This window comes from Aythya marila (assembly GCF_965140915.1).
Source record: "Aythya marila genome assembly, chromosome: Z".
NCBI classification, from domain to species: domain Eukaryota; kingdom Metazoa; phylum Chordata; class Aves; order Anseriformes; family Anatidae; genus Aythya; species Aythya marila.
In genome coordinates, this window is record NC_139080.1 from 75,050,352 (window position 1) to 75,114,096 (window position 63,745).

At 40.3% G+C, this 63,745-nt stretch overlaps 1 protein-coding gene across 5 annotated transcripts; it reads right to left on the reverse strand.

Annotated features, from left to right (window-relative positions):
• Positions 1–7,508: 7,508 nt before the first annotated feature.
• SUSD1 (sushi domain containing 1) lies at positions 7,509–54,529 on the reverse strand. Of its 5 annotated transcripts, none has more exons than XM_082784033.1 (16): positions 53,500–54,524; positions 51,665–51,796; positions 50,297–50,452; positions 49,478–49,630; positions 48,755–48,931; positions 46,379–46,558; positions 44,171–44,350; positions 35,487–35,581; positions 33,237–33,426; positions 32,164–32,258; positions 30,811–30,997; positions 21,558–21,651; positions 20,188–20,443; positions 14,501–14,540; positions 11,569–11,662; positions 7,513–9,114 (listed from the first exon to the last, which is right to left on the reverse strand). In XM_082784033.1, the coding sequence occupies exons 1-16, from the start codon at positions 53,594–53,596 to the stop codon at positions 8,976–8,978; spliced, it is 2,265 nt and encodes a 754-aa protein (XP_082640159.1). In that variant the 5' UTR covers positions 53,597–54,524; the 3' UTR covers positions 7,513–8,975. The 5 variants fall into 5 exon arrangements, 4 of the variants coding, with proteins under 4 accessions (XP_082640162.1, XP_082640161.1, XP_082640159.1 ...); XM_082784034.1 differs by having other exon boundaries at positions 51,665–51,793; positions 53,500–54,523; XR_014319402.1 differs by lacking the exon at positions 14,501–14,540 and having other exon boundaries at positions 8,977–9,114; positions 53,500–54,528.
• Between the last annotated feature and the right edge of the window lie 9,216 nt (positions 54,530–63,745).

The window sequence follows — 63,745 nt, forward strand, 5'->3', positions numbered from 1 at the left end:
TGTAACTGCATAAACCTCTCTGCTTCCTCTACTCATATGAACACGAAGACGTTCGGCTTGTAAATCTTCTGTGCACTCCGCATTTCCTGGCTGTGGTCTGTGCTGTGACCATCTTTCCCAGAACACCATTAAAACATGCTTCTTAGAAGAAGACTGAGCCTGCCTGCAACCTCCTTCTGCCTACACTTCATCAGCCTGGACCTGCATAAGAACCTACCTAAGTAGAGCCTGTGTTTACACTGATTTTCTTCTGTTCAGTTCAGAGAGGTGGGTTCAGTGAATGTCACTGCTCTTTTCCAGTGAAAAACACTTCTGTTATTCTCTATGACAGCCGTCTTCAGCTCCACTGATTTTCAGATGCTCATAACAAGCTTTAAGAAATAACAGGCAGCAAATAAGTACAAAATCAAGCAAACAAAACCAAAGAAACCAAAGCAAATGAAAAAATCCACGGCCATCCCAAAACCAATCCACCCACCAACCAACCAACACAACACTTGCTCTATAATTGTTTACATTATCTTCAGAGAACAGCCTGCAGGAATGCTGAAAGAGTTTAGATAACAAGATGATCTATGAACACTGGGCTAAACAAAGCCTGATTTTCCTCAGATTTGTGTCTTGTGATTGACCTGAATTTCTAACAGTACTTGAGAATCGCTCTTAAAATGAACACAACTCCTAGCACAGAGGGGAAGAACCACATATTGAGCAGTAAAAAGGTTTCCACTTCTGTTTGAATGCAAGAGTTAGAGACAATAAACTGAGCAGTGGATTCTTTTGTATTGTACAGCTTCCTAATGCACAGGCAAAACCTTCCTAGCATCATTTATGCATGTGGATTTTCTGGTATCTGACAAGAACAGGGAGTGGATGCTTGCCTTCCTCAATTGCCTTTTGACTAGTCTTACAACATGACTACTTTCATTCCTGTTGCTCTTGAATTTCTATGGACAAAGACATTACAGGGGAACACACAGTTTTATTGTGTCAAATCTGTTTCTTTAGAAAATAGTGAAACTGTGATGGAGCTAATTACAGTAATTAATGTAGAAGGAACAACTCAGCTAACGCAAATGAACTTAGTCAAACCTATCCCAAGCATATAAATTTTGACTCACATGCCACATGCAGTAATGCATACCTTAACACTGAAGAGAGATACAGAGGTGCAGTGCTAGGATTTTCAAAAGGGACACGAAACCTTTAAAAATAAAATAAATAAAAAAGTGGTAGGAGGATGACATGATATTTCTTAATTTCTTTTTATGACAAAGCCACCCACTTAGCTGAGCAAGGGAAGCCAATCTTCTTGGATTTCGGTAAAGATTTTGATACTGTTTTTCACAGTGTCCTTCCAGGCAAAATGTCCAGCACACGGAGATAAATGCATAATATTATATGTGAACACTTGCCTGATGGTTCAGTCTCAAAGGGTGACAGTAAATGGGGTTACATAAAGGCTGGTGGCCACTCACTAGTAAGGGCCCCAAGGCTCCATTTTAGGGCCAGGTCCCTTCAATGTTTTCATAAATGACTTGCATGTAGGGCTAGAAGAAGTTTTGAGTAAGTTTACAGATGATACTAAATTGAGAGGAGCTGTTGGCTCCATCGAGGGTAGAGAAGCCTTGCAGAAAGATCATGACAAATTAGAGAGCTGGGCAATCACCAACAACATGAAGTTTAACAAGAGCAGGTGCCAGATTCTGCAGCTGGGACTGGGCAGCCCTGGAGCAACACCAGGACACAAGAGGCTGGAGAGCAGCCCCACAGAAAGGGATCTGGGAGGTTTGGTCGACAGCAAGTTGAATGTGAGCAGGAGGGAGCCTGGCGGCCAGGGGGGACAACTGTACCCTGGGGTGGCTCAGGCCCAGCACTGCCTCTGGCCAGGGGAAGGGATTGTCCCGCTCTGCTCTGTGCTGGTGTGGCCTCACCTCAAGCACTGTGTGTGATTTTGGGCAATACAGTATAGGAAGAACATAAAACTGTTAGGGAGTGTCCAAAGGAGGGCTATAAAGGTGGTGAAGGGTCTGGAGGGGAAGACGTGTGAGGAGCAGCTGGAGTCACTGGGAAGGTTCAGCCTGGAGGAGGCCGAGGGGAGGCCTGATGGCGGCCTGCAGCTCCCTCAGGAGGGGAGCGGAGGGGCAGGCGCTGAGCTCTGCTCTCTGGGGACAGCAACAGGACCCGAGGGGACGGCATGGAGCTGGGACAGGGGAGGGTCAGGATGGGGGCTAGGGAAAGGGTCTGCACCCAGAGGGGGTCGGGCACTGGGACAGGCTGCCCAGGGCAGTGGGCACAGCACCGAGCTGCCAGAGTTCAGGAAGCATTTGGACAACACTATCAGACATCTGGGTCAGATTTCTGTGTTGTCCTGTGTGGAGCCAGGAGCTGGACTCAGTGATCGTTGTGGGTCCCTGCCAAGTCAGGATATTCAGTGATTCTATGATATCCAGAGAGCAGAGGGCCGGTGTTGTGAAATCAGGTCTCTTTTAAGGTAATTTCAATTTCTGCACACTGTAACTAAGCAATTCAAACAATTTTTATGTGGCCATTTTCCCTGTGGAGAAGCATATCCTGACTGCAAAGATTTTATTCATATAGAAAGGGCACTTTAAGATATGACTAAACACAGGAAGCGATTATTCAATACCCAAGGCAGACTTATGAGGAAAATATCTGGGAAGGGAACTTCCAGGTACCAAATAAAAAGCCTAGAGGCAGAAGTATTTCACTATCATACTGATTTACTGTCATCTGCTGGGACACGTTTATGGATAAATGCAAAATTGAGTGACATCTAAGTGGGATTAAATTGGATCATTTCTCGTATTAAGGCAGTATTGTTGCTTCTTGATGGGCTCTCTACCAACTGTTCTGGGTTCATCACCCCTGTGATTATGAAATCACTGTCATTTAAGTCGTATTTTATCACTCTAAATGCAACCCTTTTCCATGCATTAACACTGCCTGTTGTTTTGGAAGTGAACCTGCAGAAAGCCTGAACTACTGTTAGTATCAAGCCATGCTATTGTATAACAAATGCTTGTTATACCTGCTCAAAGGCAGCACAGCTTCTCATTGCAAAATGCCCAGTCACTGTATGAATACATGTTCAAAGAGTCTGGCCTGTTTGAAAAATATAAATCAGCCCTGCTGTGATAATTACTGGCAGGGATGTGGGATGAAAAAAAAAAAAAAAAAAAAGAATTCCCAGGAAAAAAAGCACAACTGGCCAACAGGATCCCAAACTAACTCACTCAAACAATAGTACCTATTCTCAAATGCTGTTGGACTCACGAAGAGAAAAATCTTTTAAGAAGGAAACAAAAATAGGATTAAGTTTTTGAACAAGACAGGGCATCACCGCAGAGACAATGTGCAGCTAGAATTTCCCACCTACCTCGACTCACACTAACCTCCTGTGTAGACAAACAATGGATAAACAACAGTGCTGTTAGAGAGTCTCTGTACATTGCTGTGGCCATACTAGGAAACATTCTTGCAGCTCCTGCTTTCAATCTCCTCATGAAAATGCACAATGCATTTGTCTCTATGGACTCTCTCTCTCGGTCTTAGGTGAAAACCTAGGAGCAGATTCTAAACTAATGTAAACACATATCATTGCACTAAATTTGGAAAAAACAATGCTAAATGACACTGGGTGGGAATGCTGATAATTACATAATTTCATGGGAATTTTATGAAAATCTGGGAAAGAAAGCTGAACTTCTCAGAATATCTGATTATGTCCAATTAGAGCCTATTTTTCTGTAATAAAAAAGAAGTATCTGGCAGATTAAGGTCCTGAAGAACAAAGGGAGCAAGGCAGTATTTAAAGGAACTGGATAAAGCCAGATTTCATTTAGCCACACAACACCTATATCATCATTCTGAAACATGCTGCATGATCATACAACAATCTTACTCGTTTGCCAGTATGAGGCTGAAATGCTATGTTCCTGCCTCTCAGGAGGTATCTATAATTGCTACTTATTTGTCATTCCGCATTGACCTGGCTCGGTTTTTGTGAGCTTGAATTAATATTTCGGGTTATAGGAAAGGACTGGCCAATTGTACATGTGGAAATAAAAATATCCAGAATGAGTCAGAAGTCACAGGAATGCAAACCGAAATGGAACTTGCTAACATCTTCATTAGCCAAGAGCCAAACTGAGTAGGTCATTTTACACAGTTAAAACAGAAAGCTGAGAACTGGCTTCTACCACCTCTGCTTCATTGTTATGTTAGGCTTTATTCAGTGTACTGGCATAGCTGATCTGTGCCCATAAGCTTTAAAAATCATCATCAGGCTACTCCCAGCCATTCAGCTTTCTTTTCACTTGTCCCAGGATGGCTGTGGAAAACACTTTTATATGAATTATCACTAAATTAAACCATCCAGGCTTAAAAGCTGCTCAGGAAAACCAGGGCCTTTGGAAATTACCTTCTCCTGTGAACCGTCTTTATTGCTACAATCCTTTTTCTGTTGCTCCCCAGCCTGTAATTTATTTATTTTATACTTGTGGGGAGAGGGGGAAGGGGAGGACGATGACACGACAGAAACTGAATGTTCCCACCTATGCTGTGAAATTGTCTGTATGTTCAGACACTTCTAAAGTAAAATAGATTAAAGAGAAGAAACTCCACATAGACATATATACAAATTACACATATATAACATATGCAGTATTTTACCACGTGCTGATTATGTAATATGGACACCAAGGAGCATAAACCAGCTGCAAGTGACAAACACTAACCGTGCTGCCTCAAGGTGGGAAAACACCAATGGAAAGTCACACTTCCTCATTCAGCTGCAAGACTCCAAGGACAAAGGCAGCATTTCTGGAAAAACAAACACAAACAGTGCAGGGCAGGGAGTGGAGCAGAAGAAAAAAATGTAACTTCAGAGCAGGTTCTCCTTTCGGTGACTGTAAAGTTGCCATTTTTGTTAAATTCAAAATGGAAATTGCTACATACTGTCCTCAACCTTTGCCTCCTCAGACCTGCCCCCTCTGACAGAGCTGAAAGGAACAAGTGTCTGTGCATCCACAGAGTCATTTCTACTCTTGCCAGGAGCTGCAGTTGCAGAGGTGATTTTGCAATGCTCTGACACCTGTTTCTTTCCACTACAGCTCAGCACTGAGATCACCAACTAATTTCACAGAGTCCTCAGAATGTCATAGGAAGGCACCAACTCCATCCTTGAAAGCAACTCAACAGGTTTATCTCTGTCCTGTAGAAGAGATTTGCACAGTTTCCTAGGAATGCCATCACTGGACAGAAACAATTCCTTCTAAGCTGGAGATCATGGGCCTACCAGCTCATGCTGGACTCTGGTTGAATTCTGCTGGATATGGCTCTGCAATATAATGGAAAACCTGGGAACAAGAACAGTGACTGGAAACAGTTAAAACTGACATCACATGCAGAAATAAGGAGCGTACCTGCCCACATATCTGGTCCTGTAGGCACACAGAGCAGATGTTAGCATCGTGATTTATTTTATTTTTTAACCCACACATTCAGTTAAGTGGGTCTTCTGTGTGATTCTGTGTGTCCTGGAAGCTTTCTTCTGATCTAAACTTATTTTTACATGGAAAGAAAGTGATCAAAGATGATTTAAGCAACTACATTTAACCCCCTTTTCCTAAAATGCAATTGATTGACGCCAGCAACACTGAAAGAAACAAAAACGTCCAGATGGCTTGTTGACTGCTTCTATCCTGCCCAGAACACAGAAATACAAGCAGAAAGATTAAAAGGACTCATAAGTGACATGTAGCAGGAAGCATGCCTTATAATAATGTTTTTTTCTTTGAAACACCATCACAACTACACGCAGAAATGCTGCGTTTTTACAGGAACCTGCACGTTAGCTTATCATTACATAACAACAGATTAAAAACCTGTTTACCTTGAACTTACACAGAGTGTGTTACCCAGTGCTAACAATTTCCTGCTTCCTCTGCAGAGGAAAACACTTCCAAGATAATGCAAACATTCATATATATCTGAAACAGTTGCAAAATACAGCACCATGAACATCTAACAAACCAGAAGTAAAATCAACACACATCCAAAGAATCAAAGCAAAAAGCAACACAAGTATTTCACTGTTAACAGAAGGAACAGCAGTTAAGGATCATTAGAAATGTCTCCTAAGCCTCTTGAATTGTAAGGGCACTGTTATGTCAGTGCTGCAAATAGATTGGCGGGGGGCTACATATAAAATTCAGGGCGGCTGTGTCTCTCCATGAATTTCATTATAAGGATTATAAACCCGAATAACAGAAGTACCCCTGAAGACATATGCTTTTAACTCAAAAGCCCCATTCAAAAGTGGCATCTTTTAGGACTACCTTCTAAGAGGAATTATTTTTGTAAACTCGCTATTATCTGATCAGAAGCATGGAGGTTCCTACTTGCAGTGAAAACCTTTCTAGCATAATGGCATACTTCCTCCTAATGGATATACCAGAGCGCTGGCCTTCATTAGCAGTGCTCTTAAACCACGTTCTCTTTATTGTACAAGCCTGTTTCCATAACAGACAAAAATAAGTATGGCCAGTAAAATTTCATGTTGTCTTTTTAGTCCATTTCAGCAATAGCTGTGCGTGGAACTTTTAAGAACCTGCTTATAGCTACTTCTTAACTTCCCACTGTTTAAACCACTTGCATTTTCCTGAAATATACTAAAAAGCATTGGAAAGTTTGGTCGCATCAGAGGCTCTTACGAGAGAAATGTTAACACTTAAAAGAATTATCTGAAGAGGGCAATGCTAAATTATTTTTCTCTATGCTTCCAACACTAAATTGTAACAGATGTACGTGGAAAAAAAGATAAGTACACAACAGACAAAGACAGGCTCCCAGCCAGAGGTAGGGCTGCCAGGAGTGACAAGGGAGGCAGAGAGAAAGAGGAAATCTTGCAGGGCTGTAGCTGTTTTGGAGAACTTCATTGGCAGGCTATCCTGCCTCATCGCCTCTCCTTTATCAGTCTACTCATGGACGTTAGTATGATGCACCACTCTACTGTGCAGAGATGTCCAAATGAATCATTAAATACAGTATGTAATTGCTAGCAGAAGTGTGGTGGTTTACTAAGAAAGAAGACTTGCTCTGACAAAGCTCATATCCTGAAAAGACAAGCTAGGTAGAGATCAGAGAATATTTGCCCAAAGATACACGAAGACCCCCAACTTTCCAGACACCAACAAGATGAACTTCATGTTCCTGGTCCAACACAACATACGGTAACTGCTGGTCTTAGCATGTGTGCAAGAAGTTTTCATTCACAGAGGATGGTGTGTCATGTCTCTTTTAAATTGTCTCCTGCCTCTTCAGGTCTCTCTTATTTAGGAACAGCTGCTTATGAATTCCTGCTGGACAAGAGTGTCAGGAAAACGAACCATAATGAAGTGCTTCACTTTATACAGCTACACCAAACCTTGGCAATGGAACCCAGTGAGAAAGGGAATTAAGAACAGAACGTGTGAGAATGAATTCCACGGGAGAAACCGCAAAATTAAGTGACAGTAGCCCAACAAGAACAGTTTTGTTATTCTTTCTCAATCGGTTTAACCCTTTATCACTAATGCAGACAAAGGCATTTTTACTCAGCTGCCAACTACTGAAAACCTACTGACTTGATGGGCAGATGTAGTAATCAGTGGAAATGGTGGATAACAGAAGTAATACCCATGTATTGCTACTGCCCTGATCACAGAAAAATATTCCTAGCTATTTGCAATTTTATGTTAATTCCTCTCTGCTTTGCCAACTACAAAGTCTGCTGTTACACTTTAAAATATCCCCTTTGAACACCAAAAAAGAAATTATACCACCCAGAGACTGCATGCCTGAAATAAGTAAAAATTCAAAATAAAAGCCAACAGGAATCAGAAACATTTAGAATTCCAAAAAGGGATATCACATATTCAAAGTGGTGAGACACAAAACATAACTTCAAAAAAGTGACTAAATTACTAAAACTCAAAACTTCTTTTTATTTCACCAGTTAACAGAATGTTTTTTCTAGTATTACCTCAGAGCATCTTCTGAACAGGAGTGGAAGTAAGCACAGACAATTGATTCTTTCTACAATTGATTCTTTCTTACAGGAGGGAGAAATATTATCTGGGAGGATGCCATAGGAAATTGGTTAACTGTACTTTATCAACTGACTTTAACCAGATGTTACATATCTGTGAAGAGAATGATTTTTATGTCTTTATTCCATTGAAATTATCAAACAGAGATGAATAAAACTGCACTTAACACAGGTAGCTCTTGATTTAAAGTAGTTTCACATGACACTAAAGCTACTTTTTCTTTTTCTTTTTTTTTTTTTTTTTTTTTTGCAACTGCAGTTTTATAAATTGGTGCCCTATTTGTGATCATTCCTAATTGCCATGAGCAATGATTGCAATACCTACGGAGCATGTGTTGGTGACACTATTTCACGTGACAACTTCACTCTGTACTTGTTACTGAAGTAGCATTACCCACGAGAGACTGATGAAATCTACGTTTTCATTTGGAAAGACAGTAGGCACTTAATCTGAGGTAAAAGTTGATCTGTGTTTTCTCTCGTAATGGGTCAGTTTGTGTGTCCTAAGGCATCTGAAGTAGCAGTTAATCCTCAGACAGTCTCAGTTGGATCCGGGGATTATTCACGTCATCAGGTATGATACAGACACTTGCTATCAGGCATCCATGTGGCGGCAATAGCTAAAGCCTGTGGCCGACACATGAGATGCATGCTAACGTCTCTGACACATCTTTGTGACGGAGGGTTTTTCTTTACACACCACGCTGTCAGAAAACAAGGGGACGCAATAAAAAACTCAGTAACAAACACATTTCAACTGTCAATGCTATAGCACAGGTGTGCCTTACAGCTACATCCTGACAGGTGTTGGCTTTGGTAGGGAGACTGCACTTTCTCTATGCTGACTTTGAGGGATAACACATTAGAGAAGAGAGACATTTTCAGTCTCTAGGGACGACGATGCAATCCTGGCTTGTGTCATATCCATGGTAGCAGATAAACGTACACCCTCGCAGGCTAAAGCAGCAGGTGGGGAGTGCACTGCACTATGCAGATAAGATCTGAAGAAAGAGAGAAACAGCCAGTTAGGAAAACAAAACAAAAACCAACCAACCAAAAAAACCTTGCAAATAAACATTTAAAACCAAAGCACAGGTCTGACACAGAGCTCGTGACACTGACGGGGTAGACCACATTTTCTGAAGTTTTGGTGGGTTTTCTCTGAAGACCTCAGCTGCTGGTATAATTCTGAGCACTACAGCTAGCATGTGGTAAGTGGAAAGCTTCCCCATAGTGTCAGATGACTGCCTGACCTAGGTTAACTTTGGCAATGACAACGCTCATGCCCAATGTAGATTTTCACAGAACTGAAATTTTGTCCCTGTCCTTATACATCTGAATGGGCATCACATAGTGAAGGAAACAAAGGATTAGAAGGAATGAAGCAAGGTGAATGTGTGACTAAGTATCTCAGTAATAACAACTAAGGGCTAATACACTTACTTAAATGAAAAAAGTGTTAATAATATTTAAGGACATGAGCACTCAGGCTGTGTACTTTGTTAATTCAGTGCCAGGCCAACTCAGTGAGGATCAGTTAAAACTTGTCAGCAACCATGACAGTAGGAATTCATGACCTGTCCCACTGCAGTAACATGATTCCCGAGACAGCTGACATGGCAAGCTGGTGAGCACCTGAATACAGAGAACCTGAGTGACAGAAACTGCAGAGAAATCAAGCTTACAGGGACCCCAAGAAATAATCCGAGACCATTCAGCTGACCCCATGGCACGACCAACTGCAGTCATGTCATTCCTGGCAAATGTTTGTTTAACCTGCTCTTACAGGAGCCAGAGTTTCACAGCATTCACAGCAACCTAGTCCCCTGCCTCCCTCTCCTACCGTTCAGGAGTGCACAGGAGCACTGTGGCCTTACAGCTGGACAGGGCAGGAGGCTGACTTTGCATATTTGTTCCACCTACCTTTTTACTCAGAAACGCGTTAGGCTGATGCTTGTTTAAAACTGAAAGAGTACATGTTATTTATGGTCACTGCAGCTACTTGTGAGCACTAGAATGTTCATATCACAAATGTCACCTGGGTTTTCCATCCTCTGCCTCCCACCGTGCAGGTGGCAGCTTTGATTTCTGCCGGGGATTCTGTCTGATCTTCTCTGAAACAGGCAAATGCTTTTGAGACTTTAACTACACTTGGGAACAAGGGCCTACAAAATACCTGATGAGTTACCAAGTCCCAGCCCCCACAGTGTGTAAACACGGCAGCATAATCTCTGTCAAATGTACTTAGCTCCTTAAGGATGTCACTTTTTTTTTCTTTTTTTTTTTAGTATTATTTTTGTTTTTCTCGTTACTTTTAAAGCAAGGCTGAAATGGAAGATCAGGACCTAATCTTCCCTATACTCATTCACAACTTGTTCATACTCATACACACACAATTCTTCTAGAACTGTCTGTTATCTTAAATAGCTCCCTTCCCACAGTGATACTAATTGACTGAGAATGATTTTTAAAAGTATTTTAAAACACTTGTCACATTTTTGTTACAAAAACTGAAATAATTGAGGAGCCTTTCAGACCACGACAGATGAGGGGTGTGCTTCACACTGCAATAAGCCCTCTGCCAGAACCTGCAAGGTGAGACACCAGGACAATAATAACCCCAGAAGCCTTTAAGGCCAGGTTGAATTGGGGTTTGAGCAAGCCAGTCTAGTGGAGGGTGTCCCTGCCCATGGCAGCAGGGTTGGAATTAGATGATCTTTAAGGTCCCTTCCAACCCAAATCTTTCTATGATTCTATGAAATCCATAAATTCCATGCATTCCCCAAACTGTAGGCTCCTGACCATGCAAGAGACATAAATTGGAAGAATATTCTTGAACATATTAAAGCAACAACAAAGACCTGCTTTGTAGGCAAGAGAGTTTACACATACACAGGCATACACAGTTGCTGAAAGGCTCCTAGTTGTTTTACCTTTGAAAGGAGAAGTTATAAAGTCATTGCATGAAGGATCACAAAATATAAAGAAATCAATCAGATTTCCAAAATGCGTTTATCGTGTCCTTTAGCTAAGACTCAAACACCATTTTCCTTGGCATTTTGAAGGAAGGTGGGAACACTGTAAATTGGCTCTTTAAATAAGTAATATACAGCAACATTTCTGTTGGCATGACTTCACTTTTGGAGTAGCACACCTGACAAACTTTTAGTTACCATTAAATCAAAACATATCTGAACAAAATTCCTCATGCTCTTCACTTTGTGAATCCTTCCTTTACTATGAGTCCGATACTTTTCAGATGTTTCCCGAGTGATTGCAAAGATATAAAAGGCATCAATTAAGCCAAGTCAGAGTAAGAGGACACTGAAGGAATTCTTCATAAAACTGATAACCCAGCCAAGAGGCTTTAAACAAGCAGGTTGGCAAGAAAGACTACCTGAAAAGCAAAACATGTAAGCCTTCTGGAGGAAGGCTTAACTGGAGTTTATACGTACCGTGCTGCTGAGAATGACAGGAACAGTATAAGGCAGACAGCAGCAAGTGACCCAAATACAACAACAGTCATGTATTGAAGAGTAGGTGGTAAATCTGAAAGAAAAATATCAAATAGATCAAATGAACAAAGAGCAAGTAATGAAGCTTCAGTCTGGCGATGGAGCTACTGAGTCTGCTCAAAGCTGGAGCACTGCAACAAAACTCCTGTGCTGGACTTGCCAGGCCACCAAGCAGCAATAGAGCTGACTATTCAGCAGCTACCAGACTGCTGAGGATACAAGATTTAATGGTGTATTTCTCAAAAATGATTATACTTCTCTATCCATCAGTTTCCCACTTTTTTTTTTTTAATTAGATATTTACTGTCCACATTTTCCCCTCTCACCACTGGCAATTTCAGTCTAAATCCTTCAAGGTAGCCTCTTGTGACAGGAAGATCTCATGCTTAATTAAATGGCTTGATGCATCTCTTTCAAAGTTTTTGTAATCTGGGCGTGGATTTCCCTTCCCCATTCTTTTTTCTTCCCAAGTGAAAAAAGAACAAAACAAAACAAAACAGAAATAAACCTGGCAATGATAGCCTTATCCAAGCCTATCTTACCACAAAGCACTGAAGGACAGAACAGAAGGCTTGTAGTGATTCACAACTGAAACCAGAATTACTAAGAACTACCTGCAAAGGTTCCTTGAGAAAAGAAAATTCAATCCTTTCCAGCTACCTCCTTCCCATTTTCAGTATTAGTCAAGGGTTACCCATTTCCTTCTCAATTTCCCACATATATCTGGGATAATGGATTTTGTTCCTGCAAGATTCCACAATCCTACTTGCTGTTAAAATCTTGCAAGCACAAGTATTTAATGTCTCACCAAGAATTTAAATTCTTGCAGAAACAACACTCAGTGAAATTGCAGTATATGTCTACAATGAGAACCTGACTGCCCAAACATCAGAAAAGCAATTTCTGTTACCTAAGTGGAAACCTTACTTTAACTCATCTGAATGTACCAACACAAAGCTGGCTGGGCATTGACCCCAAACATCCTCAAGAACTCATCTGAAGCACAAATAATCGTACAAGTCCGTAAGATGCACTTGATCAGTTAACCATCTTTGCTCATGTCTCCTCAATAAAACACGACTTGTATCTGAGTGGCAACTCTCACCTGCTGGTTGAAGTCTGGGAAAATAATTTCAGACAGAGACCCTACGAGGGAAATCTGTTCTACCTACAAGCACGTTCGGTTTTGGTACAAGTTACTCCTGTCCTTACATCACTATAATGCTAGTTTCCATATGTTAGTTACACAGAACAGATGTTGACCCTCCATAAAAACGAAAGACTTGCCTTCCCTACACATTGTAGTCTATTTTGTGAAAAAAAAAAACCTCGAAATCTACTTTACTCAGACAACTATTTGTAACAGAAGTAAGCACGCTTGCAATAGCTTTCTACCACTTTTTATGACAATGATTTATCCAATGATGTATACCTTTGTCTATGTGGGAGTTGAAATCTTTCAATTTAGTTTACATTTAATTTACAGATCTGCCCTTCACACAGGTTGAGTTAAGTATAACTCCTTAAAGGTTTCAGTAAGCCAAAAATACTCTCAGCTTCTCCAACTGCAGAAGTACATTAGGCCAAGGACACTGCTTGGCTGGAAGCCTGTACAATACAGAGGAAAATGCATTTACAACAGAAAACCAAAGGCCTATCCTACTCCCACATGCCATTGCCCATTCTTTTTCCCAAAATAAAAGCCACCTACACGTAAGACCATCTCTGACAATGCTCCAGAAGCTGACAAAAAACAAGTTCAGAGAGGACAATTTTTTTGCCTTTTCAGAGTTACTTTACAGCTCTTGCCTTTTTGGACCAGCAACAGAGCCATCAAGCCTATTGAATCTTTGAGCTTATCAGAGTATCTCATAACCACAACTGCCTAAGTGACATTCTACGTGTGGTGGTAAATGAACCAGTCTGAGAGTAAACCACAAAAAAAAAAAAAAAAAAATTAGAAATAAATAAACACTTGTCAGTGGGAGACTAGTAGTAAGAGTCAGATGTGGTTTTTGATGAACAGTGGGGCAAATGCAACACAAGCACCTCATCATTCTACGGCACTATCTCACTCTCCAGTGCCACTGCATTTCCAAACACCAGTTCATGAATCTTTCAACTCAAAAGCAGAATTGAAGAGTTTGTAGGAGTGTCTTTTTTTGGTCGGGAGAGGCAAGTGCTTGCTTTTGCTGAAACATGACAAAATTAATAAAGTACTTTCTACTATGGTGGAAAGGAGAAAAACTTGATTTAGAGCTGATTCTAAACTCTTCTCTGAGGTAAACTCTTTCTCTGAAACATTTTACAGTAGAAAAGAAAAACAAGGAGAAAGCTACACTCTCCCACTGGCTTTTTAAGTTTTGCCACTATACCTTCTGAAATTGTACTTACAAGAACAAAAATTATCCATATTTTTCAATTCTGCATCATGTCTTTTGTTTTCCTAAATTCACAAAAGGACTTAATCCTCCAAGGACTACCAAGGTGGAATTAACAATGCATTTCCCGATAGACAGAAGATATTAAAAAAAATAATAATAATCTCAAAGCCTATGTAGAACTATCTTAAAACTAGTTTTTCAGATTTCACTTCTATTCTTCAAGTCCTTTGTGCACAAATGTTGCTGTAAGGTTTAGATGGGATGCAAAGAAAGTGTAATATTGTAAAACAAGCAGAGAATCCATTTCAGAACATCATAATCCAGATAACAAAGTGAAAAGTAATTTTTTTGCCTCTAACCTCTCCCATCCTCAAAGTCATCCAATTATTACTGGAGAATGAAAGAACAGCCACAGCAATTATTTGTTTACACTGCCAAGCAAAGCCATAATACCTTCTATTTTTTCACTAAAGGAAAACTTGACTTACTTTTAATTTGTGCCCATACAGCACAGGACTGCGTTCTCACCTGAAAATGAAAGCATAAAAATTACTCTTTCTCATGAGAGAAATTTATTATCACTTACACACTCCGCAAGAGCAGTCATCCACTACATACTGAATTTTATTACTTTTATGAACTTTTTTTTTTTTTTTTTTCCCCTTGGTAGCAGCCTCTATGTTGCCTATAAATTTTATAAGCTATAAAGATAAGATTAGAGATACAGCTTCGATGAAAGCCCAGCTCTAATTTTTCAGATCATCATTCTTCCTCTCTTTCTACAACCTATGCAGGTAAATGTCATCAAAGGATCTTTGAAGCTGCTTAGATACGAATTCAGAATTTATGAAATGCCAAGATAAGGCTGAATGTGCTGTGTTAACTCGATCCCCATGTAGCACATATACATTGAAATACTTACTGACATGGTTTTCAAATACTACATCACTCCCCCTTCCCCCATATCCACAGTATGACAACTTGCTCGGTAATTTTAAAGTATTTTTATACAATACTTACATTGGCTAATGTTTACAATAGTTGAATAAATGTTTATTAAGGGTCTTCTTTTGCAACTCTTTAACAAGTTTGCTTTTTCCTCTAAGTTTTGCTCCCTGTATAGCTTTTCCCCCCTGCACTTCACACTCATACTCATACAAGAAGACTCCCAAGTGCCACCTCTGTTCTAGTATCTACTGTCTATTTTATCATCACTGCGAAGTCTATTTTTGTAGGGCTTCTGCACATATTTTCCAGCTAAATGATTTTCACAGACCTTCTTAAAATACATACACACAATTTTTTGTGTGTTTTAGCAAAATACATATTATGTTGCTCTGGATAATGACATGTTCCTATGAAATCGAAGGCTACGTTTTGAAGCATTTGCATAGAAGGACAAAGGTGCATTTGTATGCATTATCTTCCTTTTGTGTGTTGGCATGAAGAAGTGTGGAATTTCAGTGCTTCTTAAAGTACTTTTTATATAGAATTTTCTGGTCATTTAAAATGACAAAATGCTATCAAAAGAAATCCTATTAGGAAATTCAGAATAAATATTAAGGGGTGGATTTAAAAACTCAACCAAATGCCAGATTCTGGCAAACATTCATGTAAGTGCCATCAAATTGAGATAGCTGCCCCTGCCACATACTCTGTTTTGCAGGAAATCAGTGCCCTCCTGCCTGTGAGAGAAGTTAGAGAGCTGCCATGAATCCCTGCTGTAGCGGGTTTATGTGGCAAGGTTTTGGTAGCAGGGGGCCATAGGGATGGCTTCTGTGAGAAGGATCTAGAAGCTGCCCCATGTTAGAAAAGGGCCCCACTGCTGACCAGAGCCGAGCCAGTAAGTGATGTTGTTTTGTGCCTTTGTGAGAGCAGATTTAAGACTGGGAAAAAAAACGCTGTGCCACACAGCAGCTGGGAGAGTGAGAGGAGTGAGGAACAGCCCTGCAGCCCCCAGGTGAGTGCAGCAGGAGGGCAGGAGGTGCTGCAGGCAGGCAGCAGCAGTTCCCCTGCGGGCTGTGCAGGGAGAGGCCCCCGGTGGAGCAGGCTGTCCCCCTGCAGCCCATGGGTCCCACATGGAGCAGATCTCCACGCTGCAGCCCCCCCATGGGTGGAGGAGCCCCCGGTGGAGCAGGTGGATGTGGCCTGGAGGAGGCTGCGGCCCATGGAGAGCCCCCGCAGGAGCAGGCCCCGGGCCGGAGCTGCAGCCCGTGGAGAGGAGCCCACGCAGGAGCAGGGGGTCTGGGGGGAGCTGCTGCCCACCTGTGGGGGATCCGTGCTGGAGCAGTTTGCTCCTGGGGGATGGATGGATGGACCCCGTGGGACGGAGCCGTGTGGGAGCAGGTCCTGAAGAGCTGCTGCCTGTGGGCAGCCCCCACAGGCTCAGTTCGTCCTTATCTCAACCCTTGAGCCCTTTTCTTGGTATCTTCTCCCCGTTCCTCTTTGAGGAGGGGCAGTGAGAGAGCAGTTGTGGTGGAGCTCGGCCACCCACCCGAGTAAAACCACCACACCTGCAGTGAAGTTCAGTGATCTACACTTCACACTAAATCAAATTACAATCCCCTTCTTTGTTGAATTAGCAGCTGGTCACAACAGTAAACCTCAACACCCTTCCAGAAAATTATTAGTCAAATTACTCCTGCAAATACTCAAGCATCCACAGATCTCAAAGTCCAGATTTCAACCTTGGTATTCAACTTTCTACACTGAAACTTGTTAAACTGGGGATAGGATCTCCTTTCAGAGATGGATACTTAAAAAGACTTCTGGAGAAAAGAGAAAACATCTTGCACACATACACTTTTCTTGGCTTATATCTTATTGGGCTAGTATTAACAAACTTTTCTGCCAGCAGAGGCCAGTTTTGATTAATTAAAAAAAAATCCCTCAGATTTTTATTGAAAATACTGCATGAAGAAATTAATCTCAGATAATTTTAACCTCGAAGCACATTTTTAGTTCTGGCCCTTCACTTTCAGACTTGGCTCTTTGCACAGCATGGAATCCATAAAGTAATCACTGGAGACAAAAATAGGTACCACATGGGGCTGAGCTATTTAATTAGAAACATCCTTTACAGAGAACAACACTTCCAAGGGTGGAGAATTTGTTCCACTTCAGTAGTGTTTTTTCTTGTTTATTCTCAAATCATCCCCTTGTCTCCATCATTCCTATATTCCTATTGCCAAATTCACCAATATGAAAAATGGTAATTTCTATTATCTCTGACTTCCTAACTGATTTCCTTTTACATTCCCAATGATCTCTTCAAATATGATTGGTCTTTTAACACATCTGAATGCCTTGCACAACTGAAATATGCATTTCTAGTCCTCCACCTTGAAAAATAAACAGAAAGTAAAAACCACACAGCAGACAGTTTTCTCAGGGCCTCCAAATATGAGAAAACGATAAATGAAAGTGAACTCAATATGACAAAATAGCTTACTTGTCTTTATCGTGTCCACAAGATTTTATCTGAACTGATTTTCCCAACTCTATTACAAAGAAGATATATTGGGTATATGGATGAATAATGGCGATAAAAAAATCACAACCTAGCCATGATTTTGTAGCACGTATGATAAAAAAATATACTGTTCTCATCGTGAAGGGACCTGGAGCCAGAAGGCACTTTGGCTGTATTCAAGCAGAAATGTAGGCATAGAATTACAGAATGGCTGAGGTTGGAAGGGACCTCTGAAGATCACCCAGTCCAACCCCCCTGCTGAGCAGGATCACCTGCAGCACGTTGTGCAGGACAGCATCCAGGTGGGTGTTGAATATCTCCAGAGAAGGAGGCTCCACAGCCTCTCTCAGTGCTCTGTCACCTCACAGTAAAGAAGTGCCCTGATTTCAGATGCGATAATAACTGAGGGCCAATTAAAGATCGGATTTTATAAAGATTTTTAAATATGTAATTTTAGAGTCCAAATTAATTCACTTTAGTAATTAGACTGTAAGGAATTCTCAGCACCCAAAAGTCTTCAGTTTAGAATTCTGAATTCTTGGAACTTCTCTAATACCAACAGTTGTGCAAAATATGGTGGTGTAAGAATTGAAGACAAACCAATACTTTTGATTCATTCACAACAAAAAGTTCCATTTCAAAGAAGAAGGGACGGGAACCAAAGTTGTCTGGTCTTTTCAATCCCAGTGATGATTTGTAACTGTTGTAACTTTATGTACTCTATTTAGTAAGAAAAGACATACAGGAAAGTGTGTATTAGGGAGCTAATGGCTTCCTTTCATTACACGGAACACAATGTGTGTGTGTGAATGTGGAATCAAAGGAAGCCAAGAGTGACTTCTACAAATAAAAGTATTAATATTCCATTAAAAGGGTGGCCTAGAAAATATGTCTGGCAATGCTGAAGATCACAGAATCACAGAATCACAGAATTTTCTAGGTTGGAAGAGACCTCAAGGTCATCGAGTCCAACCTCCAACCTAACGCTAACAGCCCTCCACTAAACCATATCCCTAAGCTCTACATCTAAACGTCTTTTGAAGACTTCCAAGGATGGTGACTCCACCACTTCCCTGGGCAGCCTGTTCCAATGCCTCACAACCCTTTCAGTGAAGAAGTTCTTCCTAACATCTAGCCTAAAACTCCCCTGGCTCAACTTAAACCCATTCCCCCTCGTCCTGTCACCAGGCACGTGGGAGAACAGGCCAACCCCCACCTCGCTACAGCCTCCCTTGAGGTACCTAAAATGAACAAACACAGGAAATATTCTGTATCAAAGAGAATAAGAACAACTTAGAAGCAGTTCAACAAACAGCTTGCAGAGCTGCTTAAGCAATCTGCACTGTCATATGCAGAAAAAGCTTCAAACACAAATAATAATAGGTAATATTCCCCAGTAACAGAAAACATCAAAGGGAAATAGCTAGGGAAACCAATACAAAAACCCTACCATGTATAAACTGAGTTCAGACTTATTTAGGAGAGCTTAGACAGGCTAAACTTTTATATACTTCAGTCAATAACAATCCTGTTCCACAGAGTAAGTTCTTCTAAAAAATACAGTCTGACATCCAAAGTCTGGAATATTTTGGGCTTATTTCCTATGAAACAAATGTCTTTAGATGTCATTTCTCTACTTACCGCCTCACACAATTAATTAAAAATTTATGACAAGTAACAGACTTGTATCAGGATCAGCAACCAAGTTGTCTGTGCTATAAAACTTCCTGGGATATTAGTAAGGTAGATTGCAAAAAAAAAACATGCTTTGCACTGGTTAATAAGTATCAGCAACAGCTCTTACATGTACTTGCTTTATTTCACTCAGTTTGGACTGAAACAGCTACATTTTTTACCAGAAGCTGTATTCACTTACTCTGATTTGGGTGTAGGCTTCCAGAAATTCCCAGAATTATTTACAAGTGACTCACATATGAGTTTGTGCCTCTTTCCTTGCTTCGTGCTGCATACACAAGGCCCCAGAACTCTATTTTCGTGTTATGGACAGCAGGCTGAGACAGCTTTTAGGTGTTTTGGGTGTTTTTTGTTTAGTAGGCGATGGTTTATTTTGTTTATACATTTGACATTCAGGAACTGTACGCATGTCAAAATTACAGCGCATGTGAGAAAAACTACCTACTTCTGAGACTGTAAGATTGACAGCCTCTTGACCACTGAGATGGGTAATGACTGGAAAACTAGTGCCATAATGACATCGTGGGAGGCGAGACACTGAACAGCTGAGAGAAACCTATAGTTAAGAAATGTTTTGTTTCTAAATAAAATACATATTTACCTTAAAATGTAAAAAAAAAAAAAAAAAAAAAAAAGCTAGTAGCGTTAGTAGCATGCTTTTTTTCCAATAAGGTTTCCTCAAGAGAGATGGAGTTGACATTTTCTGTTGTTCAGAAGGTAACACACATGACAAAATACACTTTTCCCTTATCACTTGGAGAACTGGAATATAATTTACAATTCAAAACTGAGAGAATTTTTCATTGCTCAGGAGAGACTTTCAGATTCTCACACCAAGTTCTGGCCCAACAGACAACCTCAATTGTGCAGGGAAGAGATGGCCCTTCATATTTAGCTCTTTCTATTGTTTGCCTTTTAACACAACGCTAATATTTTCCTTTTTTTTTTTTCCTCCCAGCAACACTTCATTCAACTGGTATAAAGAAAAGGTTTTAGAACATCCATTACCTTATTCCACTCGCTTATTATTCTCAAAAAAACACAGTACTCGTTTCCCAGCTTTAAAGGAGCATTATAAAACTTTCCGTAGTAATGTCTGTCTCCAAGAGCAACTGGCATGTTATCAGCAACATCCTTTGCCTGAAATTCAGCTGCTACGTATCCCTTAGTGTCCGTGGTGTTGCTAAAGAAAGTTGCAGCAGCAAAGGACTCACAAATAAAAGTACTTTGCAAACCCAGAGGAAGCACAATCACTTGATAAAGACTAGAGTGAAACAAACAAACAAAAAAAAAAAAGTAAACATTAGCCCTCAGTTCAATATTATAAATAACAGATATTCATTGTTTTCATATTATTTCTTCTACATATAGCCTCTTAACTGCTTTTTATCAATGTCCAATACAAACTCTTCTTGTACTGAAATATTTCTCTGCATGTGTTCCCTTGCATTTTGAAATCAATGCATGCACAATTTAAATCCTTGTCACATGCAAATGAACACGTCCATTCATACTCAGAAGAGCAACCCGAATTATTGCAGGCTGCCTTTTGCTTCTCTCAGCTTACACCTAAGTTCATCTGTGAAACAGAAGACATTGCTGGCCTCTAAAAACAATGCCTAATTTCTGAGAAGTAATTTTTTTTGTTGTTGTTTAAAGGAGAGGACAGATCCCATTTGTACAGAATTAATTACATCTGTCTCCAAACCTCTCAAAATAATGTTTTGTTTACTGTATTCAAAAGTAGGAAGAGTCATTGTTACAGCTGTTACACTTAGTCATTTCCCGATATATTATCAGCTTTCAAATGTTTTCTGCTTTACAGAAAATATATATATTTTTGAGCTACAATTACCTTCTCTTTCTTTCACAAACAGCACTTAGCAAGATATAAAGCCTTTTTCTCTAGAAATATATTTTGGTAGTAATACTCTAATGTGAAAGTACTACTTCAGCATACGCATAAATACAGACTGTTCTAAATTGCCTCTGTGTCCTAGAAAAAAAAAATTCTGGCTGCATGACTTCATTGGAAAACAAAAATTACAGGGGTTGTATTGCTCTTGGATGCATCAATAAAAATGTAGTGTGACTTAACTGTGGATAAAGGGAAAAAAAGAAAAAAAAAAAAAAAAGAAAAGAAAAAAAACATTGAAAACTCAGAATTATCAAAAACAGAATTTTGGTCCAGAAAGTACGGAAGTCTTTGGCCAAATATTCTGCTAAGGGAGGCAAAACTGGGAGTTACAGCTTAACTTTTCTCCCATTACTAACAACAACAAAAAAATCTAATCCAAACAAAAATTTCCAATATGCAAGTAACATAAACCTGCAGAATGTTTCTTAAAAGGGTAATTAGTGAGTGCTCATAGACAAACCTGATGGGCCCATTTCGATCTTCTGCTTTCCGGAGTCTGAGCAAGGGTGCAGAACCTTTTGCTGCAACAAATTCTACATCTGGGAATGGGGGATCTAAAAAGTAAACAAATACCAGCACTTCAGAGAGGTTTTAGAAATATTGCAGGCATGAGGGTTCCCAGTTACTTCTTCCCCCAGACTTCCTCCATTAACCAAACTTCAAACCCCAATGGCTACAGCCTGCCTGGTCAAGAAAAACACTGGGCAAATATGAGCACAATGAAACAGCAACAACCCTAACGCAAACGCCTGCATTGAACTACACGTGCCACTTGGGAAGAACAGAGATGCAAAGAATAAGGACAGACTGCAAAGAAGAGGACAGATCTGTAGGAAGAAGCAGTATTATTTATTAGACTAATTGAAATGGTCAAGGAGAACTAAAACATAGATCTTTGGGCACACAGCCCACTAGGAGGAATCAGTCAGCATGAATAAAGGGGAATCCATGAGAGCCAGTAACTACAGAACTTGCCTTTCAAGAAGGCAAGTTCTGTAGTTACTGCACACAATCAGCTAGCAATACCCAGCCCCTTAAATTGGATTTCGATATGGGTACCGTGCTCTAATTTGTTCTAGTGGGAACTTGCATCAAGGCCAAAACTGAACAAACACTTTCTGCTGCCAGTTTTAATGGCAACAATGACAGCTGCAGGCTGACAGAGACCAGCGCTATGGTAATGGAAATTACCACTATCAGCCTAGAAGCAAAAATGAAAAGAGCTTCACTGTGTGCAACTGGGGGGGGAGGGGGTAAAGTGTGAAGTTTGGATACTATCTACCCCAGAAAACCAAAAGAGCTAGCATGGATGTTTACAGGTATGGTTAGGCTGTTTGAAAACTGGCCTATCAAGCTGTTTACATGACTTTGAGTAACAAATGCAGTGCTTGTTTGCAGGAAAACCAAGGCTTCAGAGTGCCGTTTGAAAGAATAATCAACGTCACAGAGACAAACAAGAAAATCAAGGCACATTTGTCAAAGTTAAGGCACATCAGGCAAATCCTTGCGGACTTTTCAAACAGCTGGAATAGCAGCAGGTGTACATACATTTTGACATACAGAAAATCATCAGTACAGCTGGAAACAATGAGGGTTGGCAGAAAAACTGTACATTTTTTACAGAAGAACTGGTAAACGGGGAGCTAGAAAAAGATAAAACGTTGAGGGCAGAAGTCCTGGTGTGCAGAAAGGTCACGACAGTTCCTCCAAGACTAAATGCAGTGAGTACCAAGACTATCATTTTGCTAACAACCATGGTGCAAAATCCGGGCGTGTAGAGATGAGCATGCTGCTCAAACAGTGCTAGACAGTGTAAGACCAAAGCAGTGTGGGGATGTTACACAGGAGGAACTGAATGAACTTGGGAGCTGTTATTCTGAAGAAAAGGGATGCAATTCAACAGCATAACGTGAAAGGCAGATATACATGGGGCTACGAACGTGATTCTTTTGGTTGTATTTTCAAAGTTTGCTTGGGTAGCAGGAAAACCACCTTAGAATGACTGTTAGTCACCAGGTCACCAGAGTGGTAACAGAAAAGAAAAAGAAAAAAAAAAAAAAAAAGAAACTGCAGCTTAAAAAATAGACTTCTGTAACAGTAGAATAATACCAACACAGGATTCAAGTGTGGTAATTTCACAGCGGTCTGCAGTTCCAGTCAGTCCAACATAACTAAACCGAACCAGCGCAGAGAATGACTGGTACTGTAGAAATAATGAAGAAACTGTCTTACAAGACGGAACCAGAAACTTGTCTCACACCTTTGGAAAAGAAATAGGAGAGCCTACATGATCTCTGCTTTAAATAGATAGCACCACGATGGGAAAGGAACAACGTAAGATTAACATGCTCAAAATAAACACAGCAGGCCAGACATACATCCCTATGAAGGAAAACCCTACCTTGCCCTTGGTAGCAATCATCCTCAGGAGAACCTCCTGACAAAGCTACCCTTTGGCTAATTCACCTAGCTAAACTACTTGCTCTGGCAGTTCCCTTTATCAGGTCCTCTTCAAAACCAGGCTATGGGTAAACTGCCCATAAAGAAGGCAGTTATGAGTGATTAGGATTGAGATGAGAATAAGATCTGCAAAGTCTGAGTGCTTTGCAGGAGCTTCACTGGGAATTTCTTCTTTAATGCCGGGTAGAAAGTTCAGTGCATGCAATGGTTTTGCTTTTTTTTTTCAGGCAAGCATTGATTGCAAAGGGGAACAGGCAGCAAAACCACTGCTGGCTCAGTTCATGACAATTATATGTTCCCAAACGACCGGGAAAAATGCAGTATATGAAAACAAACAGACATCTACCACTGACAGCCCTAGAAGGGGGGCAAAAGAGAACAAAATCTGCAAATTACTGTGGTTTTAGCACTCAGTGTCTTCCGCTATTTTTAGTTGTTGGTAAGAAATACAAATTACTACAAACATCAAGCACAATTAAGACAACTGTCTGCTTTAGCAAGAAGAGCAAACAGCTTGCAACAATACAAACTAAATACAAAGTAATTATGATATATGAAAGGAACGTGTTTCATTTTTGCTTCAGTAAACAGAAAGGAAACTCTGAAGGAATTATTCTGTACACAGTATTTGGTCACTAGGAATGTTTAAAAAGAAACATCCGTCCAGAAATTTAGCATTTGCCAAAAATACCTGCTCTAAAGACATCATACTGTCCAGAGTTAAAAATCCACATGGAAGAACTACTGATTTAATACCATATAGAAATGGTGGAGGGAAAAGGGGAAGACCATCAGCAGATAAATACTTGTACCAGGTGGATTGCGAGAAGAAAGCAAGATTCTCCACCATGTTCAGGTGCTGTTGACACCTAACGTTTGTAAAGGTTTTTTTGTTGCTTTTTGATGGTGGTAGTTGGTTGGTTGTGTTTTTGTTTTGCTTGTTTACTTTTTACTATTCACCAAAAAAACAGACTAATGCCTGTAGCAGCACCAGGAAGATGCAGTAAAACATGGCAAGAAATAAGTCCAGCGGCAGTCCCGCTCTTAGCACTTATCACAGCAGTGCTGGGCTTCGAGTGCTTGGACATTTCATCGCCACACTAATTTTCTACATTAAGAATCAATGCGCTGAGTCTCCCTTTGAACATGAAGCCAGGCTGCAGGAAACAAGTGCGCTTGCTTTCTCAAGTGCCCTTGCAAAAGCACAGGAAAACAGCACAGGCCTCAATGCTGGAGAAAAAAAACCTGTTACACCGTAATCATGCTCTTCAGAAAAAGCTAGCATGCTGTGGGCACTTTGCTATTAGTCATCATGAAAGTGTTTCACAATGGAGCGTGTACATTTACCCGTAAAGATGTTCTAGAGAACAAGTCTTCTGAGGAGCAGCTGAGGGAGCTGGGGTTGTTTGGCCTGGAGAAAAGGAGGCTCAGGGGAGACCTCATTGTACCATGGCCTTAAAGGAGGTTGTAGTGAGGTGGAGATCTGGCTCTTCTCCCAAGCACCAAGTGATAAAATGAGGGGAAATGGCCTCCAGTTGTGCCAGGGGTGGTTTAGGTTGGATACGAGGAGAAACTTCTTTATTGAGAGGGTTTTTTGCCATTGGAAAGGGCTGCCCAGGGAAGTGGCGGAGTCACCATCCCTGGAGGACTTCGAGAAACATGGAGATGTGAAACTTAGCATCAGGGTTTAATGGTGGACTTCAGTGCTACGTTAGAGGTTGGGCTGGATGATCTTGGAGGTCGTTCCCAACCTGAATGATGCCATGTTTCTACGATTTATTTTTTCTCTAGTCTTGGAAATTGCAAACTGCTGCAAAATGAAGAACGTGGGCAGTTCTGTGGCATTCTCCAGTAGTGGTAACAGGAATATTTAAAGCTTTTCCTGCCATCTGACCTTTGCACCTTTGGATATGCAATGCCAGCAAAAAAAAAAAAAAAAAAAAAAAAAGCTGTAGCACTGATCTGTCCTCTACAGACATTTCAAAAATGAATGCACAAATCCATCCGTACACCATGCTAAGTAGGTCTACGTGTAAAACATATGAAGCTGGATAATTTGTTTCTTATTAAAAAAGCTTTGTTTGGGGTCAGCATAGTCCTGTTTACTGCTTCCCTTCATAATTTTCTGCTAGTGATACAGCTTTAAAAATAATAATGGAACTAAATCACAAAGTCCAAAACCAGATGGTAACTCTTCCCAAGTTCAGGGAAGTCAAACCAAAGATCCCTCTTAAGGCCAAGTTATAACTGAAAACAACCACTGCTGAAATTATGCCATTTGTGTGATCTTATTTATTGCAAAAGAAGGGTTTTGTGGTTTTATTTTTTTAATGTTTATTCCAAGGCTGTATGTCCAAAAACATTGTTACTGAATTTTAAAACAAGGAAGTCAAAAACACTGCTGTAAAATGTACACAGCAATAAGACAGAAGTACTGATTCAATAGAAAAGGGATTTTTTTATATATATATTTTTTTTGTTACTATTTATACCGCTGTCTGAAGAGTAACTAAGTTTATTGTATATATTCCAGTATAATTGCTTTAAGAAAGAGATTTCTAGTTTGGAGAAAAAACATTAATAGATGGAAGGCAAGAAGGGAGGGAAATAAATCAAGACTACATCCACAGAAAACGATGACAAATCTTCTTTAAATATTGTATAGTAGAAAGAGAAATAACAGCAGGTTGTGTGTGGGGGGACTTTTCTAGTATGAAATGATGGCTGGATAGGCCTTAAATCTACCTTCCTCCTCAATGTAGCTTATTCTTGATTTTTAACCCTTTTCAGTTTCATTCATTTTAGAAAATATAAGTTAATGACAGGAGAAGAGGGAATGGTCTTAAACTATAAGAGGGGAGATCTAGATGAGATGTGAGGAATTGTTCTCACCACTCAGAGGGTGGTGAGGCCCTGGCATGGGCTGCCCAGAGAAGCTGTGGATGCCCCATCCCTGGAGGTGCTCAAGACTGGGTACGATGAGGCCCTTTGCAGCCTGATCTAGCGGGTGGCGTCCCTGCCTATGGCAGAGGGTTGGACCTGGGTGATCTTTAAGGTCCCTTCCAGCCCGAGCCGTTCTGTGATATAAGTAGGTTTCATATGACCTTATGCATTTGAATAGTCTTTGCATAAATACAAAGCACGCACCATGGGATTTGTATAGAAATGTTTACAGAACCAGTAGCTAATTTCCTCCTTACAAAAGAACAATTTTCATGCTCAGGCTGTATTCACTGCCTTTTCCCTGCTACAAAAGCCAGAAGCTCCTTTGCAATACTAGTGCTGTGAAGCAGCTCACTGTGATGGACTCTCTGGAGGCATATAATTTGCTGTCAGAGTAAGAGCTGTCAAAGCACTACTTCTCCAACAGTCTTTTACTTCCTTACTGGAAAACAGATTTGATTTTCCCTCTCCATTTCCAGACCTTAAAGAACTCAGAAAGAAGGCATAAATCTTTTCCCATCACACAACAGAGCAGAACAACAACGTATCCTTTATGTACATCCCTGTATGCCCACGGGCACACTCACAAACCAGCCTCCTCTACCTGATCTCTAATGGAATCATTTCAGCTGGAGAAGACTGCCAAGATCGTCACGTCGAATTAGTACCTTCTCCACATATGAAGGCTGAAGTGCAGGATTCCAGAAGACTGCACTCAGTACATTATGAACCTCATTCCTCTAATTCAAATCACTCTCTGGACTCCCTGCTTGTGAATTCCAACTTAGACGCTCATAGGAAGAGAGAGAGGATACACCTATAAGAGCATGTGGCCAGCAGATATACCCTGGACTAAAACGAAGGGAATAGTATTTGAGAGCCAAAGGAACTCCTGCTGTCTGAGATGCATACATAGGCTATATGGCAAACCTACCCAAAATCAGCAGAAGGTGCGTGTACTAATAAGTAAGACGTGGCAGCAAGTGTGAACAGTAACCGTACTGCAAATTCAAAACATACTTTTGATTTTGAGCAAAAAACTGAGAGTAGGAAGGGTAATGAGACACTGTCACCAAATATATTATGAATAATTTTACAAGAACGAAATGCAAGACTTCCCTATTTAGTAATCCAGACACAAAACAGTTATTTCTAGTGTCCAGAAAACTTTGTCTTACAAATACCATGTCTTGGGTCACAGTGACCATGTCTAAATCAAAGAATATTAGTCAGACATCATAAATAAGCAGGCATTAGCAAATATCCCAAAGTTTTGTCACATGCCCATGGTAAGACTCTAGCCCAAAGCAAGTACCAGTATTATTACAAGCTATCTCAACTGAAGAAGTTACTCTTATTGAGAATATTAGAAGTGAAAGCACTTGCATTAACTCTTTGTCTATTATCCTCTTTTTCAACCACTTAAAAGCTATTATAAAACTCAGTTTTCCTTCGTTCTTATGTGAAAACAGATAATGAAACTAAGAAGAATGGCTTGTTTCAGCATGCCTACGAATAATCTACCAAAAAGAAGAGCAACATAACTGCTTGTAATTATAGTAACCCTGACAGAAATTATGAAAGACGAGGTACACCCGGAAGACATACTCCTTTTCCTTGGAAACAGAAAAAATAAACTCCCTTCTGGTTTAAAAGACAATCTTGTTACCATCTTTTCACATCTACAATGTAATTGCCGCCTAACTACTTTTTATAATTGACTTAATTTCTTATCTTGAGTAGACAGGTGTTGAGAGCTTGTCTAAAATAAGCTAAGAAGAAATAAAAGACTGTGTGAGATGTCTGTCACTGGAAGTATGAAAGGAGCAGAATTTCAATGATCCACCAAGCATTTGGTAGACTATATTTACCATCCACAAGATGATTGGCAAAAACAACTATGTGCTCAGCACAGAACTATTTTTAAAGGATGCTACTTGCCAGCATGAGAAGCAGGCTTCTGAGTCCCAAACTTTGGGGTTTTTTCTTCCTCTTAAGAAACACTACGAATATAATACATCCTGGCTTCAGATATATGAAGTAGGTTTCTCACGCATTTTCAAGTCCTCTTTGGAAAAAAAAAAAAAAATCACTTCTTGCTAGCATTTACATACTTACTGTATTTTGCAACACTCCCAAGAGTTTATACACATTGTCAGAAAATTAAATCTTCATCCAGCTGTGATATTTTTCTTCACAGTACTAGAAACTCTGCAGGTATGATTCCCCAAACACTCAAAATACAAGAGACGTGTGGAAGTCAAGGAGATGCAACACCTACCAGACTGTGGATTTGCCCCCAGCTGGGGAAACAGACCAACTGAATGTGCATTTGTTAACAGATGCTACATGAAACTTTAGACAATAAACCAGGCCACTTCCAACATATTAACAGTAAAACATCTGTGCAAGTCTCAGCTTCTTTCATGCTTCTGTGCTTAAGGCATATCTCGCATTTACACGGTACTGTTTAGCCAGAAAACCACAAGAGACAGACGACACTTTTCAACCCTAAGCTGGCAGAAAAACTGAGATCATTCCACCCAGTACAGAAACACAACCATCTGGTCCAACAATGGACATAATTACAAAATAACTGGACAAATGAAGAAGCAAATTATACACCTACTCTAAAATTGTAAGTAGTTATTATACAAATTAAGTTGCTTGTAAAGATAATGTAATTCCCCTCCCATACAGAAGGCACGGAAGTCAAAGGGATATTGCTGAAAGAGCTATTTTAACTGTTTCCTTTTCATCTTAAACCAGATGAAATAGGAAAAAAAAAAATTAGTTAGATTCTCATTGTTTCGTGAACTTTTTTGCGTGTGTTTTGTGAACAGCCTGATCGCTGTTGGCTTTGTAATTTTCACTCAATTTCAACCACAAAAAGACCCATTTTGACTTTATGGCTTTCATTAAAAAAAAAAAAGAAAAAGCACGATATAAAGTGTGTGTGTGTGGCACACTTCAGGAAGAGATGGCAGAGCAATGCCCACCTTTTATTGCTCACTGGAAGAAGTAACCATCAGATGTAACATAGCTTGTGGCAGGATCTCCCTTTGAAATGGAAATGACCTAACTTTTATGCGAAGATCTTTTCTGGGGGTACACAAGTGTGTTTGTTAAGCACTCAGTGGAAGAGGGAAAACGTGCCAGCTGCCAAGCCACAAACACTGCTCCATGCAGCACCTCCTGCAAAGTGTTCTCTAGAGCTCTTTCCAGTAAGTGACCTGATGCAATCACGTAGAGTTTAGGAAATGTGACAGGATGACAGAGAAAAGAGGAACGCCTTTACTCTGAGTGTGTATTCATAATTACCTCAGTCAGCCAAACTCTTGAGACAGCTTATTAGTTTTTACAAAGCTACATGTACTCATGGATGCTAGCTCTGAGTCACAGCTAGGCAACTTACAAAAACCAATTACCAAATCATTACTGCAACTTCATTGAAAAGAAAATCCACATCATTGTATACCCTACACAGCACCTTTAGGAAACATGATGTTCTGCCTGTCAATCAAGATTAAAAACTTTAGATTTACTTTTGAAAATATCGTAATACTATGAATTTCAAAAACTGTATTGCTAGTTCTTCATCTGCAGCCGGAAGAGAACTGGTTCCACCTACAGGTTGAAAGGGATACATACACGCAGAGAGCTTTACGGTTTCTTACCTACCTGTTCCAACCAAGCAGGAAGGATAGGCACCAGCACCCAGCACTGCATTTCACAGTGTAACAATCATAACCTAATACAGGAAGTCTGACAGTATAGGGATGGTGCAAAACTGTTCTGAACAATGAGTTGAGGATAATTTTTTTTAATCACAACATTTTAGTACCATACACATACCTTGCAAAATACTGAAGCTGACTATCTCCCTGCAGTGTGCTTTTTGATCAAATGCCTTTTATGTTTTGTACTCTACTAATTATAGATGAAGGGATCTGTCTGCAGGACTCTGTACTTTGGACCCTTGTAGACTTCAGTGACATCTATTCTGCTTTTATCTCCATGGTGGAAACAACTGGCACTGAAAGAGTAACTCACTTAGGGCAGGGAACTGAACCCCGCTCCCCTAGATACTAACTTTGTGTCTAGCCCACCAACCTATCTTTTCCCTACTGTGTAAAAACAACGCTTCAGAAACACTGCACCCTATTTCACTCCTCTGTCAACCACTGGATTGTCAACGTGTTAAATCCATGAAAGCGAACAATGATGAAGAATTGCAAGCACAGAAACAGCCCTTTTGATACTTAACATGGGTCCTTTAGTAAACACAAAACATAAACGGCAGGACCTACCTGTGATTCGCGTTGTCATGGAAACCATCAGTGAAAAATTCAAAGCTACCATGGAAATGTTAACAGAGTAATTGGTGCCTGGCTGCAAATCAAAACAAACTTCTGGAGCCTGCTTGTGTGTGGTAAGGTTGAAGGTCATTTCATGCAAGAATTCCTTCTGATACCAACGCTGGCCTTGCACATGGAACTGAAACCAAACAATCACAGCATGGAAATCGTAATGGGTTAATAGATCACTTGCATTCGTTCATATCTCTAAATCAGAGGAAACAGCAGAAAAACACATCATTGCATACAGACTGCCAAAACTACTGGCACTGACAGTTATTCTGATTCAAATGCTTCCAAAATTTTACAAGTGCAGTCTCCTTCTTGTTGATCAGCTCTGACAGCATGCAAGTTCTTTCACCTGTCCTCCTCAGAGTCTATCTTCTTGTCTGTTAAAACCACAATTTTCCCCAAGTCTTGCTTGCTTCCTAACACACGGATTTCCAGTAATGGCGCACTTTCATCATAGCATATCCTCATGGTGCAAGGCGATGAGCTACGAAAGTAAGCTCAGTAAGTCAAACCAGAGATACATACATCTCTGGTTTGACTATGAAAAGTAAGTGAAAATCAAGCCATTTTGATCTACGTCAAAATGCCACATAACCTCAGGTTTCTGCTGATATGGTTCCAGGGAAACTTACAGACCCATTACTTTTTTGTTTCAGTTGGATTTTTGGTGTGTTTGTTTTGTTGTTGGCATCCAAAACAATCACAAAGTTATTAACTTAAGGCCTTTCCTGATCATTCTTCTGTTAATTAAAACTAACCTGCTTTCTGTGTTTCAGCCATGATTATTTTCCTTTAAATGGATCCCATGCCTTTAGATAACCTCTGAGCACTCTGAGCCCATGGAGATGTGAGATAACAGCAGGTGGTCAGAGTCCAGGCAGAGGTAGTTCACACAGAAAGGACCTGCTGGGCTAAGGGAAGGTTGGAGGCATATCACAAGGCAGAGTGTGCTGACTCTGTGGAATTGGAACAGACTTGTCTGGGGCCTGAATGTGACGAAGCTGAAGGTACAGATGGGGAGGCAAAAAGTACTGATAGGGAAGGTACAGACAGGTAACAGTACAATAGGGGAAAGAGTAAGTAGGAGACTAGAAAAGAACATGGTAGAATATTTATTTTTGAAGGCTGCTATGAAGCTTATTCCCTGGCTTTTTATGAGAGTATTAGAGTGAGGAAGACTGATGACAGTAAGTGCCTCAGAAATTACAGATTATTCACATACACCATTTATACCAAGTTGTTTTCTAGAAAGGTAAAAGAATTTTTCATTCAAAAATATGGATTATCACTTACAGAGTATCTGTCTTCTGTTTCAGCTCCCCTTATATTTCTCCACCATCTCAAGCAGGTGTCATTAAAAATTAACACATTATTGAAAGCTTCCTTTACTGTAAAAACAATAAAAAAGGGAACAATTATTACAAAGACTTCACCCTCTACAACAAATCAAATGCGAGTAGATGAGAATAGAGGAAGATTTTTATTTTAATTCTATCCTGAGGAGGAGGCAGAACCTCATATCTTTTAAAACGAATACAGTAAATAAAGCAAATATTTTTTTCCCAAGAAAATGGCTTTTGGGAAAAGAACAAGCATGCTATTTGGAAAATTGAGGCAGGACTTATTTGTTTCAGATTGAGGGAGGATGTAATGACAAACATCCAGTGGTTCAGACCCTCTGAGGAAAATTCAGTTATCACAGAATCATTGGTCACAGCTGATACCCTTTAGGAAAAAGCTCTTGAGGAAAAAAAAATATTATAAATTTTGTGGATTCCAAAGACGATTATTTCTCAAGGTCTGTCTCATTAGTGTGTCAGAAGGCAAGCCCTGAATTTCCATGACCAAAATATTACAGAACCCTGCAGTTAGAACATGCCTTCTCTACAGTTACTGAAAACCTGCCAGAGCACTGCTCATCAGTGCTAAACGTAGGAGCATTATCTATAATGCTCGCGTCACTTAGATCGGTATCACACAGCTCAGGAACAGCGACCTCTCCCACAGAACTGGTTATGGAGGCAAGGAATGGAAAACAGTGAGCACTGTGCCACGGGCTGAAGTTCTGGCACGTAGCCAGCAGTGGCACCACCTCCTGCTTTAGTCAAAAGACAAATCCTGAAGCAGTCTGCCAAGGGCACTTACGGCCACAGCTTTGTTTGATCATAGATTAAATGACCACGGTGAGGAGAAGAAAAAGCATCTCTCTTGAGAAAAAAGAGGATGGTGGTGGCAGCTACATTTGTGTACTGAGTATAAAGAAAGACACGCTCTAGGAAACAGCCTGTGATCTGGTCTGCACGGCTCCAAACAACTCTGCCCCACAGCAAGCTCTACAAGCACAGCGAACACAAAACAAAACCTACCCTTTGTTTGAACTGCTACTGTAACTGAGACACTGGTGTTTGTGGAAGAGATGGTAGTGATATTCACCACGTAGTTACTGCCAGAGTTGAGATCTAAACACACCTTTGGGTTATCTTCACTCGTAGTGATGTTAAATATCACATCCTCTGGGAATGTCTCCTCATCCCATCTTTGGCCAAGTATATGGAACTATTAAAGGATTAAAAATAAAAAAAAGTAATATTGCAATTGTTTGTAGCTCCCCAAAATTCAGAACACTAGTTCAATAAAGCCTTGAGAATCTGGGTAACACCTGCTTTAGAATATCAGCTCAACTGAAAAAATAGGATTGTGACCCACTGTTCCGGTGCAACAAGATGGGTTCGTAAATTAGATTGTTAATTTCCTCTGGATGTTAAAGCAATGAGTATGTTTTGTTTACTTCTACAACAAATAGAACGGATCTAAAACATGGACACCTCCAACATGCGAAGCAAGCTGTAAGCAAACATTCTTGTGTACAGCAATACAGCTGGACACTACATTTGCTCACCATTTCCTGTTCTTTGTTCTGTTTTTTTTTTTCACCCTTGCTTTACAGAGCAGCATTAAGACTGAGTGCCAAGCAACGATAAAAGCCTCTGATCTTCTCAGTACTGTGAATTTAGAAACCTGGTATTTGTACGAGGTGAAGGGACAGACAAAGCTTATCTAGATGAGCTGGGGGCAGTCCAGTCCAGACTGTGTTCTGAACTTCACGGCATGCATCTGTGCGTGCATCATCCACAGTTTTGACTGATTTCAGGCAGAAGCTGGTACACAGATCATATTACAACAGAGATCCACAGTTTGACATTTACCACTGGGTACAATGAAAAGCATTGGTTTTGAACCGTTAAGATAATTTGGAGCTTGTCTTTTCCATCTCACTGGTGCTCAATAAAAGCCCTCCAACTACAGCCACATTGGTTTATCACACAGCAGGAGGAAGAGAGGTTGTTTTCCAAAATCATCACCCAACTTCAGAACACAGTTTCCATATTAATCTTTCAGCCCTGGAGATCCTAAGTAATCCCCTTTTTATTTTTTTCATATTTGGCCTCAGCGCAAGAAGGACCTGGACCTATTAGAATGAGTCCAGAGGAGCGCCATGAGGATGAATGATCAAGGGGCTGGAGCACCTCTCCTGTGAAGACAGGCCAAGGGAGCTGGGGATGTTCAGCCTGGGGAAGAAAAGGCTCCCGGGAGACCTTCCAGTGCCTAAAGGGGGCCTACAAGAAAGATGGGGAAGGACTCTTTGTCAGGCAGTGTAGTGATAGGACAAGGAGTTGTGGCTTTAAACCGAAAAGTGGTAGATTTAGATTAGATGTAAGCAGGAAATTCTTCGCTCAGAGGGTGGTGAGGCCCTGGCACAGGCTGCCCAGAGAAGCTGTGGATGCCCCATCCCTGGAGGTGCTCAAGGCCAGGCTGGATGGGGCTTTGGGAAGCCTGGGCTGGTGGGAGGGGTCAGGGGGTTAGAATTAGATGGGCTTTAAGGTCCCTTCCAACCCAAACTAGTCTATGAATCTATGATATTTGGACATGCTCAGAAAAACAGTCTGCCTCTGGGCTGTTGTTATTCCCAAAACATGGGAACTCTTCTTGCATTGTTTTGGGTTACAATAACCGAACTATTTGTTTCTAAGAATGTGTATCTTAACTTTTATTCTTACTTTTACAGACAACAAAAATAGTAATCATAAAGGTTGCTTTCAACTTCTAAGAAAAACAGTTCTAAAAATGTTGAAATATAGGATGGTTGAATCTGTTGAGCAAGGCACAGTCTATATATGTACCCTGCATCTCTAAAACAAGCTACATCCAGTATCTGTAAGTGATAGGCTGTTTACTTGAAATGTTTGCCTCACGGATAGGGACAGAGACCACGTTGTGCAATGTTTTCTATGTCAATGTGACCTCCAACTCTACGACGGAATTTCACTAAAACACAAACTTGTGCTGAAACACTTCTTGTAGTTTCAAGGAGATATTTAGATACTTTAGTAGTTGGAATCAGTTCCCAACAGCTTTTGAGTCTTTCAAGTAACATTCAGACAAGTAGATGTTTCTTTCCTAACCCAGTCACCATTAGGGTTCAGGGAGGTGCACTGGAAGAGTGAGCCAAACGCTTACAATACAAACCAAACCCACAGAAATTACTTCCACTAATGACTCACACCAAAACTAACCAGGACAAAACTACTCCCAGTCTCAAACGCTGCCCCACTTACTATGTAAGTTTCCTGCACTCCTCGTCTTCCAGTTTTTCTTTGCCATTTCACGCAGGTTTCGTTGAAAATGGACAAATTACTGAATAATTCCTCCTCTGTGACCAAAACACAAACACAGAATAAACACAGTGATTATTTCTCATACAAATTTTACTATATTTGGAGTAACAGTTTATTTACTCCTTTTCCCTGTTCCTTTCACAAAGGATAAATAAAACCACGTAGGTGGGAGTTCTGTAGCAAGTCTTCCCTTAACTATTGCGGCTCCTAAAATTAAAATACAAAGCTAAGCAAAGAAGCATATTCTGAGCTAATGGCTGCAAGCTGCTTAAACAGAGCCAACATTACATGAAGTAACATGAAAAACAAAACCAAAAGACTTCGCTTGGTCTGCATTTTAATTAGAACTATTTTAATCCTAGCAGCTTGATAGATCTTGAAGAGGATGTTAAAACTGAATTACAGTATCCTGAAAGCAAAGGAACAAGCTCATTCACTCCAGCAGACCTCTGATACGTTTCTGCATATCAAAGTACGTGTAAAGAAGCAATGCCCCAGTTCCAATACTGCTGCCACTTGTTCTGTGCTCTCCTTGAATTTCGGTGCCAGCATCTTGACCCCGTGAGATGCAACAGTCTGCCTTTTTAAGAACAAGCCATTCACAAATGAACAAGACGTTGTAGACCATTGAATTTCATGGATTAGAAGTCATGTTAAACTGCAGACAAAAACTCAAACTGTTTTTGAAAGATCTGTCCATAAGAAAAAGAGACTACCAATAAGCCAACTGAAAACAAGACAAAGCAAATCACTCCTCTGAATACAATAACCTGCATTAAAGCATTTTAGGAAACCTGTACTAGACTGGAAAAGAGGTTTTTGTTTGTTTGTTTGTTTTAGCTGAATGAACATTTTAGTTCATTGCTTGGGCCCCTGTTTTAAAAAGCTGTCTACATTTTTTCTTGTCTTATAATAAAAAAAAAATTAAATGGCATAGCTACATGAAAACTTTTCACACCAGACACTAGATTAAAGGAATGAAACCCACAGAACTAAGCATGCAGTGACTACAGTTGTAATGACCAGCAACAGAATCCTCAACATACCTGTGTTAATTTACAAACTGTTTGAGATTTGGTTTGTGTCTCAGAGAAAGAACACAGCCAGAAAGATCTACTCATCCATTCTTTTTTTAGGCAGCTCTCTCACTGCTGTCATCAGACACGGAGCAGTTGCCTTCACATGACAAGATAATCAAATATCCTCTCATAGCTAAGAGCGGAGCTCCTTCTGGTCACAATTTAGATTGACAGCAAAGGTATTTGCTCCTCTCCTTGCCTTTGCTGTCCTTCAGATACACCATTTCTTTGTCCTGCTGCTGTTTTTTCTGATCTCATTCACCACATGGCCAAGGTCATACAAATCCAAGCTCATACAGATTCTAAACTAAAAAGCCCTTACTAGCCACTGAAAATATGAAGGGAATTTATACAACAGCCTGGGCTGATACTTTGAAAGTATCACAGAAGTATCACTATCAACACAGAAGTTGATGTAATGCCCTGGAGTAAAGGCAGACACAGCTCTGGGCCCCCGTCCTCCATAAGTACACTTCATTACCATTTCATAATTGTGTTTTCATAAACGTCCCTCTTCTGCAGAACAACAACAAAAAAAGGATCTGCACGCCCTCTCAAACAATTTCCCTTGCAGTTGGCTGTGTGATTCATTGCATTTAAATGCTTACTCCGATTACTTGTTTCACAGCAATGACTAGAAACTCCACAGTATTAAGACTGTTGTATCAACACAGAACAAAAGAATATGTTCAGTTATTGTGTTCTTTAAATCAGACACACTTTCATTAAAGGACCGGATGGCAACAGTGCCTCGTTAGAGAGCAGCCCAAGGGAAAATATTTACATATACATTAAATTTGAATTAAAATGTAAAACAACTTAAAAAAATATTTAATCTCTGAGATCACTCAGCAAGAAAATCAAGCATTTGATTCACAAGTTTATAAAATATTCTGTAAAAATAAAAAACTAATGAGCTAAAGAACAGAAAAGTGACTTTGCTAGGTATTCAGGCATAAACAAACCTTATACAATGGCCTTCTTGGAAGGGAGATAACAGAGTTGTTAGCATTTGTTCTGTAATGACATCTCTCTGTTCTGCCTTGCTTTCTGCACCTTCCCAAGGAGAAAGTCACCATACATTTACCACACATCCCCAGCATAGACGGCAGATTTTTCCCAAAAAGTTCATGCTCTGAGTGGGTAGGAGTGAGAGAACAAGGAACGCTGTAACATGCACAGAAAGCCCAGCACAAAGAAGCCCTGGGCCTTCTGAAGAGACTAATCCTCCTCCTTTACTCTGATCACACACTCTTAGGTTGGATTGTCAGATAGACAACAATGCCTTGATTAAACTTTAAAATAAACACAGTATTTAGTAACAGCACCAAGGTAGTTATAAAAAAATATTCTCTCACCTAGAGAGAGAAGCACTATACCTGCCTAAACTCTGTGAGATATCTTAGCAGGCGATGGCATCCTCGTCCTCAGCACATCCCATTTTAATCCACGTCTTTCACTCAGACTCACAAGTGAGATGGGAGAACGGAGAGCCTCAATTTTGCCGTGCTTCATTCAGCACTCAGAAATTTCAACTTGCGATTAACCAAGAAGGCCGCTGGATGCCACTGTTGCTCAACTGACCTTCAGGTTACCTGCACAACCCTCATCCCATCTCAAGCGAAAGGGTCCTAAAAGCAGCGTGCAAATGGATGGGGATCAGAGCAGCAGGGTGGGAAAAGATCCTGGATGAGACACTGAAAGACAAATTTGGGAGAGGGCTGAGACACAAATAACACCTGGCTGTCAGCTTCCAGGCAAGGCAGGTGCTGTTAAGCAGAACACAAGTGGGAAAACAGCAAGCAGCGAAGTGATTTCTCAGCGCAGTGAGCACTAGAGGGGGAGGAATCACGCTAGAAGACAAGAGAAACTAACTCTAAGAAGAAAAGAAGATTAATGTCTTCTTTGCTCCATTCTTAAAAGCCCTGCTAGGAAGAAGGGCCCCTTTGTGTGCTCGAGTGCATGGAAAAATGTTCAGATTAATTACAGCCAGTGCATAATCACCTGCACTGTGGTGCTGTCCTGCCCTTGCCCTGTGCTGCATGGATCAACCTTCGTCTTCAGCTTTTGCAAGTTTGGGTGCCAGTACTCAGGACTATTATATGCTGAATCAGAATAAAAATTAACACTCGGATGACTGTATGTCCAAACAGTCACTAGAAGCACAACTTCTTTCTGGAAAGAGTCCAGCAGAGGGCCACACAGATGATATGGGGCCTGGAGCATCTTCCCTATGAGGAAAGGCTGAGAGACCTGGGGCTGTTCAGCCTGGAGAAAAGAAGGCTGAGAGGGGATCTCATCAATGTGTATAAATACCTGAGGGGTGGGAGACAGAGGGATTTGGCCAACCTCTTTTCAGTGGTTTGTGGGGACAGGACAAGGGGCAATGGCCACAAAATGGAGCCCAGGCAGTTCCGCACCAACGTGCCAAAGAACCTCTTAAGGGGGTGAGTGATGGAGCACTGGGACAGGCTGCCCAGGGAGGCTGTGGAGTCTCCTTCTCTGGAGATATTCAAGGCCCGTCTGGACGCCTCTCTGGGCAGCCTGCTCTAAGGAACCTGCTTTGGCAAGGGGGTTGGACCCGATGATCTTTCTAGGTCCCTTCCAACCCCTGCAATTCTGTGATTCTTTCACATACACCATTCATTCATTAGTCCTCAGCTGGAAGAGCACTTGACTGCCCTTGACCTGAGCTCGAGATATGTTTTACCAGTGAAGTATTCTGAACTTGCATGGAAAAATGCTATTTAACAGAAAGCACAAAGAACCAGCTCTCATCTGTCATCTCATCTTTTGCAAGTAGCTAAAAGAACATCCACACAGGCGAATTCATGTGCAGAGCTTTTCCCACCCATCCTTGCACATACACACAATTTAGAGGAAAGAAAAAAAAATGTTGTCTTTTTTTGTATGTTTTGTGTTTTCAATCCTGTAAAAGCTGTGAATAATGCTGCAAATGCCATCTGCTACTAACATGCAGTACACATATGTTCAGACACAGAAATGAAATGTCTGCAAGTGTATTTCAAAGGGAACTTCCACCCAGACTGTTTCAAGGCACCTGTTCCATGGCAAACGGGCAAATTCATCTTGCATGGTACCTTTTGCAGGCATTTTTACAATTTATTTTACAAAGAGGTATCTTCAGTGTTTGTACATTTTAGGACAGCATAGTTTTTTTAAGATGTTCTGTCATTTTTGGTAACACACTTGCTTCCAGTTTATTTAACATTGAAAACTTCAGCAGGTTTCCACCTTCTGCTCCTAAGTTTACATAGAGGAAACTCACAAAAAAAAAAAAAAAAAAAAGAAAAGAAACAAAACATCAAAGCTGCAGGCAGGAACAATCATTTAGGAAGAAGCAGACAGATGATTTACTACTTCCTTCACCTAAAAATGTTACCAGGAGACAATTAGGAGTACAGTAATTGAACCAGATTGACAAAAACATACAGAGATACAACTGTAAGCATGTGTAAAGGAAAAATGTATTAGTCAACGGTGACAGATTAGATGGGATTACCTGGACTAGTTCCAGTCCAGGTAATCCCACACAATTTACTCCCTAGGTGAAAGAGGTTCTGAGGACTGCTATTTACCATCACAAACTGAGAAATAGCTAGTTTGGTTTCAAACAAACAAAAAGACTAAATAGCCCTATTGAGCAAAAAGCTGCATTATTTTATTTTATTTTATTATTTTTTTAACATCATTGGGGTTCCATCGCTTTGTTGTAAGGAGCAGCACCTACTAAAACACCGATTCCACATGTGCTTTTTCCAGGCAATTAAAAAAATTATCAGATTACCATATATCTGGATTTAACATATCAAATTAGCCCTTTACAACAACTCAGGCCAATCAGGTCCTTTTCACTGATGACTACAGTTATCCCAATTGTTTGATGGGGTCCTTATTCCTCCTGGGTTTTGAATCAATGCCCACAGGTGTGAGTGACACCTTTTCTATTAAGCCTGCAACTGTTGACATGAATTATTTACACATGGCTGGAAACAGAAATTAGTAGCACAGCGATCATTAACCCATTCACTGATGCATGGAAATTACTGACACTGCCACCACAGAAACATCCCAGCTATTTTTCTGTATCATCCCTACATTGTACAACTGAAAGTGTAAAACCTGACATCTAGCTAGAGGGGAAAATAGCCATTGAGATTAAGGACAAAGCACAGGAGAAAAAGGGAAACTGTAAGCAAATGAAAAACATCTCTGATTAAAAAGGAGAGTAAGTAGACCCTCTCAGTTGCATGGAAATTATCTTTGTTTTGGGTCTGCAGTTTACACCTCAGAAGATGGTCCTGCCCTGTTTATTCCAGATTCAGATTTTGCTTTTGATTTCTTTCAATATGTTTCACAGTATAAAAGTATTCATTTCCTCTTTTGCAACATTTTAAAGTGCACAGTATGGACAATCTCTTGTCCCTTCTCTGAACTGATTCATCAAACTGCTCCTCCTTCTAAGCCTTCAGAAGTCAGAAGAAGCATTTATAAGAAATCTGCAGGTATGTAGCAAGTATCCACCATCCATTAGGACTTTCAGCGTTGGTATACAACATACATTTAATAGGACCTGGCTCAAAAACAACACTTATTCCCTTGATGGTTTTAAGATATTCATTATTATCGTAATATTCAAGTTCCACGTTATTATCTCAACACGATTACCAGAGGTGAAGACATGCAGCTAAACTCTGTTTGTAGATGGAGAGCCACAATACAGAGAAATGAAACAGAAAATTAACCTTCAGTGAAAGAGAGACTGTCAGTATTGCATTGAGTAAAAAGCACTGTGAAAAAGAGCATGCACATACAGTTAAGACACTGAAGAAGCTCCAAGATCAGGATCAGATGCAGTGTGTACTTGCCTAGAGAACAGGGGAGGCTCCTATTTGAGTTCCTGGATCACAACATCTTGGGACTGAATCATCTCATCCTCTGTCCATCAGAATCCTACAAACTGCTGTCAGCCCTTACTGCTTATCACTGCTTTGGAAGGCAGCTCACAGCTGATCAGTGAGAAACCTGTGCTGTCAGACTTAGCATCACAGTGACACAGAGGCCACATTTCCCTTATGACTACCAGAAGCTCTCTCGTACTGTGGGAGGTTTGAATACTTCACCAGTAATGTGCATCACCTTCCCACACAGGCCAATCCACTCTTTTTACATACCCAAGTATTTTTCCCACCCATGTACAGCAGTTGCTTCTAGTGCAAGGACGGTATTTCACTTAACACATCCAAGAAGTTTTAGTCAATACATTTCTAAAAATATAGAGAATGGGGTTACTGGAAACATATTTAAATACTGAGAAGCTATTCTTTAAGGCACACTTGTGTTTTCTTTTCTTTGGATAAAAATAATGAAATTGGGTAAACTGTCTTCCTTTCTTAGGCACCATCTTGTCACTACCCACACCAAAAGTTGCTAAACATAGCACTGAATATTAACAACCTCCACAGAAAACAGACAGAGAGAAGGAGTTTTCTGGGATCAGAATAATGAAGAGCAACTAACCCAACATATGTGGTCAAACATTTGCATCAAAGCTCACTAAAAGACAGAAACAACTCCTTTTACACTTGCATGTCAAATAACCCCGTATCCTCTCCCTGCTTTCTCAAACAGATACCCTTACAGACTTGTTAACAACATACACTGCATTTGCAAGTGAATATTTAGGAGTAAGCATCCCAGATGCATGAACAAGGCACGAATGACCTTTTTTTTTTTCAAGCCTTCTCACAGCTACGATCTATCTACCTAACAAGTAAGAACAGAGTGGGAAGGTTTCATTTTACACATTTCCCTTTTACAAAAAATGCAACTGTAAATCTAATGTTACCTTGTGTAACATTTCCTGCACATACCCAGAGCAACCTCTGCAGGTCTTAGAAATATTACTACCAAGAAAGCTCAGGTTTGACAATTTCTTCTCTGAAAGTCACAAGATGAAAATGAAGCTTCTTGTTTTAGACTATCTTTTACTCCACTGCTGCATGCTCTCATGCTTTATAGCCAAAGCCCTTCTGTTACACAAACAGAATCATTATTCTCACAAGAGCATCTTATTTTCACTCTACAAAAAAATTCCCAGATTTACCAAGGAATTTTCTGCTACAAAAATAGGTGAAACCATGCATTCCTACTCTACAGAGGAAATCAGCAATTTTATTTCATTTGGAAGACACTTGTTACTGCTAATGTGTTAAAAAGATAGTAGTTTGAGAAGTTGGAGACTTTTGTATTAATTTTTGTACTAATTTCTTATTTATGATTTTTTTCAAATATGTCTGGACTAGTTAAGCTATTTTATTTTAAAGCATTTCCATTCTACTTGTCCATAGCTATGACCTTTTTTTTGCTGTCTGATCCAACAGCTAGAGCTGGAGTTCACCCTTTGGCCTCTCACAAACCCCCTGCTGAAATCCAGAGTAAACCTGCAAGTGCAGTCTGCAGGTTCAGGCCCTTCAAAGCTTTGCAGTGCTCAGTGCGTTCAGAAAGAAGAGCAATGCAAATAAAGTATGAATCATGACTTCTAACATCAGCAATTCCATTTTTATTAGGGCACGATAAGAAGTGAGAGACCTGTTTGTCTGTGTGCTCATTTTAAGTGATGTTGCATGGTTTACATTTGCAGTGAGTACCCAAGGCATCAAGTGAGGCAAGAGAGGCCACGCTCTGCGTAAAGGTTTGGTCTGTGAGGTGGTAGCAGACAAAGCGGTCAAAGGGACACTTCCAGACCCTCTGGAAAACATATGGCTGCTACAAAACCATGGGAGCATTATCACCTGCAGAAGACAGCAATGCTACTTAAAATCGAGAGATGGACGGTCATCGAGATAGCTCTTTCACACAAAACAATACTGAGGAGCACAGCGGCCACAGCCCAAAACATCTGCTAATTCCTAGCTATTATTAAAATGTCATTACAACCTGTTTTCAAGCCCACGGCATGACAGCACCTCCCTTACAGATCTCCCTTCTCAGGATTTGTTCTTTTGTAGGACAATCCTCCTGGATTGAAATTCTGAGAAGCCAGAGATCCAGGCTGGAAAGGTCCCCAGACAAGCTCCAAACAAATTTTACTCTATGTATCAGGAGAGAAGGAAAGAAAGGAGTTTTCAAGTCCACTGCCCCTACTATAAGATTGAGCACAACTAGTGTATCAGGCCCAGAAGAGAATATTGTTAAATGCCACCTCCTTGACCAATGATGTTCCCCTGTCCTTCAGAGCATGATGTTCTCAGTGCAGGAATCAAATTCCATTTGCATTAGTCCTTTTCTGTTTGAAATAAAAAGCAAGGCAGATACAGCAAGCTCTAACCATGACATCCCTTAGAAATCACTGTATGTTTACCATTCTCTTCCTTGCCTTTTCTGTCTGAAAGTAATATCATGTTCTCTACACTGCAGATTAAAAAGGCATTTCTTGCTTTTCATCTGCCCTACCTTCAGAACAGGAATTAGAAACTATTTAAATAGCACACCCCTACAAAAATTTCCTACCGTAATACTTACCTTTGCACACGTAAGTAATATTCTCCCACTCTTGGTCCATTGTGCATTCTGAAAAATTCCTGTCTCCATCAAAATAATATCCTTCTTTACACTGATAGTACACTCTGCTCCACAGACGGGTAGAGTTATCCCAGATCATTTCTGTGTGTGGAATCAGCGAAGGTCTGCCACAGTCTATTTCTGGAACAGAAAAAAAAAACATTATAACAAAACCTGAAAATGGAAACAAGGATGGCCTATCAAAGAATTCAAGGAGATGTGGATAGTCCCAGAAAACACCACCACATTTTTTCACTTCCTAATGACTTCTAGCAGTCAGGTCAGTGTTTCAGAACCTGGCATTTCATGACTTGAAAATTTATAAAAAGGTGGAGCATTTATCCTTCAAGATTAACAATAAAATAAAGCATCATCCTGTTTTTGAAATGGAGAACAAGGATCTCTAAGCAAATTTTTAGAAACGGAGCCACCTTCCCACAACACTCCACCACATTATTTGTTTCTTAATTTTTCCAATCATGAGTAACAATAGAGCTGAAAAATGGTACATGGTCCAAGGAGAGACATGGAAGAACAGCATCAAGAGGCTTATATCCCCTTGCCAGTGGATTTAACTTGAGCTTTGGAAAAAAAAAAAAAAAAGAAAAAAAAAAGAGGCTGCTACAGACAAGCAGAAATAGTTCTTCTGGGGGAAAATCTGGCTTGTTCAGACCTCTTGAGAGGTAACTAGAAAGATATAGTAACCTGCTTCAAAATTACTTCATTTACTTGACTGTTTTCAGGGAACTATAAGAATAATAAAAAAAAAGAATATCAAATCAATGGAAGAATATTATTTGGGGTTAAAATTCCCTTTCTAATTAATAAGGAACCTTAAATCCTAGTTCTGCATTGCTTCATTTATGAAAAGTAAACTATGTAAGAATTAAAATCTTATCTTCACTAGAGCTTAAACACAGAACACAAGGCTTTTAAACATCTTCAATCACTGACCTTAAGCGATTCTGAAATTCTACTTCAGAAAAAAGGAAAATGAAGTAAAAAATGAAGACTGTAGAGTAAAAGTTAATCGTATGTATTGCAGTGTGGAATACATCTACCATAATGACTACGTACCTTTCCATATGTCAATGTGTCTGAATATGTGTATCAGTTTACTAAACATCAGAAAAAAGCTTTAGAATAACTAATTTACATGTGTAGAATGCTTAACATATAGAAGAACAGTATGTGATGAGATACAAAATTGACTGCTCCTTAACTACAGCTCTCTGCCTATAGCTATCCAGTAATCAAGACTGAAAAGCAGAAATGCAGAAGTACGTATATGTGTAACACAGACGACCTTTTATTTGAAGTGGTAACCCTAAACCAGAATATTAAGAAGATTTTAATAGTAGAGAGTGGCTGAAACATCATTTAAAAAAAAAAAAAAAAAAAGACTATATTTAATTGCAATGAACAGAAGACTTGGCCTCATGAGACTGAGCTGATGAGACATTAATTGTCCTGCAAATGGAATGCTGAAGTCGTGTCAGTGTGAAAACTGACTAAAGACTGTACTTAACCCCAGGTCACATAGTCATTAATATTAGCTCAATAGTAACCAATCACTAGAAATTTTGCTGGGTAAAGCACTTTTTTTTTTTTTTTTTTTTTTTTTTTTAATGTTACTTTCTGTTACTTTTCTTTCTTAACAAGGAACTTGTTAGGCTACATTCTTCCAAATTTCAAAAACAGAAGGGATTTATGAGTTATGTCAAGTAACAACAGCACGGTTCAGCAATCTTAGTCAGCAACTGGAAGATGTACTGGAATTTTAAGGAGAGGCTAGCTGCTAATAATGATTCCATTTCTGAGGAGTGGCTTTGACCACAGAATAGATACTAAGCTAGGAAAATAGCAGCAGTTTTGGCTGAATTTTCATCTCATGGAAATCCCAATGTCTAACATGCAAACAATACTGAAAATGTAGCTTTTGTCCTGAGAATGTTAATATTCAAGAATTATTGCAACTTCATTAACAACACAGATTAAAAACTGCTTAAAATATGGCTGTTGCTTTGTGATTGTACTTCATATGCCACAAGACCATATAAACCATACTCCCACAGAAGGTGTCTCTAACTGATGACTGTGTGACTCCTATTTATAGTGATGGCTGAAACAGCATCTATCCTAATTAATACATAGGCAGATTTGATTTACCTTTGCATACCAAATCAGCACCATCCCACCGTCCGTTGGCATTGCAGACTGCAGTCTGATTGCCACTTGCAATAAAATAACCATGAACACAATTGTAAGTAACTTTACTTCCATACATGGTCTTGCTTGCAGATGCTGGACGTGCATTTAGGATAGAAGGTGGATCCCCACAATCCACACCTATGGAGAAGACATAAGAGGAAAATGAACTGTTCTGTCCAGAAGTAACGATGGCTGCAGTCATGTTTATCAGGTTATTTTGCTGTTATCCATTAATTCTCTTCTCCTGCAGTCATCCAAATCTCCCTCAAGTCCTCTGCGCCACTCCCACTGCAGCTGACAAAACTGCATCTACTCTGGAGCTGCTTCCAAACTGAGTGAGTTCTGTTTGCTGTTCCCCTCAGTATGGCATGCAAGTCTCTGACTCTTTCCTCAACCTGGCTGCTAATACAAAGATAATGCCCTGGGTTTTTACTATACTTATGAATCTCCTGCTGTTGCCAACCAGATTAAGGGTGGTCTTCTGATTCGACACCATTTGCAGTGAGTCAGAGGGGGGCAGACAAGCAGAAACTCTTTAGGAACTGAAATTTTTAAAAGTGCACGGAGACCAGAGAAATGCAAAGCCATAAAAAGGTTGCAACACGTGAGACAGAAGCTTCTTCTTAAAGCAAGAGTCTACATGATGTTCAAAACACTGCAATTAACAGCTGCTCTGTTCACAAACACAGTAAGTTGGCATTTACAAATGCACAAAACAAGAAGTCAAAAGCAGTACGTTTGCTACCATGCCCATTTTTCTTAAGTAAGCAACTGTCTAAAAGGCTTTCATGTTAGCGTGACAAAACACCATTATTCAACAGTTTAACTACGCCTCTCCACACACAACACAACTTCCCAGAAAACTAACCTTTCACCTCAAATTTATGTTATTAATATTTGAGGGAAGCTGTGCTCTTAGAAGACACATTTTACATATATTTAAATCAAAAAAGGGGTATGTGCCACTTTCATTGTCTTAATGTGAGGTCAGACACCTTACCAAGTTTGGCCTAGCATCAATGATGAATTTTATCATCACCTAAAATAAACTCCTAAATTAGCATAGGAAGGAGGACAGAAGACAAACTTCTTGATTTTGCTGAACAAGACAGCATTACACCTGGCCAGGAGAAATCTTCAGTTAGCTGTGATAAAGACGCATCAGAGAAACTGTCAGAGCTTAAGGTGCTGATATAAAGAAAAGAAAAAAAAATCAGGCATGCTGGTTTTACAAAAAGAGAAGTTCTACTTGAAATGCAGGAAAAGAGCTTGCAATACAAAGGGGAAATAGTTTGTCATTTCAGACCCATGGGTTGTTTCCTGGGTTTTGAGGTGTTTTATTTCATTTAACAACTGGAAGTGTGCTCAGAAACTCCAGCCTGACCTACTGTTTGACTGCAGGAATTCAAAAAATAACGTGATCAGAATACCAATGAAAAATATTTATATAAAAAAAAAAAACACATTATCAATAATTCACAAGAGCTATATTCCACAAGCTTCATTTAGGGACCTTTCGAGACTTTGGGCACTTCCTTTTTGTTTTTTAATTCATTGTCCTTATTTGGGGGAAAATATCATTTCAATTAATTTATTTTCCATGTCAATGCATTTTGTTACTTAGCAGTAAGGGCTACTAATAATTTAATATTAAATCCTTTAACCTTTTCTCTCTCATGAATTTTCTAGTGCTGTTTAATATTTCACTTTTTCCAGACACCCTCCTTTTCCTTATTCATGCACAGTTGCATAAATACTACATTCTGTCCACTCTGAAAAAATAAAGCAAGCAGGGAAGACCTGTAGACCACTCTCTTCTCTAATTGATCATTTTCAGGATGACAATCTTCCTCTCCCCTGTAGAAGCTGTCAGAGAAATCGTGTCTTTGCCTGAAAGGTCACTGACACCTTCCAACTCGGTGGCCTTTCCCACAAATTGCTAGAGCAGTCTAGATGTTTGCTAGGCCTCAGCTCACAGACACAAGAACATGCTGTAAAAATGCAAGGGCCAGTATTGAAAATGTCCTTACAGTAACAAAAAGAGGTGGCATGATTTTACTGTACAATTACTAGAAAACAAACCTGCTCTTGTAAAAGACCTTTGTAAAGAATACTGACAGAAACAGTAGTTCATTGTTGATGCTGCAAATGGTATATTGACTTTGAAGTACACTCAAATTCAGAATCTACTGAATATGAAAATAGGTTCAATAACCTTCCCCCCCTTTTTTATTTAAACTATCTCTACTGCCTTTCACAAACACACTTTGCCATCCACATACCCCTCTAGCAGAGAATTTATGAAAGATTTAAAACGACAAAAGCTCCTCTCACCTTTACAGCGCAAAGTGGCAGGTTCCCAAGCTTCGTTTGCAGTGCAGTATGAGAGCTTTCCCTCATCGCTGTAAAACCCTTCTTCACATTCATAATGAACCGTACTGCCTGGTACCAAGCTGTAGTTTCCTACAATGTAGCCGTGCTCCATTTCAGGAGGGGAGCCACATCTAATTTCTGCAAAAGATTGGGTTAAGAGCCTTCACAGCACAAAAATCACAACAGACAGCCACTGTAAGAGCATCATACAGCAAGATAAAAAGTGCAGTTTATTCATGCAGGTGGCAAGTATGTAACAGATGGGTAAATTATTATTTTATTATTCCTCTCCCCTAGGCTTGTTTTACTCACTTGACCTTTCTCTCAAGCTATTTATCCTCTCTTCCTTTCCCTTCAAGCAGTGTGATTACACAGGCAAGTGGATTATGCCACATTGCCTCCCTGCTCAGAAACTAACTATGTCACCTTTATGGCACTATTAAACTTCTCTGACACTGCACCTCTGAATGACTGCCGAGAGTCTGCAGCAATCACATCCCATGGTGACTCTAACATCTCGGTATTACTGGAGAAAGTTGAACACAAGAAGAAGAAAAACATAATCACATGACAGTGGAGAGGGCTTCTGTCCTGCTGCTTAAAAGCACAGTCATGGCAGGTACTACCAGATCAAGTCAGATTCAGTGTTATCTGCTTGCACACACAGCATCTGAGGACTCTCACCTTGGCAGGAATCTTTGTTCCCATCTGGATGAAAGGAGTGTGCTCCACTTTCTAATTTATAACCATCATTGCAATAACACTGGTAGCTTCCTTCAGTATTTACACATCTTGCGTTGTGACCACACAGCCCAGACTCCTCACATTCATCTATATCTAAAAGTTCAGAGAAAAATATATGCACGTCATGCCAGATTTTTAAAAATTAATTACCATAGCACCCAACTTCAAAACAACTACAGCATTCCCTGAAGAGTTCTATGTAACTCCTGTTTGCTCTTCCGGGAAACAAAGGAGCTTATCATGCCTGGTGCTCAAGCATCTGGAAGGAGGAGACTCTCAGAATTTTGTAGCTAGCTGTCTTTTAAATGTTATTTTTGTTTGTTTGTTTGTTTTTTTACCTGAAAAATAGTTTCAAATACATTTCTTTCAAATACATTTTTCTTTCCAGAAAAATTCAATTGCTGCAAATATCTTAATCACAACAGCCCATGAACTTAACAAGGAGCAGACTAATATCCTGCATTAAACAAGACAAGGACATTCCAGAGGGAAAGATAAGTATCATCTTATTTTCTTAATCCTAGATTCTTTTTCTGGAGATATTATTGACTGAATGTGACTTTGAAGCAGTAATTTAGAGTAGCAGAATAAAGAATGAACAACTGAACCAATTCATAGCTGTTAGATGTCAAGTAAGTGTTTGGATCACACAGCCGAAAGTACTCTGTCAGGAAGTAAGTTCTGAAATGACAAGAAAGTCTTGTGCAGTAGGAAGTGAAGTTCTGGATTCCTGGTGATCAGGATTCCTTGTGTGTCTACCTGTACAGTTCGTGCCATCGTTGGGAATAAATGTCTTGTTGTTGTTAGAGGCCCGGTATCCATCGAGGCAAACACAGTAAAAACTTCCATGCGTGTTATGACACAGTGTGTGATTTCCACAGATCTTGTTGGCTCCTATCTGGCATTCGTCTTTATCTACAAGCAGATTTAAAACACATCAGAGAGATATTCAGAATTAGAATACCCACCTCATCTCGCTCATCCTTATGCAATCAGACTTCCCCTTGTTGTTTTTCTTTCAGGGTTAATTGTGAGGTGAACACCGCTTGAAAAATGGAGTATTTAGAGCAATAGAGGTTGTTGTCCCTGATTGAAACTGTGAATGAAGTTTCGAGACACAGCTCAAATTGACCTAAGGGCTGTTGAAATCAGAAGGACTGCTCTTCTCTCTGCTTCCTTCCAGCATGCGCTGTCTGCAGCACTTGTGGAACTTGGGCTGACCTTCCTCCACTCACAAAATGGGCAGAGAATTAACATGGCAAAATAAGCAGCTTAATGAGGGAACTGGGCCCAGTGGGTGTCAGTGCTTGTGGAGAAGGGGAAGAGACAGAGTGGAAGGTATCAGAGGTTGAGGACCTTCCCCTCTAAGCAGTGGTAAGATATTACATTCACTCAGACACATTATTTGATGTCAGCCTCTGATTCACACACTGATTTGGCATGTATGAGATAGTACTAAAAGGAGGATATAAATTACAGCCATGGAAAAGTGCTAAACAACACTCTTCATGTAAGGTATTTACAATTAAGAAATCTGTGTATATAGGCACACTGTTATTACGAATAGACCTTCAGCTTATAAAGCTAATTTTTATTTGTTCTGTAACCTGCAATAACTGGAAAAAAATCAGTGAAGAATGCTAATTTTAATTGTCAGCTTTATTGTCTAGTTCTCAGTTCACAATGATTGAAACAATGATTGAGAAGAATATTGAAGTGGAACCAACTTTTTTTTTTGTTTAGAAGCTTGGATAAAAGATTATTAAATAACCCATTCCAATACACTGCATATTGAAAGCAAATGTTTGATAAAAGCCCACATTTTCTGAGACAAAATGAATTTACAATTCTTCATTATAGACTAGAAACTGAATAATAACTCAAAAGCTGAGTACAAAACAATACTTACATTCAGTACATGTGAAGTACTGCTCACGGCTGGCCATTAAAAAGAAAAAGAAAACACGTGCACACAAAAAAAACAATCCACACATATTCCATGTTTTGGAATTTCTGTCACGAAATCAGAAATTTCTTATTGTGTTTTGAAGAATTCAGTGATACTGCCCAAGAAAGGACATTTTAAGAATATACAATTTCCTACCATTTTACTAACACACAGCCTACCTTGACAATGGGTTCTTCCATTCCCCACAAATCCATAGTTACAGATACAGACACTTTTTCCTTCAACTTGATGACATGTAGCATGAATGTGGCAAGTCGCGCAAACATCTGGAACTGATCGGTTCACAACTGCTTTAAGAACAAAAATAAACAGTTAAAACAAACAAAAAACCAAAACATAAAGTTGGTCTGCTGTGAGTAAGTGGTACAGAATTTGAAGTGGAGGTAAAATCCTGATCAGAAGACATAGAACAAAATCCTATCTCCTTCTACCTCACTTTCTAACAGGCAGGAAAACCATAGCCATATTATTCAGCCTCACCAAAAACAAACAAACAAACATATATATATATATATATATAAACAAAATATCTATACTAGACAGTTTTCTCCATCTATTCTTTCACAACAAACCAACCAGCTTTTCATGACAGTTGTTAGCAGAGCTTATGTGACATGTAACTAATAGCTCTATTCATTCCCCTTTTTTGGTTTTCTTTTCTTTTTCCTCGTTTGTTCCATCGTTGTTTTTTTTTTTTTCTCTTACTTACACATGGATGTTTGGGCTACCTGTTGGCCTACTTACATCATCCATATGTATATGTTATATAAGCTATTCATAAAAATGATGTTGAGAATGCTGCTAGCACAGCAGTGACTTTATTAAAATCATCTTAGAAATTAATTTATCTTACTAGTAATTTAGCAGCTTATCACACAATACCTAAGTTACATACTTTGATAAGGCTGTAAACATTCATGAAACTAGCATAATATAAGAACATACTCCCCAATTTCTATTCACACTTTTTGTGCATTATGTGAATTTCTGCTTTTTGTTGTTTTTGTTTGTTTGTTTTGTTTTTGCTAAGTTGTTCCCGTTATCTTCAGACGTGCACTCACTTTCCAAGCAACAAACCTCAGAACGGCTGGTTTGAGCGCAAACAGAAAGTCTATATGTGTTTATACCTGTTTTACGTTTCTTAACAGTAACACACGGTGCAGAGGTTGATACCGTCTCAGCACGCTGGTCGCAGCAATAGGGACCTTTTACTTTTCTAAGACAGCCAGGACTGAGACGGATGGTGTGGTTGTTACAAAACACAAATCTCCCAGCATATGTTACACCTCTGACAAGAAACCGTGTGTTTCTACATAGTTTCCAAATACATAAGCATGACTGGAAGGAGAAGGCAGCTGAAGTCTCTTAGCTAGCTTTCTTTCTGCCCCAAATTTATCAGAAGGGCAGCTGCCCTGTCCACGTGCGCAGTGTTTTCGTTTCCCAGCTCCTGCAGGCACTTTTCTGTTTGTGCTCCTGGCGAGAACAGAAAACAAAAACCTGTCAGCACCTCAGGGCAGCCAACATCAATTAGGAAAGCCACCCTCAAAAACAGACACGGCAAGAACTCCCTCGTGGCGCTTCAATCTTCTGATAAGAAATGGGAGTGTCTTCCTCAGATTGCTGCTCCGGGAGATAAAAAAAAAAAAAAAAAGCTTTTTTTTTTTGGTGTTTTTTTTTTTTTTGGTGTTTCCACCTCCTTACCTCTAAGAGACGAAGCCTCAGCCCCACTCCCCTCCGCAGCCCCCAGGGTCTCTCTGTGGGGCACCACAAGCCCCGGGAGCCCTCCTGAGGGCACCGTCCCCGCAGGACCCGAGCCCCAAACCCACAGCACGGCACCTGCTCGACGCCACGGCCCCTCGGAGGGTGCCAGCACCCCGGGGACACCGCGGGGACACCACCGCGGGTCCCCAAACCCTCCCCTCCCGTCCCCTCCTCGCCCTTCCCGGCGGCTTCGGCTGCGGGACGGCGGCACAGGGAGCCGGGCCGCACTTACCCCGCCGCCGCCCCGCACAGGGAGCCAGGACCAGCACCAGGAGCAGCGCCAGGACCACCAGCAGCAGCCCCGGGGCTCGGCCGCCCCCCAGGCTCATGTCCCCGCCGCCTCCGAGCCCCTCAGTGCGGCGCGGCCCCGGCGCCTCCGCATCCCCCCCGCCGGCCGCCGCCGCGCTGCCCCTAGCGCCTGCCCCCGGGGCGGCCGACCCTTATCGCCGCCCCCGGCCTTCCCCTCGGGCAGGCCCCTTTCCTCCCTCCCGCCGAAGAGCCCTTGCCCACAAAACTTTTTTTTTTTTTTTTTCTTCTTCTTTTTATTATATATATATTTATTTATTTATTTTTTCTCTTCGCTGGCACAACCCCTTCCTTCCCCAGGACGCCGCCTCTGCCCCAGGCGGGCGGGTGGCAGCGCTGATAAGGGCTGCGTGGTGGTGGCCAGCCTTCGGGGAAGCGCAGGGAAGGGGTTGTTTATGGCTAGGGGGAATGGGGTGCAACGCCTCGGGATGCTCACAGCTCGCCCCGGCTGCCAGCCCCGCCATGCCCCCGCCTGCCATGGAGCCCCCTTGCGAGCCCCACACAAGGGGGCACAAAATGGCGGCACCGCGCCCTGGGTGATGGCGGCCTGTGGGGAGCGGTGGCTGCAACAGCTCTTGGGGCACCGGCACATCAGGTGCCATAAATTTATTGTGAAGGATACACCTGTACTTGGAATTGAGGAGAGCTTTTCCCCTTGTAGGCCTTCCTCGGCGTACAGCACTGTCCCCAGATGATGTTTGTAATCAACACCAGCCATGCTGCCTGAAGCAGTTTCTGGTGTATGACCAATAATTCTCCTAACGCTCATCACCGCTTGGCACTTCACCAGTGCCAAGGAGAAGAAGGGGGGAGCCTTACAAAGACAGGTTTAGGCAACATTTATACACTCTAATGAGCTTCCTGAAGGAGTTTCCTCATGCGCTGTGTTGGCTTTGCATTGATGCCACTAAGGCAGTCAGGCCCGCCATCAAGACTGAGTTTAAGTAACATAAACTCATCTTTCACTGCTGCATCTGCTGTGTTACAACAACGGAGACCAAACTGTGCATCTGATTTCAATGGAAATAAAATCCAGTTTCATAAAACTACCAGTTTTATTATTTTGTTTTTATTTATATAAGGTGATCACTTCCTATATCCCCAATTACTGTTCTGTTGGCTTAAGTATGCATACATTTTTAACCAGTTTCTGCTACCCTTAGTTATCTCAACCAGGACACAAAGTGACTTGATTTCCTGGCATTGGCCAGAGGCCTTACAAGTGATCCTGCTTTTAGAACAACATGCTATAGATGCTGGTACCACACATTTCGTAAGCTACTAGAGCTGAAGGCACACATTTGCAGTGGTGGTAAGTAGTTTATCACTATAAGAAGTGATTCGGAGAGGAGATGTTCTGCTCAGTGTATTGGAAACGTTTTGCAAATGACATCTTTTCCTCTCCCTTAGTAGCTGACCAAGATACAAATCCTCTGGCACTTCAGTTTCTACCGTTCCTTTCATAAAGAGTAGTAGCAGCAACCTCTAAGAATTATAAACACTTTACGCAGTAAAGAGGGAAGTATTATTATATTAACAAAGAGAATAAATTAAAAATATAACATATAAACATTCTCTGGAGAAAGTTACAAGGAAATGTATTGGTTGAAGAAAATACAAGACCTAGACTGGAAAAAAAAACTTGTTTGCTGATTAGTTTAAGACACTTCAGAACAAAATAATCAAGGCTACTTTAATTACATCTATGTTGTTTATATATTTACATTCAAAGCACAATCATAAGAAATAAGGGTCAAAAGGATGTTAGATCATCTAATCCATTCTTCTGCTCTAACACAAGCTTGACTATATGAAATGATTCTTGACATTCTTGTCTATCCTGATCTTTACCATGACGGTGATGTTGGATTCACAGCATTCACATGCAATCTATTCCAGTACTTTGCTCTGTTTGTAATCTGAAAATGGGAATCCAAGTTTCAATTTAGCCTGTAGTTAAAATGGTAAGTCTCTGTCCTGTCCACAACAGACTCCCAACAGTCTTTTTAATCTGGATCCAGAAGTGAATCAGATACTGAAAAAAATCGCAGATCACATTTGGTCTGTGGTCACCTGCCAAGGTGCTGAGTTACTTTATTTACAAAGACAAAGATTCAGGAGAGTAAGGTAGATCAGTGTCACAATATGCTGATCCATACAGCTTGGGCAAATTTAGCATATTTAGTACAAAAATCTGTCTCATGAAAGTACAGGAGAAGATACATAATTTCTGCTCCAGAGAGCATAAGATTTTTAATCTTTTCCCTGTCAAAGTTAAAAGATCTAGTTTGTAATGTTAATATTTCTCTTGACCCTAACAGCATTACATCTTACTACCCGGCAGGCAACTGTACCAGTATTTGCTTCCATTTCTCTTCTTTGTGATAAGAAAACAGTTGTGATGGTCAATGTAATTGAATTCATCCAGAGACACATGGAAGTTTCCCGTGCGGCTTTTTCCTTGCAGCTGTCTAAATGGAGATAATGAAAAATCAAAAAAGGCAAGCAGGATTAAACACCTTCTCAGTTGTCTGTATTTGTTCTGTCTTCTTTTCAGACAGTGAATGTCACTATGTCATTTAAATCACATTCGTTTTGTAAGGATGTTTAGCATAGATTACACTACTTATTCTGACATATAAAGACAAAATATTCGATAGTAATGTCTCTTTCATCAATCAGATTTCAAAAAACACGGCAAACATCTTCAGCCAGACTAAATAAATATAATTCATCCTTGCTAACAGATTACTTAGCTTTTCATAAAGCAGTTGCATTCTCTAACAGCTTGCTTTCTAGCACTTCTTTCCAGCTGGCAAAGAAGAGAGCAATGGTAACTTGACAGGAGTTTTGTTCTGCCTTCCCAGCCTATTTAAAAATGAGTCAGATTAATAACTGTTTTCTGGTTATCCACTTTATTTCCAGAATAGGCAACTGCAGTTGTTGAAATGGAAATAACTGAAAAATTGGCCGTCCCCCTTCAGCTTATAATGGAAATGCTTTAGTAAATATTGCATGGAGGAAAAGCATTGTCCTGTAATGCATTTTGCTACAAAGCAAGTATTACCACTCAAGTTGTTTGCAGTGTATCTGTGTGCACTCTCAGGTGCCATTTAATGCCATTATCTTTGCCATTGTCTGAAGTCCTGATGAATGAAGCCAAGACCAAAAAAAAAAAAAAAAACCACAGAAATGGGATCTTTGTGAAAGAATTCAAGTGCAAGATACCTGAATTCGATCAAACCTTATTAAACCTTAATTATTGAATACTTCTGCAACACTTCCCTGGAGGATAGGCCTTGGATGAAATAGACATCAGAGCATGCCACATACATCTCATAGCAAGAGCATGTTAGTGATAAAGCCTGCTGACCGTTGCTGCTAATCAGAAAAGCAGTTTTACAGAGCAAAAGGGCTGCTATCTGTGGGTTTTAGCATAGAAGTTGGAGCCCAAACTGAGCTTTGCCACAAGCTCACTGTGACCTCAGATAAGATAACCCCTTTCTGCCTGTCTTGGCTTCTCCCTCCCGCCTCTGCTGTGAAACTGGGAAAATATTCCTACAGGGGTGTCCCCAGGGTTAATATCCTAAAAGTAGGTCTGGGGTAGTAGAATGTAAGCTATTCTGACAGAAGCTTTGATGTTACTACAGTCTGCCCCAATTTTTAACCTATAAGGACAGATAGAAAGACTTAGGCTCAATCAGTTTATGTGTAAGCACACTAGTGTTGCTGGGTCTAGGAAAATCAAGCAAGAAGGCTGCTGACATGACACTGCTGCTGATTGTTCCATGTGGTTGTATGCGAGTTGTGTCATTTTGACAGCTATGCTGACTGAAGGTTAATAGTTAGGAGGAGAGATGGAGAGCCAAAAAGTAAAAGTAAAGAACAGAGTACCATGCAAAATGGCACTCCCTTCGTGTGTCGTTTCAAAATTAAAAAACATGGTTGTGATTTCTAGAGTTCCAGATAGATGTACAGACATCTTTTCCTTTCTGATCCTGGAATACCAGGTAATATTGGAAGAGAAAGAACGGAGCAATGATCTTAGTGCTCCTTTTGCCACATTTCCTGAGTTCACCCAGAAGAGTTTTGCTTTGTTATGCAGCTGTGCAAAACTTGGTAACAACTTCTAGTTATGGCAGCAATTCATGGTAATTTCTTTGACGGGTACAGGAAGAAAACCAAGACCCTTTCATCATAAGTACTATCCTTCTCTCTTAGCATTAGCTTTGCTGCATTTAAAGGCAAGATCAGTGTGTAAGTGCTACAGTCGTTAGATGGGGTATATGACAAATTACCAAACTATGTTATCCATGAAAAGACATGCATATGGGATTTTTGATTATGAGAAAGGAAGACAAATATTGATGAAATCCTATAAACCAAACAGTTCTCTTCAGGTATCTAAGGATTCCTTTCCTACAGCTGCTTCTTTCCCAACAGACCAACTATATTTTGTCACCAGGTAGTTTATTTGCATCAACACTTTGTACAATGGAAGAAAGAGGGAAGAATCTGATAACCAAAGCTTTCATAGTAAATACCTTGGCCTTTGCTCTCAGAGTTGTTTCATAAGCAATTCAGCTTTCAGATACTCCTTATCCATTGTAAAGAAACCTTTGTTATCTCAATTAGAAAGCACCTCAAAGTCACTGTATTTTTAGACTCTGGCAACACAAAGTCAACAGGATGACTTGGAGCCTCAGATTCATAATATTATGGATTCTTTTTTGGCATACAAAGAGAGAGCGCTTTTGTTTGGTTAAAACAACAACATGAGCTCTGCTCTTTGGTCTTTCAAAATTCAATTAGGTATAACTCTATTATTTCTACATTTACTGGCAGTCAGAAGAGAAAGAGACCCTGGGTGAGGACATTCATGTGTTGTCATAAATTGTAATAAAGATATAAAATTGACGTTTCTAGGGAAATAAAAGGTCACCTAGTCTTTTTTTGATATTAATTGCAAAACTGAGATCCTTGTTTCAAATACTTTATGATATTCCCACAAGACTCTTCAAGTCTATCAGCAATGCAGCTATCCAGAAATTGGCAATAAGATACCATTTATCACAATATTAAAGGTTGAATTCTATCTAGTAGTGAACATTTGTTATTGGACCACAAAAATACGATAGCTAAATGAGAAAATCATTGATCTTTATTGAGATTTTGCCTACTACCTGCTTCTTCCCACCAGGAAAAGTATGTATTAATCAGTATTACCTAAATAAAAGCTAGTGAACAGAGATATGCTTAAAGAGGATGGAAAGGTCTGTATGGAAGCAGAAGAAAGTATTTTGGAGATAGGTGTTATCAGTCTAAATGGCCCTAAAAGTTTTGAAGAGAAGACAAACACAACGACACTGGTCAGTTATTTTTTACAGACCTGAGATTATGGAGATTATTGTACATCACTGCTGATAAATTTGTGTCAAAATACATTTTAATGTACTGCTTATAAAATTACCAAAACATAAGCATTTAATACAAGTATTTGTTGGCTTTCAGAGTGATTTTTTTAAAGCATTGCCGAGGATTAAAATATGAAGATAGTACCAAAATGAAACCATTCTTTAATTGTTCCTGGCACAATCTCAAAAATTAGGCTAGTAAGTGTCACAGTAGACGGCATAATAGCTAGGAAAACCATAAAATGTATTTGAACCTCATACCTTTATGAAAAATCATAGAATCATAGAAAGTCTTGGGTTGGAAGGGACCATAAAGATCACGCAGTTCCACCCCCCTGCCACAGGCAGGGATGCCACCCACTAGATCAAGCTGGCCATGCCCCATCCAGCTTGGCCCTGAGCACCTCCAGGGATGGGGCATCCACAGCCTCTCTGGGCAGCCTGTGCCAGGGCCTCACCACCCCCTGAGTAAAGAATTTCCATCTAACCTCTAATCTAAATGTTCCCTCATTTAGTTTAAAACCATTCCTCCTTGTTCTGTTATTATCCGATTAGCGAAGAGTCATTATCCATCTTTTTTTTTTTTAAATAAGCCCCTTTCAGAATCACGGAATCATTAAGGTTGGAAGAGACCTCCAAGACCATCTGGCCCAACCATGCCACTACCACCATGTCCCCGAGCACCACGTCCAGCCTTTCCTTGAACACCCCCAGGGGCGGTGACTCCACCACCTCCCTGGGCAACCTGTCCCAACACCTGACTGCTCCTTCTGAGCAGAAATGTCTCCTCATTGCCAACCTGAACCTCCCCTGGTGCAACTTGAGGCCATTCCCTCTGGTCCTATCATTAGTTACCTGTGAGAAGAGGCTGACCCCCAGCTCCCCACACCTTCCTTTCAGGCAGTTGCAGAGAGCAATGAGGTCTCCCCTCAGCCTCCTCTTCTCCAGACCAAACAACCCCATCTCCCTCAGCCGCCCCTCATGGGACATGTGTTGCAGGCCCTTCACCAGCTTCATAGCCCTGTTCTGGACAAGGCTGCAATGAGGACACCCCAGAGCCTTCTCTTTCCCAGGCTGAACACCCCCAGCTCTCTCAGCCTTTCTTCGCAGACGAGGAGCTCCAGCCCTCTGATTATCCTTGTGTCCCTCCTCTGGGCCTGCCCCAACAGCCCCACACCCTTCTGGTGCTGGGGGCCCCAGAGGAGGACGCAGCACTCCAGGTGGGGCCTCCCCAGGGCAGAGCAGAGGGGCACAATCCCCTCCCTCCTTCCCCTGCTGCCCACCCCTCTGTTGGTGCAGCCCAGGACGCAGTCGGCCTTCTGGCTGCAGGCACCCACTGCTGGCTCGTGTCGAGCCTTTTGTCCACCAGAGCCCCCAAGCCCTTCCCTGCAGGGCTGCTCTCCAGGAGCTCTTCTCCCAGTCTGTGCTCATGGCTGGCATTGCCCCGGCCCAGGTGCAGCCCCTGGCACTGGGACTTGTTGGACCTCATTAGGTTCACGTGGGCCCACTTCTCCAGCCTGTTCAGGTCCCTCTGGATGGCATCCCTTCCTTCTGGTGTGTGACTGCACCGCTCAGCTTGGTGTCACCTGCAAACTTGCTGAGGGAGTGCTTGATCCCACTGTCTGTGTCACTGTTAAAGATTATAAAAAGTACTGGTCCCACAATGAACCCCTGAGGTGTCCATCCATATCTTTATCAAGCCTTCTTTTTTTCCCCCACAGAATTATAACAGGGCAAATTCCTACCTAGTTCTTTCTGCAGGAGAAAAAAATCGGGGAATCATCACAGATGACAGTTTTCTGAAAAAACTGCTAAACAAAAGTGTTTTTGATTTTGTTTTTTTAAATAACTTACTGTGTGGAGTCCTGCCTGTGATAAAAAGTTCAATGCAGAAGCACTGCAAGGAGTTGAATAGAAGAAGAAAAAAAATTAATGTGTGTATGCTATTGCTTAATTTTGATCAATGAATGGTGAAATGTTTGAAGAAAAAACAAAACAAAACAAAACAAAACAAAAACAAACAAACAAACAAAAAAACATTGTTGTCAGGAAGACGCTCAGAGACGTCTGTGTGTTGGAAGCACAGAAACACACAGAGGCATTATTAACCTATCTTGTGTCCGAAGACAAACAGCTATATCTTGGAAATCATGAACTTAGAAGCATCCTACCAGCCTTTATGGTTCTTTTTGTAGCTCTTTGTACAAGTAAAGTGTCCCCTAATGACAGTGGAAGTGTTTCATTGCAGGTTACTATGTGATGGAAATATAGTGCATAACAACTCTGCTTTTCTAAAGGTCTCTGAATTATATATTTGTCCAGCACAGCTCATCTCAGACAGCAGCTCTTCAAAACCTTAGGAATACAGCCTTCTGAGCATATTTTTTTACTCCAAACTACAACCATTTTTGGTTGAATCATCATTATGATTCTATTGTTATATAAATATTATATATTTAAATATATATATTTTTGAATATGTATATATATAACCCAGAAATTCAGCTTTCACTTGGTGATCCTTCTCACTGATGATTGTAAATATAATTATGCATAAAGTGAACACTTTGACCCATAGTAAATATTTAATAACTGAAATCAAAATCTTTGGCATGTTTTAAACTTTTTGTAGCTTATCTTCCTGAGGAATGCATGGCCAGCTTACATTCTAGAACATTTCCCCCAAATTAACTGGAAAAGGCAGACATAAAAATATGATACATCCACAACTACTGTGTTCTTAGATTACTTTTCTGTCCTTGTTATTACATTGTACTTTAGAGTTACAGAAGAGGCAAATACTTTTTATTTTTTTTTACCATGTATAAAATTCATCTCAAAACTCCTATAATGGTATTACAGAGGGAAAATTAGACAAATGAGACTTGTTAAACCTTTAAAAAACATAAGCAAGAAATCAGGGTCTGTCCTACAATGCACTGTCATAGCCTTTAACTTTGTAGGCAAAAAAAGTCCATAAATATAAGCCTTAACTAGAAAAATAAACAGAAACCGACAAACAAAAACACCCTCTCTCTGTAAAAGAGACCTTGATGGGGGTAAGATATGGCTACTGTGCAGCTCTGTTAATGAGCTGCTGTCACTTGATATTCTTTTTGCCTTCGTGGAGAACTTTATGTGCACCAGAAGAACTTGAGATTCAAATAATGGATGTCTGTAGTAACTAAATAATGACTCCCTATTTAGTCCTGCACTAGACCGATTGTTTTGTTTTGTTTTTATTAAAACACCTAATTGTCTAATTACAGTTACATTTTTTTTTTTTTAGTTCAGACCCATTTGAAGTACAACTATTTAATCTGTAACATTATAGAGACACATAAATCAAACATCCCTGTTTATAACTGCCTTAATATAACAGTGTGTTATGTGACATAGTATTTAGATCTTCCTTTCAGTCTCCCTAGTCAAAACCAGGGAGTGTTTTAAAGTAAGGCGGATGTTATCACCCGTTATTGGGAGCGTAAGTGATTAGGTATGTATATTTAAGGTTAGCAGTGTGGTTTTTTAGATTGGATCCTGGACTTGGGAGGGGGAAAAAAAAAATCAAGATTACTCAGCAGAATTTCTCAACATACATTCAGCATCTTCGTCAAGCCCATTGTTTCTATGCAATTGATCTGCAAAGTTATCGGCATTTTTCCTGTTAGATTACATGAGACAGTAAGTGAGAAAGATATCCCAGGCAAGACAGGATGTTGTTGCTAACATCTGATGGTTGTACCAGACCTTTCAGAAATAGTTTTGTGCTTATCTTTTTATTTTCCATATGACAAGTGGCCATAATTACTGTAAAAATATTTTTCAGGGACCTTGACTAAAATCTGGTGCATCACAATAAAGATTGATAAACACACCCTTCCCATCTGATGTCAACCCTTCCTATAAAATAAAATTGGGAGAATCTAAGTCCCACTGAGCAACAAGCAGCTTGTATAACAGCTAATGATAAAGATAGGTGGTAGTCAAGCAGCTTCCTCAAAGAAAAACAACTTGCACCAGCAGCAACCATGGTCCTGCACCAAATGCTAAATACAGGGCTCCATAAAGGAAGTTCTTTATGAACCTTTCTGTGTATTTAAGCATTTATGGGACGTCCTGGAGGTGAAATCGACCCAGACCATCTTTTGGCAGACAGACTGTAAAAGTGTCAATCCAGTGCAAGAAGAGAAAAAAAAGATATTTATGCCATTAAAACTCTTAGCATCAAGAAGTATGGTGTTGTGTATTAAGCTTGATATTCCTGTGGTTGAATTAACATCAAAATCTTTTATTCTGGGAGAAGCTTAAAGGTAAGTACTCAAACAGCATAACCCACTACTGGTTACTCTTGAAACTGAAGACACTCATGTATCATCAAACTTAGAAACTGAACTTCAACACGGTTGAAATTGGGATCCATCTCCTATCAAAATATTTAACTAGTTTAGTACCTGTTAGACCACTGAAGTCTCTGAGAAAAGCTGTAAATGTGTTGAAACACACAAAGAAAAAAACATGAACAATGAGACCATTTATGCGCTTGTCAAGATGACTAGAGCCTCAGCTAGAGAGAATTTGAAGCTATCCAGTCACTCTGAGAATACACGCCAAAAGGAAAACGATACATAATGCAACCAAACTTTGTATAGTAAGGAAACTGTAGAGCAACTTCTGGTCAATGCATATGATAGAGTACTCAGGTAACAAATCCTTCTCAAAAACTTCATGTGCTCTTCAGCTGAAAAACTACTTTCA

Excerpts from the sequence above, each read along its gene's own strand:
- SUSD1 (XM_082784033.1), bottom strand. The coding sequence starts at position 53,596 with ATGAGCCTGGGGGGCGGCCGAGCCCCGGGGCTGCTGCTGGTGGTCCTG. Across the intron at positions 35,582-44,170 it reads TATTACTTACGTGTGCAAAG|AGGAGGAATTATTCAGTAAT; the intron begins GTAAGTATTACG and ends TTTTGGTCACAG. Across the intron at positions 30,998-32,163 it reads AAACAGAAGACAGATACTCT|TTCCATGTGCAAGGCCAGCG; the intron begins GTAAGTGATAAT and ends GTTTGGTTTCAG.